Raw genomic sequence first — 65,133 nt, 5'->3', positions numbered from 1 at the left:
AGAAGGAGGCGTTTTTCTTGTGAGAAAGTAGAGTAATGCAATACATTCAGCTGAGACTGATCACTCACCACTGAGGGAGTATATTTTTCTCAGAGCTGTCAGCAGAAAGCAAGAGTGTTACATTCGGTTTACAGGCAGTAGGCCCGTAGTCTCAATTATCCAACGTTTTTGGTGGATTTGTGCCAAATTTGTGCATCTCGGTTCGCACGGGCGTGACCAACCTTCTTATCTATGCTACCCTGTGATTTTGACTCTTGTTTTGCCTTAAAATTTGAGTTCGTTTTAGGCCATCATGCGCAAGAAAGACGACAGCTGCATCAGTGTCTGTCATTAAAGTCTGAGAAGTTGAATGGTTTGTTGATGTCAGCAGGGTTATTTTCTATTTTTCAACAATGTGAAAGAAAAGTCAGATCAATTATGTATTTCACTCCTACACTACTAATGGATGGACAGACAAGGGTTTTTTTCAGCTGACATCTAGTGTTCTAAGTAAAGAGATTATTCCCCTCAGTTTGCTTCCTTCATGTAATGAATGATAAGTAGATGAATCAGTGAGGTAAAATGTATGACAGATAACAAATAAGTTACAAACTTTGTTATTTTGAGTGGATGTCCTGACACGGGGAAGTAGGCAGTGTTGTGCAGTGTTGCAGTCAGTTCTGATTGTACCTTGATATTTAAATAATTTGCACTTCCAACTGATTTCCCAGATGTTCCTAGGATTGTAGGATCTTTTCAGGGCCCCAAAATCCTTGGATAACGCTTCTCAATGAGCTTTAAAACTAAATTTAGAATATTTAATTTTTTCAAGAAATAAGACTTTATTACAAATTCTAATATTCGTAGTTAACTCCTAAACTCCCAAGCAGTGCTTTGGCTTGCAGGGAACTGCTCTCAGGTGGCACAGAGGACAGGCGAGTGTCGTGCAAACCGGCCTCTGAGTCACTGGCTGTAACATCAAGGCAACAGCAGAGGTGAGTCTTTGTTTCATTTCAAATCAATATTGCGCTCGTATTAATAAAGCACCTGGCCTTTTATTTACACCATGAGTGGTGGGGAGGAAAGGTAACAATTTTTTTTTTTCCTTGTGTAGTCCATGAGCTCATGATCTTCTGAGTTATGGATTCATAGTCACGGATTAGCAAAGCCCTATTTATTTGCCTGGTTTTAAATGGCACCTTCTCAAAGCACTAGCAGATGCATTCTAACAAGTGCTAGATCTTCTCTTCCATTTTCTTGTTCTCTTAAATTGTTCTCTGATAGGATAGTCAACAACTCTGGCAGCTAGCCCCTCCATTGACTCTTTAGGGACATACAAAATAATAATAAAAAGCATAGTAATATCATAAAAAATTATAACTTTATATGCAGTATATCTTTTTTTTTACTAACCTGAAAAAGAATGTAATAACAGCTTATAGTCACAGGATGTAATTTTTTACTTCAGTTTATGGATTTCAAAGGAATCTTTTTTTTTAAAAAAAGGAGTAAATAGTGTCCATCAGTAACTGCTGTCTTTAAAAAGAAATATTTGCCTGATAGCAAAACACAGTGTTAAACATCTTTAAGTTTCCAATTTGTCTGTGCTGGCCAGGTAATATTAAAGCCAGCTTCCTGTATTCATAAGATTTAATTTAATACATCCATTGCTTCTGGTGTTCACTTTCTGTGAATAACTCCTGAAGGATACAAAGAATTGACACAGCAAAAATAATACTTGCAGCAAAGGACAGACTTAGAGCATCTAACAAATTTAAATGGGGAAGTGTCTCCCACTGGTAGCTCTAATGCCTTGAATTCTGGAAATATTACCAAGGCTGGCTCAAAGCTTTATTTTATTGCAACCATGTCACAATGTGTTATGAGATATTTGTGTTATTTTTCATGTGGTAAATTGGAACTGTCCTATGTATGAAAGGATACTGTCCATCAAAACAAAATTTATGGAATTATTATATATTATTCTCTTATTTTCTGTTTGTATTTTATTTATAAATGTTCACTTGTTTTGAAGGATCAAGAATACAGAGAAAGTTCATGAGGGCTATAGTGAAGCTATTAATGCTGTTAATGAAGTTATATAGAATAATTTTTTATTACTGATTAGCTGAAAAAAAGTACTAAGAGGAAAAATAAGTACCAGTGTTCTGAAAAAATGCGCAGAGCTGAAAAGCTGACTATTTTTGCAGTGCCACTAGACTTCTGAATTTATTTTTAATATCCTACCTGTTTTCATCATTCTTGTTCCTGTTAGGTCAGTAAAGAGGGGAACATCTAGCCTGACAAGCTGGTCCTTCTGGTAAAGTACCTGGGAGCAGTGGTTCTTCACATCATAGCTGTCTTTGGTATTGAGAAGGGGTGGTATTCTCAGGTTGTGGTCCATATCTTTGGTACTTTGTCTTCAGCTAGCGTTGCCTTAGAATATTTGAGATAGGCTTTGGCTTTTTTGCTGAGTCCAACCAAGGGGGACCCTGAAGGAGTTCTTCCTCACATACAGGTTTCTTAGGTTAGATTGAATTTCCTTAACATCAAATGCCTTTTAGGCTGCCCCAAGGCTTCCAAGGCAATCACAAGACATTGGCTGCTGTGACACAGAGCCTAGAGAAGCCCCTTGCTTTCCTGGATCAGCAGGTGGAGCAGCCACAGGGTACGCTATCTATACACTGTGTTTAGAAGACAGCTCTCCTTTCCGTTTCAGTGCAGTCTGTTGGACAGTGCTCTCTAGGATGGCAGTGCTATCACTCGTTTTCTTTAATATGAAGCTGCCCACAGACAGCAAATTGTTACCAGACTCTTCTGGTGCATTTAGGGGAAGGGGTGGGGGGGTAGGGGGGTGAAGAGAGATGTTTAGACACAGTCCACTCTTCATATTGATTATTTATGGTTCCACTGCTACATGTTGATCCACTTTGTCGTGTAGTTGAATAGGGTCTCATCATGTCTCATATTTTATTGAACTTGGTGTGCTTTACTTACTGTGTTCTCTTAACCTGCTAACTTCAGAAATATTTATAAAGGCGATGTGGTTGTGTTGTTTTAGCAACAGTATTCTAAAGACGAGGTAAAAACAGATGTGCACGTTGAGACACTGTCTTTTATTTAATCAGCTGGCATAATTGGGAAAGGTAGACAAATTTTCAGGCACACCAGCCTTCCTCAGGTCTGAAACAGAATTAGCAGACTTCAGAGCTAAACACAAAATGAAAACAATTGCTCAGGTATGTACTGGGTAAACTACCTCTAAAAGAAAAGGCAGTTAGTATGTGTAGAGTGGAGAAAGTTGGTAAGGCAGTTATCTCTTTAAGTGAAAGAAAGAAGCAATAATTTATAGCCTGTGGAACATGGAAAGGTTAGTGGAGGGGAAAGGAAATGATATTGTGCCATGAAATCAATATCTCTACTGAATCCATGCTTTTTAGTGACCAGCAAGTTTAAAATGTTAGCTCCAGGCTTGTCTTTGGAAGGCATTTTGGAGATCTTTAAAGATCAGGACTGAGAGATCAGAGGTGGCATGGTTGTGAAAAGTGTTCTTTGTATAAAATGGGGATATTATGTTTGTGTCAAAAGTCTATCACAGAGCTGAATCTCAGAAATATTTTCCCACAGGATGAACATTTGAGGTTGAAAAGGATCTTATAGGTCAGATGTATGTTTGCTTTTGTCTGCAGTACAGCAGATAGCGTAATGTGTCTTGTTAAACGGGATTTACTCTTGCTAAGTCTATTGACATCTCCCTTTCATCTGCGAGATAGCTGTACATAAGTGCTACTGCTGGTGTGTTCAAATCCCAAAGTCTATACTTAGTTTTTATTGACTCGTCTCTGAAATTCCCATATGTTGTTCTTAAAACCTGAGTCAATCTACTACAGTGTGACAGTACCTCACAAGTGGGCAGGAGAGTCCTAGAGCATACACCACTGCCCCACATGTGAAATGTCCTAGTGTGCTCTCCCCACTCTGGAAATAATGTTTTGATAAGAATAAGGACTTCTCAACCTCTGGAAATCATCTTGCAGTTGCCGCCATACGTGACAAACCTGGCGTTTTCTCGTTCTGCTAGGTTCCCTTCTCGCCCTGTGTCCGTTTCCGTTGCCTCTCATTAAGCTTGACTCCTTAGAGCCTGGAGAAATGCCAATAAATGGGACCTTCTTGCTGCTCAGGTGAGTCCTGGGCTCTTCTCCTTTCCAGAAGCCCCATTGCTATGGTGGCAGCTCTGTTGTCACCTCACCTTTTCTGGCCCCATACATGCAATGAACAGTGGGAGAAACTGAGCCACGGCACCCTATGCCTGTGACATCAGGTGAGTGACCTGAAGCTTATGACATTAGGGTTGGGTGCCAGTTAGTGGAAGATCTGGATACCTTTTCCTCACCAGCACTGCTTCAGGAAGAAGCTGTCAGGAAGGTGGGATGACAGTTCTCTTATTTCTTCTTTTCGTCTCCCTAGGAATCTTCTTGGCCTGTACTATTATTCAAGAAGGTGTGCTCACTTTAAAGTACTATCTTCTCTTTGACAGCAGCCAACACGGGGTGTTTCACAGGGATGCATAAAACTCTGAGGGTAGATATTTCGGTGTGGTTCTGTCAGTGCCGCGCGGGACAGGTGTTATACTGAGACAACAGCCAAGGAACAGTGGTAGGGTATTTCCCCAAGCAATGGTGAAACGAGACTACTGAAGTAATTAAAAGGTTGTTTTACTACTCTGGTGACCCCTGGAGAGTCTATTGCCATTTTCACATTAAATAAGGCACAATTAGGTCTGACATATTGCCTGTCTTTAGAGCTCCTACCTGAGCTGATGACAGGGAACAAATTAATCCCAGTTGGATCCAGTTTAATTAAACCATCTCAAAGGTGTTGCGTTGCTTTGGATGTTTTGATTTTGTTATTATTTTTGTTTATTGCAAAAGCATACTATTCTTGGTCTGCCTTTTGCCAGAAATAGGATTATTCAGTCAAAGTTTATATTCCTAAATAAGAGACTGTGATACTTTAATTGAACAGTATTACTGCGTATAGATGGTATAACTGAGGCAGGTAGAGATATTTCCACACTAGATTTGTGAACATTTTCAGTCAGACCCTTACCGTCTGTTCCTCAGGAAACTGAGCTTGTGATAAGAATGCCACACATGGAGCATTTCTTGTTCCTCTATTCTGGATTTTTTGTGACCATACCTGATTATTCTTCCATTACTACATAACTAGTGTTATAAGCTATTCTTTAATAAGTTAGATTGAAAGTACAAAATTATTTTATTGAAATATTTTATACAATTTTGCAAGGATGGAAACCTTAATAATGAACTAATCACTTTGGCACACTCATATGGGTTAATAATTCAACAGTGTATTAGTTATGCCCATGTTAAAAGAATTCCTTTTCTTTCATGTAGCAGAAGAGCCATACTCTGGTGTCCTGGTTTCAGCTGGGATAGAGTTAATTTTCTTTCCAGTAGCTGGTATAGTGTTATGTTTTAGATTTAGTATGAGAAGAATGTTGATAACACTGATGTTTTCAGGTGCTGCTCAGTAATGTTTAGTCTGAAATCAAGGATTTTTCAGCTTCTGATGCCCAGCCAACAAGGCGGCTGGAGGGGCACAAGCAGTTTGGAGGGGACACAGTCAGGACACCTGACCTAAAGTGGCCAAAGGGGTATTCCATACCATGTGACATCATGCCCAGTATATAAACTGGAGGGAGTTGGCCTGGCGGGGGGATCGCTGCTTAGGGAGTAACTGGGCATCAGTCTGTGAGTGGTGAGCAATTGCATTGTGCATAATTTACTTTGTATATTCCAATTTATTATTATTATTATTATTATTATTATTATTATTATTATTATTATTATTATTATTATTATTGTCATTTTATTATCATTATAATTTTCTTCCTTTCTGTCTTATTAAGCTATCTTTATCTCAACCTGTGAGTTTTACTTTTTTTTTCCCCAATTCTTTCCCCCATCTCACTGCGGGGGGGAGAAGTGAGTGAGCGGCTGCATGGTGCTTAATTGCTGGCTGGGGTTAAACCACAACACTGGCCAACTCGGTACCTTTATATTTACTCATGTCTTGGTATTTATATGGCTCTTATAGGGCCTGTGGTTACTATAGTGTCTTATATGGTTACCGTAGTGCCTTTCAGTGCCTTGAAATCAAGACCGCGTGTTACTTTGATAAAACTCAAGTGGTTTTGTTTCCATTTTATAGACTGAAAAGTGAAAAATGACAAACCTGTATTTCTGAGGTGGCCCAGCCCCTGCCTGTGGGTTCTTACCAGATCTACCAGCTTTGATCTGTGGCTTTGGACCACTCTTGATGCTACAGGAGAAACAAGTTGAAACAGCTTTTTATTTTACTTAACCCTACTTACGTGTTGGACATGCACAGCAGGTGTCCTCACAGTGTGTATGAGGTAAGTTACTCGCTTGCTGGTCAAGGCAGTGGCAAAACTTCACCAACTCTGAAGGCACTGGTTCCCTCCTCAGGCTGATGAAGACGCAGAGAGCACTGCTATACACCAAGGCTTGTCCCTGTACCTCAGTTTTGGAGAGGTACATAAGCAGTTTCCTTAATTCTGCTTGCAGAGTTTTTCCAGCGGCTGTTGACACTCTGTAGTCTGCCTTTCCTCATTCGGACTTGGAGCTACACAAGGGCTGACTCTGAAGCTCATTCCAGTTCGTTTTGTTTTGGTTTTCTTAAATCACAGTATTTCACAACTAAATTTGGTTTGGAAGTGCAAAAAAAGGTGAGGCTGAATTATTAAAACAAGTCCAAACATATTGTTTGACTAGAAACAGTGCTTCACTCTGTATATAAAGTTCTAAGGTTTAGTTTACGTTGTTTATCCTATTTTCCAAAAATATTATTTGACCTCTGTAACAAAATTGAAAAATCTTATTTCTAAACACAAAACTACCAACCATAGCACTTCATTCAAAACAATGATTTTAAAATTGAGGTTTTTTCTTTAATTTTTCTCCCCCCACTTATCCTGTTTGGAAAATATTCTTTGGAATTTAGTTAAATTCATGTAACATTTTGGTCTGCTCAAACCTGCATATTTTGGAAGGTTTTATTTGCCAGAAATACTTCACTCCATTCAAATTGCATGCATCTGGATAATCTTTTTCTTTGGCCCAGTCTGAACCCAGGAAGTGAATTGCTTTACCTCTTTTGGTACTAGTGATGAAAAAAGAGATAGCAATAATGCTTACCTCTGTGATGGGAGGGCAATAGCCAATTTCTACAGCCAGTGTACCACGTTTTTCTGAAGCTGTCATCTGGATGCAAGTGAACTCTAGATCCATCTGTGCTGTTTCTTTCAAGCTGTTCAGTAGATTCTTCACAGCCCTGTGCTTTCTCTCTTCTTGTGGTCCCATCACTGTAACTTAATAAATCCTCTCTCCCTGCACAAAAACAGATGATGAGTAACTTTTAGATGCTGCTTCCAACTTACACATTTTCTCCTAGTTTTGAATTTTTTTTTTTTTTCTGAATTTGACAGGTTTTCAGCTCCAGTAGGAGGTAAGTATTTAATGAGGGCAGTATAGCTCAGTCTTTATTTTTCTGCACTTTCCCACCTCTTTGTCCTCCATTCTGATTTTCTGTTTCAAAAATGAAGTCACTTTCACAATATCTTTGTAATGTATACTGTTCACCCCTTGCTCTCCAGAATTTCTAGGAATTCATGCTGCCTTCTTAATTGACCTGTCATTTACAGACAGTATCTGTAACTCTTGGGTGGATACTTGGTAGCCATTCTGAATTCTGATGAACAAAGCAGAAAATTTCAAATCTGCAATGCTTTGGAGACTATGAGCTGTCTGCAGGCAAGACGCAATTATTTCTATTCAGACTCGTTTTACTAAGCTGTCCTTGCTCACCAAATATACATAGGGAACTATGTATTTCGAGTGTGACTTGAATTTGGTCAGCTCAATCTACTACATCAATGCTACAGCTAAATTAATCTTTTCACATAGGCAGCTACAATTTGAGATAAATTGAAATTGTATTAGTCAAGGGCAAGATGCCATCATAAAATCCTGGCCTACCTCATTGCTTAATTAGTTTTATAAATATTTATTTTTACAAAATGAAGACAATGCTATTGAAGATCTTAGTCCTTTTTCACTCCCATGAAGTCGTAATCAAGCTTATCTCTCATGAGAACAACTGTCTCTTTTCCTTCCTCCTTCTCACGTATACTTACTTCTTCAACTCAAGGCTTATAAGCAGATCATTCTAAATGACTATGGAATTTAAAAGTAGATATGTATGTGGGTGTAATTGCTTCTCAGAAGCTGAGATAATGCTGTTTACTAACAACATATATGTCATTTCTACTTGGTACACATCTGTGACAAATTTTCTGCCAAAATTACATTATTTTTATATTAATGTTGCCTATAGCATCCACAGCTATAGTATTCCTTGCCTGAGCTTCAATAGTAGAGCTGAAAGAGTTAACGTGTTTGGTTGCAGACCCGGTGAATTTACTAAAAGCAAAGCTGGATGAAGAATCAACATCATTTCCCTGACATTCCTTCTTCACAGTCATTGCACATGACCTGTCAATAATAACCTTTGGTAGAGCTCTGCTGGAATACTCATTATGTGTCCTTCTCTCTACCCTCAACAAAAATATGGTAATATCTGTGCAAAGAGCAACATGCACAAGTTCAGGGGAGTCACAGCTTGCTACCCCTTGGAGGCCCTCAAGAAACTGCTTGCTAGTGTTCAGGTATTCCCATTTAAAGGATCATCATAACGCTATGAGGAGTGCCTTGCTATTAAAGTACCCAGGAGTCACCCTTAACTCAGGTCAAGCTCAGATGAATGCAAATATGAGTTTGTTTACAATGTCCAGAATAGAGATCATCATTTAAAATATTGGCAAAAGATGCGTATGGTGTAAATAGGAAGCTGTTCTGCTAATCTGTTCATGCTAAAACCAAACAAAAAAGTCCCCTTCTATATTAGCCAAGCTGTTCATACTGCTTTTTTGGCTCAAATGCTCAGGAAGGCACTATTTTCCTGTGTGCTCATGAGAACCAGTAGGTGCAGGACCTTCCAAGTCAATTGCATTAGACTTTTTATCTAGTTCCCTGGAGTCCCTTGGGTTTCCACTTACATTCAAATCTGCCTCTCCTTTCCTTCCCCATTAAGTATGCACTAATCCAATAAAGAAAGAATCTAGCCCTTTTTTCCAGGAAACGATTACTTAACACCTACCCCCTTTGGAAAGACTAATATAACTTTTGACAGATCAGGTGCCATCTCCTAAACACGACTGCCTCTATTAAACTCATTAAGGGCATAATACCTTCCCCTGGCTCCCCCACTCTCACAGCCTCTGAGCAAGTACATTTCACCGTGAAATGTCTCAGGCCATTGAACATTGCGTTTTATTATCAACTACTAAATGGACAGACATATCCCAGGCAAACAATACCCATTAAATGAGCACATGCCTTCCATTACTGGTTGTTGATTTAGAACAGATACTCTGTTAATCGGCCATTTTAGAATGACAGTCAGTGGGTTTCAGGCAGACAGACTTACAGCTGAGGGAAACCATAACTGAGGCTTTCATGCAGAAGGAGTTATAATGCTAAAAGACAACTGTTGAGAGAACTTTGGTGGTCTTAAATTGCTCTGTCTTCCCTTCATTAGGAGATTGGTCAGCATACAGAATTGGAGCATCACAGCAACCTTCTCAGATTTACACAGTTGTAGAGACCATTAATGCAACGCCCCATTTGACTGCCTGTGAGTTCAGGGTCCCCTTCACTCCACAAAAGTGGAATCATATTGACTCACAAAAACATAAATAAAAATGAAAAAGATCATTCCAGCAAAGCGTGCTCTTGAAGAAGTCAACAAAGTGAAACACCGGTCTCACCTTCATGCTAAACCGTGAAAGATTTCCAGGATCTCCTCTGAAGTCTTGGTTCTAGCTGTGACCCTGCTCATGACTGCTTTGTAGAAAAATGCCTCTAGCAGAAGATGATTTCACTGTAATCCCTAAATCAAAACAAACTGGGAAATACACTGCTGTTTGTGTCAATGTCTAACGCTACACAGCATGGGTGAGTGCACGACATTATTTTGCATGCTGGCACTTGTAATGGATCAGACTACAGAACAATTACCTTTACTATAAAATTGTGTCTTCCTTTATAGTGTCTTCAGTTTTAATGAAGATCAGCTGTGACAAAGCTACATGGAGTAATGGAAGAGAAATCGCTTTTTGAAAACAAAAAGCTTTTTAAAAAGTCACAAAGGGACTGGAGGAGCCATGAGTGCATTTTCTACCTTAACATTTCAGCATTCCTCTGTAGAACCTTCTGCTGTCAGCAGGGAATGAAAAATTGCAGTTGACATCTACACCTGGCATTTGTCTCCATTAATGGTTAATGCAGGGACTGTGTTCTCTTGGCTTAGTCTCCACCTGTCAGCTACTCTTTAGGAGAAAAGAGAGCAGGGAGAAACCAAATAGATTTAGGCTTCCTTATTTTGAACCAGGTTTCCAGTGAAATCTATAGGCAAGGGCCAAATCTGCATCCTTAAGGAAACTATTACATTGTGGCCCTGCTTGTCTCATCTCCTTCAGATCTGCTGTTCCATCCATTCATCTGTTATGGAAATTTTCTGCCTGTCTTCATTTCAGGAGCTAGAAATCATTTTTTTAAATTTGGCCCATCCTTCAAAGATTATGGAAAGCCTGTGACATAGGTGTATTTTGAAATAGCGAACGCACTTCTATGTCTCTGAGACAGAAAGTAAAATGCTGCTGAAAGCTGGAGCCTGAAGAGTGCTTCCATTTGCTACAGGAACAACAGGTCCTTGGCAGAGACTTAATGAAGCAGTAAAGATGGAAGGTGGTTCCTCTGCGTGTTGTTTCACCCTGAGAGGAACATCCCACAGGCTGACGGCTGTGGGCCTGGTGTGGATGTAATTGGTCTCAGATTCCCTGTCTCCTCCTAACCCAGAGATGCTCTATTACATCCTCAGGGATCACCCATGGCACGATCATGTTCAAGACCTTTGTCCTGAAAGCTGGTGTCTTTTTTTCTTGCGTCAAGCAGGAACGACTGCAACCTAAGAAGGCAAAGCAAAAGTATCATGCCGGCTAGCTTTTAAACTCATTGATGTTAGAGATTATCCATATAATTTTTTTGGCATGTTAGGTGCACAGACTCTATGTCTATTTATTATAGCTCCCAGGAGTACTCCGCAGCTTCTAGATTTGGATGCACACTACGGCAGTAACCCAGCTCTGTAGTTTTTTGACGATCATCCCCACCATACAATGGAAACCTGGGCCCAGTTCTTCCAAGGGAGCTGGGGCACGCTCTGGTCCTCTTCCATGGCTGAGACTTATGATTGTCCAATGAAAGGTGATAGTTTGCTTTTCCACTGTGGCAAGTTAAAATATCTTTGAAAGACAGCACAGAATGCAATAAAGGAAATAACAAGACTAAAGTCTGGGCCAACGCTGTTGCTGAGCAGAAAGGCAAGAGAGTTGTTATAGCAACAGATGAAGGAGGTTTTTTTAACAAGTGCAAGCACCTGAACCTTAGAAAGCTAATGTAGCTGTAATTGAGAAAGTCTAAATGGTACCTTTCAGGCTTACGTGCGTTTGCTGTGCTTGCACGTCAAGCTGACCAAACCTGAGTGCCTGTATTATTGTCGTCACAGGCCCAAGCTTTTAAGACCTGTTGAGGCTCCAAGCGTATATCAGTCCAGCCCGCAGACTGCTTTAATCAGGACATGCGGCTCTCGGATTAGAGTTGTTTGCACAATGCTCTGGAGCACACGCAGACCAAGCTTGCATCTGCCCGCAAGGTACTGTTGCAGGCATGCCCTGACTGAATTTACTTTGGGGAAATATTTCTCTCTTGTTTTGCTGTCATTAGCAGTGCTCTAAAGATGAGAGTGATCTAAAGCAGAGCGTCAGCTGCTATTTGTCACCGTGCCATCTCTCACCCGGTACGGGGCAAGTCGAACCCACTCAGTAATAACTAAACATCAGCCCCCTGAGCCCGGATTTGCTCTAGCATTCCTGCCCCTAGTAAGGCTCAAATAGTAGTTATTACACGAGTAGGAGTTTTTCCAGCACACACAAAACCAGGGGAAGGGATTAGAAACAGCCACAAACAAGGCGTAGATAAATACACGTACCGCTAAAAGCCAATCAGTTATTTGACCTCAGGTTCATATTTCTGCAAACATGTATCTTGGCAACGTATCATTCAGTTTCTCAATACGATGTAATGCAAGCCCTTCCTCATTTATCTCAGCTGTCTTGTTGTGTTATGTTACAAATGATTACAGTTAATTCTGTGTTTAATTGCGCTTAGCATAATTTATTTGCTATCCAGTGATTTTAACTGTTGGACATAACAAAATATGGTTGTTTTTTCTTCTGCTTCCTTCTGCTTCTCATTTGTGGATGCTGAAAGCAGCTGGACCTGTTCCATGTGAATGGAAATAATTACGAGCATGTACAACAAATTCATTAATCTCAAGAAGGCATCTTGTGTAGAGCTATTCCTGGAGTATTCTTCATGAATTGTCTTCCTCTTTCCTGCCCCTCCAAAATTACTTCCTTTTAATTTTCCATCACAAACCTGTTTTCTGTGAACCCATCTCCTTCCCCTTACTATTGGGGATTGGAAGTAAAATGTGTTTCAACTGAAATTGGCAATAATGACATGTTTCTTAAACCAATGCGCCTGTCCCAGATGTTCTGGAGGGAAGGAAAGCTCTGAGTCTTTCAAGGGCGATTGGAGCACTGGGACTGTTTCACACAACGGGAGCCCAAAAGACAGCAATTTTGTTCCACGTCATTGCCCCTTACTTTTTAAATACATTTATCCTGGGTTCCAAATGCAGAGCAGTCAGGACCCACGCATTTTATTTTGTGGAGTTTAATAGTCTGAAAATAATCCATGTTTCTTCTGCTATACCCACTTTTATTTTCTTCTTGGTTTTTCTTTTTAATCCCTGTGAGCAATTGCCAGTCCTTTAAACAGACTATCAGTAAACCTTGTTCCATTGGTGCCTAAAGGTACTGCTTGCCCTTAAAGTCACTGTCTGATGAGGGACAGTCTGTTCAAATCTTATTCTCCAAAGTTCCCAAAGTGCTTGAGCAGGAGAAGTCCACACATAAAACCAAGCCCAGACCAGTGTGCTGAAGTCAGGCAGTGACTGTGATGTGTGTGCCGTGATGGCTTTCAAAGAGGATAGCAACGACGCAGCCAGCATGGCAACAGATGTGTACATATTTCATTACATACATATTAGCGTACATATTTCAAGAGGTTGGTTATCCATGCCCTTTCAAGTCTGAGCACAGGGACTTGTGTGCATAACCCTATGGTACAGTTAATGAACTTTCTGAGACACGTAGATGAAAACTGCTCCTCTGTCTCAAAATCAAAGCCGATAAGGCCTGCATCGTTTCCTTTTAAATACAGCTGGGTTTGATCATATCAGGGAATATTTCCAGCTTATCCATATTCAATTTGTGTTACTTCTATTTCTTATTTACCACAAATACACTCATCTATGTGAAAAATGAGGCCAGCATTTGATCAGCACTTAATGGAAGCCTTTGAGGATCTCTCAGCTATTGTTCACTGTTATCTGTCAGCAGAATAATGACAAAGTAGAAGAGAGTGCATGCATTGTATCTAATGTGATTAGTCTTCTCATGCTGGGGATGTAGGGAAGAACACACTCAGCAGGTAAAATACACCTCTGGGTAAATACATGAAGAGTGCAAGGCTAGTCTGAAATACAAAAACCATAGAAAATCAGCAGTTTCTTCAGTTGTAGGTTGTGTTTTTATGTATGTAGAGTACTAGTTTGCCTTGGGGAAGAACTTCAGTGAGATTGTATGGAGATGAAATGTTGGGAGAAGGAATGCAAGAAAGTTTGGTATGGTAAGTCATTATTGAATCTTTACACCAATTAGATTTTGCAAAGGTACAGTTCAGGCAGTAATCAGAATTATGAGAGGTCAACGACGGTAGAAATTCAAGAATGTGTTTATCTTGTAATGCACTGTAGGCCTATCTGCACCACCGAAAAAATGCTGCCAATGAAAATGAAGTCAGTTAAGAGCTGAGTTATATCTGCTACTCAGCATCAAAGTGAAATTTTGTGTTTCATCTGAATTCTGAGTTCTTGCCCATCTTCCTGTGAAGGGTTTGATGGTGGAATATGATTCAGCAATGTGCTCTCGCAGCCCAGAAAGCCAGTCGCATCCTGGGCTGGACCAAGAGAAGTGCGGCTAGTTGGTCAAGGGAGGTGATTCTGCCCCTCTGCTCTGCTCTGGTGAGACCCCACCTGCAGTACTGCGTCCAGCTCTGGGGTCCTCAGCATAAGAAAGACATGGACCTGCTCGAGTGGGTCCAGAGGAGGGCCACGAAGATGATCAGGGGCTGGAGTACCTCCCCTATGAGGATAGGCTGAGAGAGTTGGGGTTGCTCAGCCTGGAGAAGAGAAGGCTCTGGGGAGACCTTATAGCAGCCTTCCAGTACCTAAATGGGGCCTACAGGAAAGCCGGAGAGGGATTTTTACAAGGGCATGTAGTGATAGGACACGGGGTAATGGCTTTAAACTGAAAGAGGGTTTAGATTTAGAGATTTAGATTAGATGTAAGGAAGAAGTTCTTCACTGCAAGGGTGGTGAGGCATTGGAACAGGTTGCCCAGAGAGGTTGTGGATGCCCCGTCCCTGGAAGTGTTCAGGGCCAGGTTGGATGGGGCTTTGAGCAACCTGGTCTAGTGGAAGGTGCCCCTGCCCATGGCACAGGGGTTGGAACTAGGTGATCTTTAAGGTCCCTTCCAACCCAAATCATTCTATGATTCTATGAACATAGAGCCTTCTGTTCACTTTTGTGAATAGGCTTCAGATCTACATGCTGAACCTAATTGATTGTCAGTGCTTTCACGTGCATGCCTGGGAACTGGATTTCTTGATCCAGAAGATCCATTCCAGGTTCATATGAGTCAAAAAAACCCCATAATCCACTATCTGCTTATGCTGATTGATCTTCACATCTTCTGTTTCCCAGAGGATAGTTCTTGTATTTGCAAATTGTCCCTATAACTAGGGCTGGTCAGGAACTTCTCAATTTTTTAATTATTATAAATTGCTGATAAGAGTTGTTTTTAAAACCTCGCGAACTTTTTTCCCTGGAATACTCCAGTATTAGTGCTATTGGTAAAGAATTATCAGTCCATAATGGAATTTTCACTTGAAAAAGAGACAGGCACAGTAGCAGGTGTAGCCCGGGAAATCAGCAGTCTTTAAATAAGTTTGGTAGAGAGGGGCTTCACTCTCTGTTCTAAGTATTGCTAGTGACTGGCCTGGGTACCTGTATACAGACTATTCTGAGCTGTGGATGCACATAATGCTTATCCCTCTTAATGCTCCCCATCAAACTGAAAAGCTGTGCAAAGTCTTAGGTTCATATGAATTAAAAACCCTTTGCAGCTTACAAACATTTGAGGATGAAAAAATTCTTGTTGGGAAGAAAACTTCAGCTGCTCTTTCCTGACCTAAAATCATATCACTGCTTACAGCATGCCACTGCAACATTATTTTAAACTGAAAACTTGTTTATGAATTGAGTAGTTTTTCTAGTGTCATGGTCCTTAATATACCCCAATTTTGGAACTGTGGAACTAGCTTGCTCCACACCTTCAAAAACACATGCACAAAATTTAAGAGTTGTGTTCTCAACATTTTGAACTTTTCTGGTTCTTTTATAAGTAGGGCTCACTGCAAGTTCATAAATAAGTTTCATAGTAACACTTGAGTTCTTCATTCAATATTCTGTATTTTTGACCTAATTCAAAGAGCAGATCTGATTCATAGAGAACAGAGTTGTGTTGGCATTAATTTCTAAATCAAACCTGAAGATGGCAAACTGCATGTGTGTATAGGTTCACACCAGGAATTAGGGCAATAGCCTATCTTGTAGCTGGTCGCTGGCCAAATATAATTTTCTTTAAAATGCCCTTTCTCTCCCTAACTGTGATGTCTTTGGTTAGGTAATATATTGCAAGTGAGAAAAAAAATCGGCTACTTCAGTAGAGACACACGCTAATTTAATTGCTGTTATTGTATATTTCCATATCAGCAAAGTATAATCTGCATTATTTTTCTAGTGTTGTAACTTTTTCTAATATCCTTTCCAGTTCACTAGCATTTCCAAGGTGAAAATCTCAGCTGTTTTCTGTTATAGTCTCCCACCTAGGAAGAAGATTTAAGATCAGCTGTATCAGCAGTTTGTTGCTGGCATCGAGACTATACTTTCTTCATCCTCCCTGTGTATGCTAATGCCTCTTTCTGTTCCCTGCCACAACTCTGCTCATGAACCAGCCAAGCAAAACTAAAGCTTCCAGGCTTACTAGCAACAGGATTCTTCTAGGCAAAGGAGTATGTGTATCAAAACAGTCCTGTTACCAGCAAAAATCTTACTGACCAATTATTGACACCTTTGCACAAATTTGGTTATGTCAGGGTTTTGCACTAAATCTGACACAGAATGAGAAAGCCATGTAAAAAAAAAAGGGGTAAGTAACTGCTCACGTGAATGTAGCAAACTTCATTCTGGTTCTTCACTGACTTTAGGCTTTATGACTTGAGAGCGTAGAACTTCATACTGTCCTAATTAGGATGCCAAGGGAAAGAAATTATTTAGATCTTTGTTTAGTATTCCGTAGAAGTGGTAAGTCCTACAAGAGTGTCAGGTAGATCCATGGACCTCTCCAGGGAAGGAGGAGAGCTAAGGAAGCATGACAATAATTTAATGCATACAAATGCTGGACAAGAATAGTTATATCTAATGAAAATGCTGCTGTTGTGATAGGCACTGTTTTAATTTTGCTCCAGTTGCGGGTCATTTTTCCTGTATTTGCCCCTTTTGTGGGTGTCTTCTGTGGAGTTGTAAATGTATAATTAATGCAGCATAGCAATGTGCATTAGCCATATTATTAAAATTTAACATGGCATTAGCTTTCAAAAAGGAGTAACAACTTGAAGCGAAAGCTGTAAGAAAGTGAGTTTCTGTGAGAAGTTCCATCACACAAAGCATTGAAATTTATCTCAATATTATTTTATTAGAGCTTTTTAATTACTATGGCAGATAAGCAGGACTGGCCATTATCTTTGCAGAACATTTGTATTAATAATGTCATGCAATTTGCAATGATTACTACAGAATATTCTGTCCCTGTTAAGAGCTTAGTTTAAGCTGATATGCAAAAGCCAGTCTTCTGCAGGGCAGAAGGGTCCCCATTCTCTTTCACTGGACTCCCAAGTCACAGTCATTTTTCTCAGTTGAACCATAGTCTTCCCTTTAGCAATATGGCCAAAGGAAACATACAAACCCTCCCTGAGTACACCAGTAATGGCAAGTTCTGAATGCACGCATGGTAGACAGAAAATTAGTCACCTTTTTTGTTTTAAAGCAATCCTGCTATTTATAGAATGCAAGACAAGATCATTTTGTAATCCAAAACTATGCTTTCAATTACTTACTAGATACTTTTTTGGGTTGGTTGTTTTTTGGGTTGGGTTTTTTTTTGTTTAGATACATAATACAAAGCCCAGCAATTTATTTCAAAGTGCAGCTTTGATAGTTTACTTTGTAGTGGGATATTTGTAGCTATAATAAGGGATGAAAAAAAGAAAAAAGAGTTCACATACCATATATTCTAGCTTACCTATCATCTTCAAACAAATTAAAAAGTCAAGCACTAACACTGGATTTGAATTAGAAGTAGCAACAGTCTTCTCATAATGCTACAGAACTCACCGAAGCCCTTTGTGTACTGTTCCTGGTTTGGATTGATATGCAGATTTAAATATTTCAGGCAGGAGTGATTTTTTTAGTGAATAAACTAACCAAATAATTTTTTTGGATATCTTGTGTCCTACATGGTTCTGTAGTTTTTCTGTGGGAGATCCCGTCTCTGTATTCAGAACACATATAATGAAACAATAAGAAATTCAGGGATTGTAGGAGCACCACAAGAAATAATACCCATTTCAGCTTGTAATGAGTTTTTTAAAGAACTGCTGAGAAGACTTCAAATATCTATATTGGCTGCAAACAAGTTTTTGTCCTTGAATTATCTTGACTTCATTCAATTCAGGACAGTTCAATGTTTGCATTATAACTTCACAGCACTCAGAATCAGACACAGAAAAGGGTCGTTAAGATCCATTGCACTCCCTCTCCTTTGCTGGTCAAGGCAGTATTGTTCCTTAAATTATATTTTTCTGTTGTTTGCCTGGCCTGGATAAAGATTTATTAGGCTGATGTTAAAAAAGGAACAGCTACAGGAAGTAAGCCACGCAGCATGAAGATGAGAAGGCTTCAGATTTTGGAAGCTGATAGATTTGGGTCCTGGTATTCATGTCAAAATATGCCATGAGTATCTTAAAGTACATGGGGGTGACTCCTAACAGTAAGTGTAGAATTGTCAGTAAGTATGTCCACTTGTGTCTTCCGTGCATGAAAATATAAGTACCTTATGAGACAATCAAGTTTATGACCTTAAGAAGCTGCAATTGTGTGCTGTGAGGAATGAACAATTTTTTGGGATGCTGATACAAAAGTAAGAGAATACTAGGTTGAACTCCTAGGTGCATCTGTTTGGTTTTTTTCCTTTGAACTCTGAGTCTTAGATCTTATTCAGACAGTTGGAAAAAATCCAAGAAATACTTCTTGTAATTTTAAAAGTAAAATAGACTGTAGTTTTTATGTGTAAACTTGTAAGATTTACTTTTCATCTGCTGAATAAAGGGAAAGGCTTTATCAGAGGGGGAAGTTAGGAATTGTACAGCCAGCAACAGAATGCTGGAAAATTGGATTTATGCAACTGAAGATGCCATTACTTGCTAATTGTAGTGCAATTATTAACAAAATAATAAATATGAGGATAATTTAGCATTTACCAGAAAAAACTAATGTGATAAGTGGTTTGCTCAAATATTTATTTTAAAAAGCATTTGTACAGCTCTTTCTGGTCACGGTCTGTGAGTCACAGAAATAATTTGCAGGCCAATGTGAAAATGGCACGGTTGAGAAAAAAAATGAGATAACATGGAAGTTGCAGATTTTGGTGGTGTTAGATGGTTTACCACGAGGTTTGACTCAAACAGGTTGGATAGCTGCTGGTAAGAGTGTCTTTGCTTAAAATTCCCTTCTTTCAGTGTGTTTTTTAATATTATTATGTTACATTGTAGTAGCTGGTTTTGAAATATTAGAAAGTCTCCACACTGCCCTCCAAGCTTTTAAAGCCAGAGCTCCTTCAATGGAATGTTAACTATTGGCATCTCCTTTCACGTAAGCATGTTACTTTATAGTCTCATCCTGTCTTTAAAGACTTTTTCTCCTTGATTTATGCAGCCTTTGTCTTCTTCTCCCCTGTTAATCAAGTGCCCCTGTAGATCTTCACGGTCATCTTTTAGTCCTTTGATAAGCACTAGAAAAGGGAAAAGACTTAAAATACTATCTAAAGCATCACTGATGGCACATGAGGTAGTGCTCCTTGAAATGAGCAGGGCTGCCCATGGTTGAGAGCTACAGTCTCTCATCAAAACCTCAGGGAAAGCTCTCCATAGCTGAAATCCTTCTTTACAACCAAAGCAGATACAGACAGCAAACTGCAGCTTAGTGGGTTATCACGCTTCAAGTTCTCTATGCCAGCTAAGCTGAAGTAACTGTCCTTATGCTTACACACAGCATATGTGAGGTAGTGCTGCTTATTCTGAGCTTTTATCACCTGGAGAATCCTGGGTGCCTGTTTGCTGAGTTCCTTTGTTTTGCTTTTTCCTGACAGAGAGATTGGCTTCCCAGAAGAGGATTCACACCAGTCTGTTAGCTTAGTGCATCCCTCCATATGGCCACACATTCCTCACTGTTTACAAAAAGTTGCCGCAAATGAGTTGATGGGCTCATCCATTCCCTCTGAAATGCTGCGGAGAAGAGAAGCCCTCACCCAGGTAGAACAGACACGAGATACAGCTCCGTGACGCACAGCTTCTGGGGAAGGGGAGGGGGCAGGGGCAAAGGGTGAAACACAACCTTGAAAAAGAGGTATTTCACAAACCAGAGCTCTATATGGGCTGCTATGAAGAAAATTAACTCCATCCCAGCTAGACCCAGTACACGCACTAGGAATGTTCAGTTCACAAAGAAAAGAAATAAATAGCTCATTCCCCCTGACCCTGAGCCTATCTGCAGCCAGCCTTACAAACATCCCTGTGAGATCACCAAAACCCACCTGCCAGTTTTCTCCAGCATGTACAGCTGGGCCTCTTCTTCAGGCCAAATTCTGCCCTAATTGGTGACACCTGTACAAACACACTTGGCAGTGGGGTTTGGGTGGGACTGATTTCCTCCTGATGTTTACTGAGGGCCATGAGTGGCCAAGTAGCAACAGCATCCTTCCCTCTGCAATGTGGCCTCAGTTAATTGGCAATCCAGAAAAAAATACGGGAGAAATTTGTAGTCATGGCAGTCTGCTACTATGATGGTTAACAGGGCATGGATCTGCATGGTAAAAATAACGATCTTAAAGCAGCTCTTCAGAGAGGCAACATGCTTGGCATCATTTTTTTTCCCCTTTTTTCTCTGTCTCCACAGGATGCCTTATGTGGAAAAGCATAAAAATACTAAGCACATGTAAATTTGTGAGCTGGAATTCTCCGGTCACAGTTAGACATATAAGCCAAACCTGAAAATAAACCATTTAAAAAATAAATCCTGTAGGGAAGACAAAACAAATACAGAGCAGCCACTGTCAGAGCAAATACTTTGCCTGTTATTCATATACTTGCACACCTGATATTTCCTGTGGGTTTCAGTCAGGCCTGCCCTCCACATGTGGCTACTCTCCAACAGTCTTCAGTGTAAAGGACCAGAAAGATAAGCTACATAACATGAGCACAGCTGGCTGTGTGTGGAAGGATGCTCCATATTTTTTCTTCCCCAACATTTGAAAGGTAGCACAGACTAGTTAATACCCTGGAGCTCTTCCTTCAATATTAACTATTACTCAGCTTAAAAAAGAACATTCCTGACTAGAAAAAAGGGTCATGAAGACCATTCTTGGGTCCAATGGCTTACAACGAGCTTTTTTCTTGTTTGAATTTTTTTAGCTATCAGTACGGCATCAGTAGCTTCAATATACTTCAACTTCAAGCTGATTTCAGTTCCACTGTTTTCTGTAACTCGAGAGGTGGTATTTGCACAGAGCAGGATGAGAAATGCTAGTCACAGGGTTAATTCTGTTTTCATATGCTCCAATGTGACCATTGCAGGGGAATTAAGCAAGGCTGGAGGGACTGCAAACCAAGACCAGGTGATGATTCATCTCCCTTGCCTCTTTCCTGCTTTTGTCTCATGCTCTACAGCTCTTCAGCTGTGTCAAAGCATCTTCCTAAATTCTCCAAAGCCAAGGGTAAGCCTGCATCAAGAACGGTATTGCTTCACTTTCATCACCTGTAGCTTTATTATACAGATGCATCTAAACAAATATTGCTGAAGTCATACCCTTGATAAGTCACAGCTCAGGGAAATGCCTCTTCCTGCCTGCAGTGGACTTGTGTCTGCTTCTGCAAAGATCCTCAGAGCTGAGGAACAGATGTAAGGGCTGGATGGAAGGTAAAGGGTGAAGTGACTTTTCAGAAGAAACAAAACACCATGAGTCAGAGTCTGGAACGTGAATAATTTGAGGTTAGTTTTCTGTATGTTCCTCTGCTGTTGCTTGAGACCATCTTTCTGTGAGGTGCTGCGAAGAGAGTTTGCTATTTTTCTGGGGTGGGAACGTGGTTTGTTGGAGGAATTATGTATCAGAAGTTTCTACTGTGACAGCAGAGAGGCAGGGTGGGGGGAAGAAGTTCTTTGAGTTTGGTTTTGGTTTTTTTTGTTTGATCAGCTGGTCCCTTCAAAACAGTATGGGCTGATTTATTTGTCTGAACTATGTCATTGGTATTCTATTTATCTACAGAAAAAGTGCAGCTGAAGCTGCCACAGGTATAAGAAATGCTTTTCTATTTTAAGCACCTGCCCATCAAGTGTCTTACCATAAATTCATTTCAAGTAGAGAGATCACTAAGTGACACCTTTTCATCACTATCAAATTAGATTTGGACAAAGGATGTTGACATAAGACTCATTGACTTTGCCATCACTCCTAAATTACAGACCTTTCCTATCTCTGCACATGATTTAAGGAAATACAGTTGTGCCCTCAAATATGAAATGGTTTGTTGGGGTTTTTTTTTAAAGAAATAATTTAAGGCTTGGATATCAGCTGCTCTTTCTTCTCTCTGTGAGCAACCTGCTTATCAACAGGAGGAAATACTTAAAATGGCTCTTGCAGGATAGAGATACCGGTCTATGGTGTCTTTTATAACTGTTTTTTAAAAAGGCTGGTAAGCCTGACTAGGGTATCAATGAGCAATTAGTGCAGCGCAGGCTTCTTTCTTCACCTCAGACATTAGTTTTTGACAAAGTGATGATGGGACTGTACGTAAATAACACTTGAATTGCAGAAGAAACACCATCGTTTCCTAAACAGGGCATGGGGAATGTAAATGGCAGTCTAGGATAATGAGCAAGTGTTAGCTAATTAAATTTTACCTGTGCATGGTATATTCTGACTCTTGTTCGTGTTGTAGGTAGAAGACTAGATATGGGTGAGTTGCTTAAGATTAAAATAAAAAAAAGACCCAATATAGTAGCTCTCCTCTTCAAACTCAGTTAAAAGTAGTTACCATTTTTTAAAAACTTTTCAAAGGCAGGGAATGGCAAGATTACACTTTCGCATGTTCTTACAAGTTCCTTTCTTTTTGGCATGCAAGCAAGTTGCCAGTCATCGTAGAAAATGTTTTGGCAGTACCTTTCTGACATCTCTGTGTGGGAGGTGTAAGAAGAAATAGGGAGTTTGCTCTCTGCCTTAACCATTCTTTCAAGAAGTGATTTTTGAGCTGGAGTTGCTTTCTGGGAGCTAAGCAATGGGGGTTGTCAGAGATTTCCAAAGAAGGGAATTGCTAGAGTTATAAAATGGCCTTCTTAAAAAATTATTTATTTATTATTTTTACTACTTGAGCAGTAGCCCGATGTGAACAGACTTGCATGCTGCGCATGACCCCTCTTCCACCAAACTCCAGCCTCCTGGGACCCAAGTTCAGCACCTCCGATGCCTTCAGGGAGGCTTTCCTGACTTGCGCGTGGGTCCTTGGAGCCCTTTGGGTGGGGGACAGCAGGGAAGCCAGGAACAGAAAGCAGGAGTGATGCCCCCAGCACAGTTTTCTCTTCCATGATGATACCTAAAAGCCCTGGTGAGCTAGGTTCCTTTGCACTTTCCATTTCTTCTCCCTTCCTCCCGCCAGGAAGGCAGATATTTCCAGCAGTGGCCGCAGCCAGGTGTGTAATCCCAGAGCACGGCCCGAGCCCTTTTTGGGTAAAGGCTGGAGTCTCCTCCCTGATCTCTTTTCAGCAGACTTGCCTCCCCCCATTAATCCTACTTAAGGTAGGAAGCAGCACAGTGACACGCTGTTAGCATTGTTCATGTAAAGGTAAGCACTCTTCTGGGTGACTAAATTGCTCAGACTTCCCCATGTTAGCCTTGAGCCAAACAAAAAAAAAATAAAAAAAATAAAAAAATTAAAACACATAGACTAATGCAAGTCACAGGAGGTAGGAGGAAAGAAGGCTTTTGGAGGGGGAGTGTGCAAACCTATTTCCTGGAAAAGAGTGCTCTGTGTGCAAGGTCTTTAAACTGTGAAGGTTTTAAAGGGCACAGTCACAACCCTGCTGTCAAGGAGCTGTTGAACTGTGGCAAGCTGCGGACGGGCTGCAGTCAAAGGAAACTTTGAGTCTTGCTTCGAGCTGGTGTGAAATTAAAAGCCAAAGGCCAGGGTTGTTTCACTACCTTAAAAAAGAATAAATGAAGGGGAATTTGAATGTGAGAAAGCCTGGTATTTATGAAATGGTTGTGATGAAAAAGGGATTAGTCAAAAATCCAGCCATTTTTTGAGAGAGAAATTTTTTCCAAGCCTTTTAATTTGGTCATTTTTCCTGTTTAGTTTCTTCTGTTTGGTCATTGTCAAATGACCAGTTGCCAAATGACAGTACAATAATAGATTATTAAGGCAGTTTGGGGGGAGCATTGGGGTTTTGTGTGTGTGTGAGGTTTTTTGGTTTTATTTTTACTTTGCAAGCCATGCAAGCCAAGTATTGGTCTAAGGAGAAAGAAGTGTAGTTAACCTGGATCTGTCTTCCATTTACTTTGGAATGAAAGCAGAGAGTTGAAGAATAACATCTGTCTTCAGAGTCTTGGACTTCGACTGAATTAACACCCTGGGAAGGGCTTATCTTTGGCAATTCACTGCCCTCCTATTGTTGCAAAGGGAAAAGTGTTTGTTTAACTGATAGCACTAATAGCTGTAGTGCTATCCCAGGCAGACAAACACCGCGGTTGCTTGTTCCCCTGCATGGTTGATACTGTTAACACCTGAACTTGGTACTGCTGGGAGCTCAATAGCAAATGTTGTTCATCTGGTTTTATTGGGGTGAAGACAGAGGAGAGTAAAAACAAGCAGATGTGTATAGGTATGTGAATCTGTGTCAGGGACTGCGAGAAAGCTGGAATTAGTTCATTCTGCTCAGCCTTGAGCCCAGATGCTAGAGATGTTATCAGACCTATATTCATGGTAGGCAGGACTTTTTTTTTTTTTTTATCATTATTTTTCAGTAATGATAAACAGCAGCTAGTGTGGTCATTCACCACTTAAGCTATAACTTTCCAGCTTTTAACACCCTACAGCCACTATTCTAACTTAAACAGCTATTTTATATTATTTTTTTTTAAGGCCTTCCTCAGCAAGCCCCCTTGGTCACCCTCTCCTTTGCTCCTGGGCAGCTTTTGAGCGTTTCCCAGCTGTGGAAAGGCTCCTTCCTTTCCCGAGGTGTCTGTCTCGGGGCTGTGTGAGTTTCCAAATCCCAGAAAACAGGATCAGAATCACAGTCTTTCCTGTGACCCCCATTCCCCTCCACCTGCACATGCCACATCTCATCTTTTCTCCTCCCTGCCCTCCCTCTCGCCGTTCACTTCTGTGTGAAATGCTTGGACGCTCACCTGCTAGCTAGCAATCACTTTCCACACAAACCAGGTTCAAGTGAACTCTGAATGAAAGGATTCATCTGCAGCATCCAGAAGGGAGAACACTGGCACAAATGTCTACAAAAGTCAGTTCTGAGGAAATGTAAGGAAATTGCTGCAAACCTATTGAAACTAAATCTAAAAGGTCACCCTCTACTTTCCCATTTCCAGCTGCCTCATACAGATGCTTTTCCTCCTCAGCAGTTCTGCACTCACATGTGCCCCGGGCTCCAGGCTGCATCTGCCAGAGATGAGCTCTTGCCAGCCAAACCCACTTGTTCCCATGGCCGATCTGCTCTCCTGGAAGGAGACACAAGCTTATTTTTTTGATTCAGTTTTTACCCTCCCAAACCATATTTCTTTCCGACGTGTTCAGGAGGATGTGTTTCCACTAAAGGAATGCTCCCTCTCCTTTTTGGAGGAGAAGCTCAGGGGAGTATTCCTGTAGCATGTTATGTCCCATACCTGGTATTTAACTAGCTTATTTAACTATTTCTGGAATTACCAAGGAGTAACGCCTCCCTTTTCCTCTGCTGCCTTCCCAGACATATCAGCATTAACCTTTCAATGTGAAATGTCTCTATCTGCTGAATTTTCTACTGGATACCGGTTCAAAAATTGACCACAATGCTTGTCCAAACCTCTAAACCAGAAAAATACATGCAGCCTAGTCTCAAGAGTTAGCTGATTACCGTCATGCTCATTACTGATTTAGGCTGACTATTGACCGATACTTACTTTTGATGGGTGGTCTTGGGCTTTACAGAAGGTGTTAGGAATGAGACTTGGGTTTTATCAGATGACGTGTAGAAGGATGACTTCCATGACTGACATCATCTTGCAGGAAGAAATTCTTGAGTCTTCCCATGTAGTTTTTAAAACTTGAGGCTCCTTTGGGAAGGATATTTCTTTCTCACAGCTATGATAATACTATGCAGAGGAAGAAAAAGTCAGTTGTGCGGTTAATTCAAACAAGCTGGAGCTTTATAGGACAAAATGAAACTCTGTCCAGAAGCTGTTGTAGCCTAGAGAATCACTGGTGGTGGCTGGTCTTTTTACAAGGGTGTTTCATTAAGTCATTTTGCAAATTTAAGTTAATTTCAAAGCTTTTTGACCAACTTGATCTCCTTTGAACATGCTCGAAGAAAGTATTTACTGTGTAAGTGGGCCAAGTGTGGCCACAAGGCTGTGGGCTACTGCTAAAAAGTGGCTAGAACATGGAAGGGAATTTGGGTAATTCAGATGGGTATTTATGCATATGTATGTAAAAATTCAAGTAGTCTGTGTCCATTCTCAACTTTCAGCTGGAGCTCAAGTGGCATGAGTGTCCATGCATGAATATTTGTGGGCTGAGAATTTTAATTGTTTTTCTGTTGGTCAATGAAGTGAATACCCAGTAGGGGCTGTGCTTGTTCCACTTAGAAACAAAGACAATGCAATATGATTGGCAGGAAAAATTGCAGCTAGGCACTTTACAGTAAAATATGATTCTGTAGTTTCTAAAAGCTGTAATTTAAAAAAAAAAAAAAAGCTGTAAAATTAAAAAAATACATAAAAACAACTGACAAAAACCATAACTCTGATTTCCTTGAAATTATTCAAACTTTCTTCACTGACATTGAGCCCAGTAAAGAGATGAAACTGAATAACTGAACTTCACACACTAAGAATACACTGCTAGCTTATTAATGTATCTGTCTATTGTAATGATCTTTCTATTCTACCTATGCAATCTTTGCATAGATTCATCACTTTCCAATGTTTCTAGTGATGAAGTACCTGTGCAACTGCTATTGTTAATTATTTCTGGAGGCACAGTCTGGCACTGGCATATCAGATTAGCAGGATGTCCATACATGCTGAAAAACACCTCTGATCTCATTACCGTCTTGTAACTTGATGACACTTTCCAACCTTTTTCTGGAAAACCATGTTCTCGCTGTGAACTGTTATGCTATCTTAACAGCCAGCTTTTCTGGGTTCGAAAAAAAAATTTGGTGGTATATATTCACTTGTGTTAATGCAAGTTTAGAGAACTATAAAGCCCACGGTTTAGCAATCACTGAGTGGTCCCTTCCATCTAGAATGCTTGCTATGCAATCTAAGCAGTGGGGAAAAAAAAGAAAAATGAATCAAGCATATATACAGCCTGTCCTCAAGGAGTCTTTCTGTAAGACTGTTGTGTTAATAACAATCCTGTCATGAGATAATGAGACAGAAACACTTATAATCCATTATTTTCATTGGACATAATGATTGGTAGTGCTGTTACACATCATATGATCTTGTACTAGAAAGATAATGAATTCACGTCTGTACTCTTCAGTGCTGTGAGCCGTTTTCTGTCTAAACACACATGCTTCAGGACGTCCAGTTTTAGAGGATGGTAAAATCAGCTCTTGAACTTGATTGAGTCCTAATGCTGCGTGACTTGTAAAAAAAGACATATTGCTTGTATTGGAGTCTAATGCAAAGGACAGATCCAGTCCTTTGCTAGGCAACTTATTGGCATAGATAAGCTACTTTCAGTCTTTGCTCAGAACCAAAACTGACAATTTCAACACATTTCTCTCAGAGTTCCCTTTCTGGACTAATAGTAGCAGCAGTTTCAAGCTAGCAGGTTTCAAGGCAGATTAGTTCAACTTGAAAAGATTCAGAGAAAACTTGCCTGGCCCAGGCTATCCAGTGAGCTTCTGAGACAAATGTAGTTATCTATTCCTCGTTCTCCTGGGACTCATTTCTTCCAATCAACCAGCTACAATGCAAATGATACAGCATTTTTGTGTGTTAATCTCTGCTTACTCATTAAGTGTTCTTCAAGAAACCGATTTTAGCAGGGTGTGCCTAATGTTTTCAGCATGTGTGCTGGTTGTCCCTTTCATTTCCAGGCATGCACTTTTAAGTTTTAGTTTAGACATGGAAAGGCAGGCTCTGCCCACCTCAAATAATTCCCTCTCCTTCATTGTCACTGCTCCCACTACTAACACAGCTTCAAAGCTTTCAGTGCGGGAAAGAGGGAGCTGGCAGACAAGCAATTCTCTGAAAATCCTTCAGCTTCTATTCCCGGTGTCAGACTAGCATGTCTTAATGACAAAGTCCATTGTTTCAAGGAAAGAGACTTTTTTGTAATTTTCTTATTTTGTAATTGCTGCTGCATATGCTGTTCCTGACACAGTTGACCTGATAGATCAGGGCAGACTGAACTTTTTAGTGAGGCACAGAGTAATCTCTGGTTGGTATAAACAGTACCTGTGGATATACTTTGGCTAGATATAATCCTTTGGCAATTAGTGAGGGAACGAAAATGGACTTTAGCCTGGAGCACACAGGATGAGAAAGGAGTAGGGAACTATGTAACCCTGAGTAATGAAAAGAGGGATTATTTTCATATTTGTACGAGAATTATTTCCACAGTCCACAAAATATAGTGACTCTGATTGAACTGTTTGTACGCTTAGCAAAAGGCAATTGTCCCACATGACATACGAGTAGAAGCATGGGTGGGGTATTTTTTTTCCCCCTTAGGTTCACTATGGTAAATAGTTATAAATAGACTCTTCCTCATTTCTGAAAGCACTTCTAAATTAAAAACAAAAAGTCAATACATGTAGCTTTGGTATAATGTAATGGTAGCTGCCTTCTGAGGTACTATAGCATAAATCAGACTGCATCCTGCCCATGGTGTAACGTGGGAAGGTATAGGTCCCATTCCATCAGAAAGTTTGTGGTAGATCTCTTGGCACTGAGCCTCCTACCTGTGGTTGTTTTCTTGTCCTTAGACAGTTCTACCTCCATTTTGAGAGTGCCAGACTAACTGCTTTCTCATAGCACCTTGAACAATCAGGCCTTGGATTTATGATAATAATATTGACAGCAATTGTAAGGATGTTTTTAAGCCTTCCCTGAACTAGCTCCCTGCTGCGCAGCAGCTTTCAATCACAACCAGGGCATAGTTGAATTATTCAGACAGGATCTCACATGCTTATTCAGTCTTGCCAAGGAGGCAGTGACTGGCATGAAATCACCTTAGCAGTGGTTGTATGACCGGGAGTAAGTAGCTGAATAAGAAGTGTCACTCCAAGCTGACTATCTTGTAACACCTTGTAGAGAAAGAAGCTTTTATGGGTCGACCCTAGAAGGCTGAAGTGCACCAGTCTGTCCCTTCTTCCTCCCCTATCCCTGCCTGGACTTACACTGGCATAGGGAAAGCTTGCTCCCCTAGGGAGGTGATGGTTAAATTCACATTACAGGGCTCAGTCAGTATTTGTTTCATCTCTAAGGCAGCCAGGCGCAGCACTCGGCCTGCCTAGTGCTGTGGTAGGCCGTGACTTTGGTCTGGACTCAAAGGGAACAGACATTTGCTGTGTCGCCACGTGTCGATCACCTTTGCAGATATCCAGCTTGATACCACCCAGCTCTCCTAAAAAGAGTTGTTACTCTTTTTCCAGCTAGTGGAAAGTAGACTCTGCGGGTTTGATGTCATCTTGTCTGAAAGATGTAGCTCTTCAACAGTCTTTGGGGCAGAACAGTAATTACTGATGTTTGTTTACTTAAGATAATAATCACATACAAAGAATGTTTTTTCTTTTCCTGAGTGAACTCTTCAATTTTGGATAATTTTCTATCTTTACATTCTAACTACTGATCTCATTGCTTCCTATGGATGATGCAAAACACTACTAATTTATCTTCTACTCTACACGGAGAGGTTACGGCAATGCACCTGTCTCAGGTGCGTGGTTTGTATATTTAATCAACCAACATAAAATTGCTTTGAACACAGCTCACTTTTGCTGGCATTGAGGATTACAGCAGCAGGTATAGATTAGATTAATATTTTGTCTCAGCTGTTTTGGCTTAAATTAAGAGAAGAGACGATCAAGCACAAAGCAAGTGCATAACAATAGTGCGATGCAAGCTCAGAAGGTTTATGCATTAAAATCATACGAGACCATGTTCATCGTATGAATTACCATAGTGATGAAGTAGTGTGTAGATCTTTCATTGAAAACCAGGTGCCACTGTTCTGTTTGTAGAAACCATTTCAGCTCATAAAATAAATTCTTCTTTCCCATTACCTCTATATAATCACCTCTTCTGCTGAGCTTATAGAAAACAGTGTATCTTGGTACTTATCCCACATTCAGCATTTGTAATGTGGGTTATATATAGGTTACTTGTGTTCTACAGCTTCCCCTATTTGCTTTGTTTGGAATGACTTGTTTTCCTCATTAAAAGAAAGCCTGTGGAGTATTAATCTTTTTCTTTACTTATTATTGGAGAGATGGGTTTTCTTATTTCTCCTGTCACATCAGACTACACTTGAATCTTTCATCTGGTTCTCTGACAAAGCCAGGCTCCTACAGTTGTGGTATTTGGGTAGGCACATGTTTATCCCCTATGTCTAGCTGCAGTAATTTTTTAACCTGTGGGCTGTTTTCAATTCAACTTGACAGAGCAGCAGAGATCGCAAAGGTAATTTGGTGGTTCTAAGCTTTGCAAAAGTAGGGATCCAAGAAGCTGAGGGAGTAAGCAAGTGCTCTGACTGAGGAAAGGGCTCCAGCATGATTCAGATCTGACTCGGCACTGGGGAAGCCACACGGGAGGGAGACCCTGTAAGTGCCTTGCCTGGGGAAGAGCTTCTGCTGGAGCTAGTAATCACCCATGAGATACTTGGGTATACTGATTTCTGTCATTCTGCTGATCTTAGATAGTCATCTTGCTCACATCACTCAGAAAAGAGTTGGAAACTTGGGACTGCTTGGTGGATGTTCTCCCGCATCCGTCCAGTTAACGTTTATATGGAGACAAACCTGACTTCGGCTTTCTGTGACTCCTCTTCCTCTCTGCCTATTACCCCTCTCCCCCAGGATCTCTGCTGTCTCTGGCCTAAGGGAGCTTTGGTGTTTGTGTGGGGTTTTTTTCCTCAACAAAGTTGCAGTATTCAGAAACTAGTCAGAGGAACTGCTCTCCATTGCACTGGAAGCAAAGAGCCTGTGTCCTGAGGCCTCTATTTCCACTCTCGTGACCAGCAGAGCTGTACTTGAATTCTTTTTAGTTTAGCCCTGTTCTTTAGATTTGTCATCTATAAGGTACTGCCTGTGTATCTGTGCTCTGTAGAAAAAGCAAGGAGATAAAACCTGTAGGTGGCAACATGAAGATATGTAGGAAAAGGCAGTAAAGAAGGGTACAAAGTTACTTGCGTTTAAGTGCTGAAGCAGTATGTAAAGCTAAATAAGGGGAGCAAATTCACAGGGTAAATATTTTTCCTGGTTATTAATAAATGCAGAGGAAGGAGTTTAACATTCAAATGCCTGTGAAAGCCATTTGCTCATTGTCATGAGTGGCATGTATTTTGATAACATGAAATAAGCACCTCATCTTCCACCGCTACTCATGCGTGCACAATTCTTCCCATTTAATTCAGCAAGACTAATTATCTGAATTAGTGACATTAGCTTGAAGCTACAGCTTCACAGATTGAGGCTCTGGCTTTCAGAACAACTTCTTTAAAGGAATTAGTCATGTCTAAGTACAACAGAACTGTCAAATTGCATCCCCTGGCTTTGTCTGATGTTTTGGTCACAAAGCCAGACTTATGCAAGACTGTCCTTGTGGCAATAGATTTAAGGCAGTGGTTATTCTAATTTTATGGCTCTGACAACCATAAAATGGCTCATAAAGGTTGGGCAGTTACCTCCACCAGCTGATAGTAGAGGAGGTAAGATGCACTTCGTTTTACCTTCCACCTCATTGGTGGACTTTGTCGTCTACACTCCAGGGATGCCTGTTGTCTGTTTGCAAATCACCTCCTGAACTAACTCCCATTTTGGTTTAACTTACCACACAGGCATGAAAACTGCAGCCAATTCTCAAGCAGATCCCAAACCCCTGCCTTGGCAGCGACAACGTCAATTAGAGAAGCAGGGCTGAAAACAGCAGCATTTCAGGAACTGATGCGCAAGTAGCTTGGGCATTGCTGCCTGCACAGCAGCAGTATCTCTGGGACAGCAAGGTGCTCAGGTGGAGGAGGCAGATCCTTTGATTTTTACTTTATATCCACTTAAAATAAAAGGCAATGCTTATCCTTCTAGTCCTGCTTTTTGCTATAAATTGAAGAGTTTCAGTAACTCTGTCCTGCCTGCACTGTTATTGAGGAAAATAGTGGAAGGTTTAGGGTCTGGAGCACTCGCTTATCCAAGGTCGAGCAGCACAGGGAAGGAGGACAGAAGGGACGGGTCATGGCTGTGTTTAACTAGTGAGATCTTTTAGTCTATACATCACTTGTCACCCCTTATCTTTGAATGAACTGTTCATAATTAAGTAGTATGACTGAAGATGTGAAATTCTACATGGCAAATACTGAACTTGCACTTCATTTATCTCTTTCAAGTGTTTAATGAATTTTCAGCTTCAGCTAATGAATAATGGCAATTGCAGGCCCATTGTCCTATGCAGGAAAAATAATAATGTCCTAGAGGATAGTTTCATACCTAGGAGCATGGTAGAGATTGCTGAAATGCCAGAATATGCTTTTTTTTTTTTTTTTTTTTTTTTTGAAGATCCAATGTTATCTTTGAATTCATTCTAGTCAGTATACAGTTCACATTCACAAAGAACCCTGAACACACAGCACACAGAACCTGGTCTTTGGGGATAAAAAGTGAGCAAAAATTGCCTGCCTTTACCTACCCTGCCCTTAAGGTTACTATACATTAAAGTTTCCCCAACAGGTCCTCTTTGTCCATACAGAAATTTTGACCAGGGTTGAAAGTTTTTAATTGCTAGCAGTATATTAATAACACATAGAAGAAATGTGGGACCCCAATCCTTTCTTCAAAGATGTCCTGAAATAAAGTAGGTTAATGGATAGGAATGGGGAAACTTCCAGACTCAAGAAGTTGGCATAAAGAATATTTTGTCATCACCGCTTTTATTAGGAAAAGGAGCCATGAATAAGTGTTTCCACCAGCTCTAACTTCCATGGAGCAAGAAAAAGGAGTTCATGGTGGTAGCTGTGGCTTTGGTTGGTTTTGGCATTCAAGACCAAGTACAGAAGTTTAAATGTGGAAAGCAAAGCATACACATGATATGGATGTATACTATAATACCTACTAATTTGACCCCAGTACTTGAAAAAATGGAAATGCACTTGAAGTACAGAAGTATACTCTTCTTACTATCCAAACCTGGAGCAAACTTCTTTTACCCACCTAAAGTGACTGATTTCCATTTCTTAATTGTGTCTCAAAAATGTAGCTAAAGAAAGACACTGAGAAATATAAATGTTGTTTTCAGTCACAGAAGCAGGAATGCACATTTAAAAACAATTGTTTAGTCAAAAAGAGTTTTACCTGAGAACACGGGGGGGGGGGGGGGTAATTAATCTGCTAAAAGTTAATGGTTGCCTTGTCTTCAACTTCTTATTCTATTTACCATGACTTACTTACATCTCACTTCTACTTATGAATATACAATATGTGGTATTGAGAGAATTAGTGTTTTAATTTTTAGACAGTGGGATGAGATAAAGTAATCTTATCAAATACATAATGGCAAATACATAACATGCCATATCCTAATATGGCCAGATATGAGATGTGTAGGATTTAATAGCTTATCCTTGTCTGTTGCTGGAGGTGAATCCCAGACTGCTGCAGCATATCCATGTAAGATCTGATGTTGTTGCTAGAAAAGATGGAATAAATTGCTTTTAGAAAAATTTTGCAAAATTAATTTAAAGATCCTGTCAGCAGCGCCAGTCTTCAGAACTGCAAGCTTTTGCAGATGTTTTCTTCTGGAAGTACAGCTCCCGAACCAGATTCCTGTATATGCTGTATAGGCTTGCTTTTCTTGGCCATCTTGGAAATATCACTAATCATGAATAAGGTTGAAAATCATTGTTTTACTTGATCCATAATGTTTTTTGTAACTTCTAGCTTGATGTCTTTCCTACTATATGCTTTCATAAAAACTCTGGATGTTAATTTCTGTCATATTAGCATTGGGAAGTTTATTTCAGTCTGGGAGTTAACCAGCCTCCCTCTGAAATCATAAACATGCTTCACTGGAAGTGCCTATAAATGTGTTTCTGTAAACTGGCTTTAATCCTGTCATATGACAATCATAAGGATTATCATTCTGGAGGCATAACTCATCTTGCAGTATGCCTGGCAGCTGTCAGGATCACAGCCTTCAGACACATGTATTGGACAACTAATAATTAGACGCAGTTAGGCATTTTCTATCTGAATAATTATTCTGATGGAAAAGACAGGGTGGGTTTTTTCCAGAAAACTGAGTAAAGTGTCTTCAGGTAACTTCAGATTTGTCATAAGGTAGAAGTGACTGCTGCTAGCCAAGAAAGCTGCTGCCCATATCAGTATCAGAAATTGTGAGAGAATATCCTGGTGCTTCCTTCCAGTAGCCCAAGGGCGCCAGCTGAAGGCTTGGCAGGAGGGCAGGGAAATTGTGACTTTTAACTATTCTCTTCTATTTTGCTTCTGCTCAGAGTGAGTGAAACTGGTATCACCTTTCAGGTGGAACAGCCCTAGAAAGCTCAGTCTGAGACTCTCCAAATCAAATTCTTATTTTATTAAAAAAAAAAAAAAAAAGTGTTTTTTAAAAGCCACGTTTCAAAATGAAACTTTGTGATCACTTTCAAAAAGAAAGCTACTTTTAAGTCAGTAAAATTCAAAGCATGTTCAATTCAAAGTATATTATGAGAAGAAGTCTACCCATTTTCCTATTGGTGGTTACAGTCAGACTGATCAGATTGCTATGTCTTAGTAACTATTTTAAGCACTGAAACTTGAAGTTGTATGAGTTTAGTTCTACCCACTCCTGTCCATTTCAAAGGACTGCAGTATCTTCGTATGAAAAGTGTTTTGCAGGAATAATGTGTGTATTCTGCATTGTGCTTGTCAAACTGAATCATTTAGCAATTGTCCCCTAAATTTGACAAAATTATGTCCCAAAAAGGTGTATGTTTTAGCACAGTTCTAAACAATTTCTCTATGACCATTTGAGACACTTCATGTACTTGTGTCCTGATCTATAAATACTGGATTTACCAACTGCTATGTCTCTTTTTCTGTTTTGTTCTACTGAAATTTTATTCTACACTGACTACAGTTTTGTTAATGAAATAGATGGGGTTTTTTATCTTCTATTTTTCTCCTTGGGAATTGCTTTGTCTGCTTTTTAAATCAACTGTGTAGGATATATTGCTGCAGTTTAGCTTCTGTGGACTTTTAAAAAGATATATATTCTTTAAGCTTTTAATGAATTCTTCCAAAACATACTTAAAAAAGAACTTGCCACAATAAAATGACCACATTTAAATAACTATAAAACTTGGACAGCAAAAACAAATCTTCTTTAATTATTCAAGACATCTCTTATAATCAGGTTTGTTAATGTGTCAAGTTATGCCACTAGGACCTACTGCCAGCAGTCTTATATTGGTCAATTTTACTTACTTAGGCACACGCATGCGTTTTGACTCTATGAAATGCTCTGTTGAGAAACCCCATCGTACCACGCAATCGAAGGATCAAAGGCAAAAGAACCCAAGTCCATGTAGTATTGTGCTGTGTCTCTCAAAGCTGTCCATGACTCACTAACCTGAAGTAGATCAAAACAGAAGAGAATATTCTGAGCTTTGATACTGAATAAATGCAGTGTGTGACAACTGAGTGACCTTGCCTGTGCTGATAAATTGGAAAGATTTCTTCCCTTGCCCCAAAGGGTTGCTACTACGTGTTAATCCGAGACCTGTGCTTTCTTTTTTTCAATAGATGCTGCAAGATGATGGAAGAAAATACCTGTTCTGCCCCAATATATCCCCATGCATACTGGCTGCTGCTTGTGTCCCAGTAGTTCTGAGAATATGGTATCTGTCGTTTAAGTCGTATAAATTGATTTGCTGATTCTTCTGTCAGAAAAGGTGCTCCAAGGACACCTGAAATGGAAACTGAGAAATATTTGTAATATCAGAAAAATCTTTCAGAATGTGCACTTCAAAAAACATATTTATACCTAATGACCGTGTCTTTGGACCTGTAGTTTATTTAACAGAAATCAAAGATGGTCCTACCGTATATCTTCAGAAAGACTTTTTTTTTTTTAAGCCTGAAGTTAATAAAACAGCTGCTATAAATCATTATTTTGCTGTTGAATCCAAAGTTAATAAAGTTACAATCAAATTAAGGTACTAATTTATTTTCAATACAAGATTTTGTGACTGAAAAAACCTTAGGCTGGAATTGCACTAGTCTCAGGTGTGCTGAGAAGTCTAAAGTTTTTTAAAAAAACCCTAAACGTACCTATGAATTTAACTATGCTTTCTAAAACTCCCGGTTTAGATGTAGAATTTATTCTTATTAGTAGTGGCATGGAAATTGCATGCATGGAAATTACTCTCTGAGCAAAAGATACTGCACTTCTATTCTTGTTATCGCATTGCTTTAGACAGCTTTTGAGGTCCCCCCAGATGCAGAAGTACTTCTTGCAGATCTTCTTGAAATAACCATTCTGCTCAAGAAAAAGGGCTGAATTCCTCACTAACTTCATATGAAAGGTCCTGGTACAGGAAAAAAGTCTTGTCTTTTTAGTCTCCCATGTTTGAGACATAAATTCATTTGAGGCTAAACTGGTCTGAAATAGCATGTCAGTCCAAATAGTACAATTTTAAATGAACTGCTGATTAAGTTGAAACTCAGATACGTCAGCCAAGCTGAGGCCAGTGTCTGTAAACACCTGTGCTCCAATTTAGTGAAGTGGGTTTAAATGGACACCTGAGAGTGACCTGCACATACTTGGTACAGATGGGCCAAGAACTTGAACCCTCATCTATCGTGTCTTACAATGGGAGCTCAGCAGGGCAAGCTAGTGCCTCGCTAACAGCTCTCTAATGCCCTTATTCCTGAATTTCTAGGGGGAAAAGCTAACTGAGAATGTCAAATGTTTGCTTTCATGTGCAATGCTCAGCTGAATCCAGTTCACTTGCTATTATTACTAGCTTTGCTGATCAGCTGCAATATGGTCACTCTTTAGTTTTTTAAATAGAAGAAAGAGTATGCTGAATACATATAGGTAGCAGATATGTGAGCTAGAGTATTCACTGCTCCTTTTCACTTTGTTTTTTTTCAAAGTCAAAAAATGCTTGAAAAGAAGGTGAGAAAATGCTTGATTATACAGTAAGAAACAACAAAAAAGTGAAGGCTGTTGTCATCTTCACTCTTAACAAAGACACAAAATAGTACTTTAGAAAATTTACTTAGCAAGCAATGACAGTCCCAGTAGTTCCTTCCTACTTCAGTTTCTTCAGATTCCAAGTTACTATAATCAGAAACTAGAGGCAGAAATTTTGGGGTAGGGAGTTTTCAAAGAATACCATCTTTAAAATGTTAACTCCTCCATGGAAAAAAACTGAGTTCAGACATTTGATGTGAAGACTCTTGTTGTGTGAACTCCTTTTTTCCTTAGGGAACTGAAGAATAGCTATTTCTGTACTTCAGAAAACAAGTAAGATTTTGGTTTGGGGAAGAAAAAAATATATTTTTTGCATTTGTCTATTAAGCTGCTACACTTCTGTTCCAGAGCTGCACAAGATAAAACTAAGCTCATGCCAAATTTCATTATTTCTCTGGCAATTTACTATTATACAGTAGAAAATCTATGAGCTGTTAACTTCCCTTTAGTGAATCAAGGGGTAGGGGTGTATTAAATATTTTTTCAAGCTCATGATTATATTTCTGGACTGAGATAACTGAACTGGGATCAGAAATCAGCTCAGTAACAGGCTTCACTTTTGTTCAAATGTATATATTATTAGTAAGGGCCATTAAACATTAAATTTTATCACCAATATGTGCTCTGGCCTTCCAGCTTCACAGTGAGCTAGAAAAAAAGATCATTAAGCAGCTCTTCTTTTTGTGTTTCTTTTCCTCACAGCCAGCATCTTCAGAAAATGAGCTTGTTGTTCCGCTGGTGGGATGGTGAGGTGTTGTCTTGGCTACTCTGGCGCAGAGTGCTGCGATTTAAGGGTATGAACTTTAAATTTTTAATATACAGTTTGCTCTGGCTGCACCTGTATCCAATGACAAATGCCACCCCTAACCATACTGAATACTCACTTTAATCAAAGTGCACTTGCCTGCTCCAAGGGGTGGCAGTGGTGGCAGCTCTGCTCTTGGCTTCTTTTGTCACTGGTGACACCCAGTTCTTGTTCTTTTCTAGCTGCTCTCTCAAATCCTTCCACATCTCACCTTTAGCACCTGGGAGCCATCTCTGCAGGGCTTGTCCCTAGCTGCTGGGCACTCCAAAGATGCATAAGTACCAGAAATAAATCAGGTAAGTGCCTTTATATTCAAGCTAATCCTTCAGGGTTAGTTCATTCTCTCTTCATCTTACTGTAAGGATCATTATACGTCTCTGAATGGGGCAAACTTCATTCACCTCCAGAAGAACTCTAGTGAGACCATTTCTAAGTGAAACCAGAAACAGTCCTGTTGGTCTTTCACTGGGATTACACAGACAAGCAGAGTTGCACATTTGCTTGTGCTCTGGCAGAGCTCAGAGAAAGCAAGGTCTTAAAGCTCTAATGTAGACCTGGGGGCATCAGAGCAGATGTCTCCCTCTGAGTAGCCCCTCTGAGTACAGTGTATAGTCTTCAGCAAGTAACCTTCATCTTGCCTCAATTTAAGTTTCTCAGACTGGGTGTAATTTTCCCCACCTTTTGAACGGCTTAGTAAAAGACTGTGGAAGAGTTTGTTGCTTGGGTAGGTGATTTATAAACACAGGCTATTCCTGAAGTACTGCAGCTCTCCATCTTGCAGAAGACTAGCACAGAAAACAGGAAAGTGGAGTTTCGGCACACCTGGGTGTGAGACTAGAGAGAGCTAGGAACAGGTGGGTAATGTTAATGAAATGGCTTACAGAGCATAAAATTGAGCTGAAAAAAGATGAAGAGTTTCAAATTCTAGTTAGTGAAACAAAGTTAAACTCACTGTGAAGAGCAGTCAGATATATTGTATGTTAATATTTTTCTTCACTACTGTTTTCCCTCTTTTCTCTTAGATAAATATGTTACCTGAAAAGCACATTTAGGGATTAATGGCCCAAAGGGGAAATAGGAGGAATGTGTTTGGGGAGTGAACTATTGCAGGGGCTGTATCAGCTGTTACCAGTTAGAGTGTTTCCTTTCATCATCTCTTGAAGATTCACTCAGTGTTCTCATATGAAAAGCAAATTATAGAAAAAATTGGCTGGTTTTAGCAAGCAGATGCTTAGCTCAGGTAATTATTGCCTTCAGCAGGTAGTTTTGTCTATCCTGCACACCTAAACAGACTGTCCAGAGGGAAAACTATTAGTAATCATTACTGTTATGGTGCCTTCTGAGCATCTCATTTTGTAAACTGGTATAAGACTAAACTTGAGAGAGGGAAGATGATGGTAGAACCTTGTCATCTTTGCCAAGATAACAAATGTGTACTTAATCCAGCATTGACTATTAAAAAAAAAAAAATTTATGAAAAAGGCATATCAAATAGCTTGGAATGTCAAGGTGATAATAAAAAAGTATTACAGTATCGCAAGCAAACTGCACTTAAAATATAAAATCAACCTGCATAGATCTTAAATTATTGTGCATTAAAATCTCTTCATACTAGACTCAAATGGAAGCTTAACTCTATTGTGCGAGGACAGATTTCTAGAAAGCAAGGTATTTAGCTGGGTGCAACTGCAAAATCTTCCCAGGAAGACATCTTTTTTCTATTGGCTGAATGTGCAATGATCCACTTCATTACACAATCAAAAAGGTGACTATGGGATTAAATCTGACACCTTTGCCTACTTAGGCACCCATTGAATTGATATGCTTTTTATTTTTTAAAAGCTAAGCAGTACGAGCCATTGTGTGCTTAGCAGTCTTTGGGGAGAGCAGGCAAGCCACCATTTGCATGTCTAATGGCAGAGTTAAATGATAAGAAGACAAACCTTTAAAGTTGCTTTAGTATAGTATATGCTTCCCCCCTGCACCACAGGGAGCTTTTTTTTATCTAGATCCAGCAGGATAAGTGGTGAGGAGCAATCTCAAGGCTTAGGACCAAAATTTATCCCTGGTGTGCATCTACCACAGGGAAAAGTGGTTTATGTCTGACTTACTGTGATATTTACAAAAAAAATTGACAATTACTTAGCAATACTTCAGTCTCTCTCTGTGCACATTTTCATATAAACTGGAGCTATTTGTTTCTTTTCCTAGTTTCTGAAGACTATTGCAAATTTCTGACAACCTGAAAACCCATTGCTGAAGTTATTTATATCAATGGAATTTAAATGTCAAAAGTTGGCAATTGCTCTGGCTCCTTTCCTTTTAGTCTAATAACTCTTCTTATTATCGGGTTTGGTGATTGTCTGGTCAAAATGTCAGCTCACAGGGGTAAGGCTGCTGGTCTTATCAGCACTTTAGGACAGAGCTTGGACAGAGGCTAGACTTGGACAGAGCTAAACTTCAACCTTGGACACTTTAACCTTGCTGAGGTGGCTGGTGCTGACGTGTTGGGAACTTTGAAAAAGTAAATCAAATGCTGCAGCTCAGGTTTGTTTCTTAAAGTTAGAAATGAACTAGAATGCCCCACCCCACCCTCACCCCCACCATGCTTCAGCTATCTAACTTTCTAAATCCAGAAAAGATTCACAAAGCCAGACCCCAGGACTTGGTCCGAGGATTCAAATACCTCAGCGCAACAGTGCAAGCACTGAAAGAAAAGTGTGGAAGCAGCTGGTTTTCTCTTCACTGAAGTATTTCTCTAGGTTATATGGCACTCCATGGATATCAAGATGTGGTTATCTGTCAGTACTTTGTGTACATTGGTGGATTGCGGCAGGGATAGGCTTTTGGATTCTGCAGGCCACCTCTGGGCCACATGTCACCTTTTCTCAGCTGAAAAGTACAATTACATTAAAGTCAAACACCTGCATATTGCTTTTTCAAATGGTGAAAAAGAAATGTGTGTATGGACATTGGCTATGTATCCCGAAGTGTTTGGATGATAACAGGCCTTAAAATAAAATTAAATCGGTTAGATTTGCTAATACCTGTCAACAGCAAAATTTAAAGTCATTGATTGTTAAGTGGTTCATATCACCCAGTCTTTGAAATTTTGGTCTCATCTGTTTATTTTTAAAGCTTGAAGTACAGTAGTCTCTATTATTTGACAATTCTTAATTTTACAGCACAGGACACGAGCTCTCTGGCTCAAGAGATGAAAGCTCAGTCATTAGCAATCGTTAGAACTACAGCATCAGCCTCTTTCCCTCATCAGTAAAGGCAGACAAGTTACAGACACTTAATGCAGAATTAGGTATTGAACGTATTGCTGGTGTGATGCCAGGGGTCAGGAAAGTTGTCAGGTATGGGTAAATAGCAAGGCAATTTGGCAAAAATCCTAGATAATTCTAGGGAAGGAACTACTTGCCCTGCAGCAAAGTATTAAAGAAAGCATTGGTCCATTGGTCCCCCTCAGTGGGTCCTGGTGAAATTTCCTTCCTAAATCCATATGTGGCCATCAGTTTAACCTTGAGCGAATGGGCAAGACACCCTCATCAGAGATCTAAGAGACTTCAGTAATGATCCCAGTGCCAGGACCCCACACTCTTGTACCCCATCCCTTTCTGCTGCACTCTGCAGAGGCTAATGAAAAGGTCCAGCAAACAGCCCAGAAAGCCTATGCCCAGAGGTGTGAAGATGGCTTATTATGGGGATGATTTATAGCAGCTGAGTCAAGGGTGTGATGAAGGGTCCAGTTCTCATTAGTGAGTCTTACAGCCTCTGTTTTAATTCACTACCACCTTGACCATTGTTGAAAGCATTCACAATTAATGAAAAACTGAACTGTTTGTGATCAATGGAACTTTTAAGAGCTCATTAAAAATCAGTAATAAATACTTCTTCCTGCCTTTTGAAGAAAGGAACCTGGGAAAGAGGACAAACAAGGGTGTTAGGAAAGACTCACATAAGGGAGATGAAAGAAAAGGTAAGTCTTCCAAAAGGAGGGGCAGCAGGCTGCTGTGCTCCCAGCTTGGCTTCAGGTGACACTGCTTGTGTCATGATGGCCTTCAATGGAAAGGAGGTGAGGTTCAGGAAGACAGACAAGTACCCAGGAATAGTCCAAGCTCAGGTGCACAGCAGATCAGGAAGTACAAATAAGGGGAAAGGAATTTTTCTAGATGAGCTTTAACTTGCAGAAGAGAGAAAGGCCCTTTCCATCTCCTTCCCTCCCTGCAGAGCCTCGCTGCAGCCAAAAATTAGGGTCATAGGACAAGGAAGAGGATTTGGCGCATAAGAGAGAGTATACCTGACTGTGGTCCCAATTCACAAAACACCTTTTTATTAATCCATGATAAAGCATTGGCTAATTCTGTCTACCTCATTTTGCCTTAGCTCTTCACATCATGTATTTACTGTATGTGTGCTGGAGCACTCAGATCTAAGAAATGCTTTTAATGCACACATGGATGGAGCATCTTTCCATGATGCGGGCAATCACCTGAGAAGTCAACAGTCACTTACTGCCTGCCTGGTTTGTTCTAATTTAATGAGGATTAAATTATTCTCACAGCATGTGCATCACTGCTCATTGACCATACCAGCCTGTGCTGCTTTGGGAAGAGCATTCTTTCAGCCTTGCTGATGTTGCAGCCCTGCCCCATCCATTTTCACTCTGGTTCAAGTTTTACAGGGCGAGTCTTGATTTTAGGTGCCCTGGTTGCAGGGTGCTGTGAAGGTTCAATAATCAGACAGCCTGAGGCCTTTAAAAAAATCAGTCTCCTTAAGCAATTCAAATCAGACATCCCAGAAATCACTTGTGAAATAGATCATTGGGGGTCCTTATAAATGCATGTGAAATTGTTTCTTACAAACAATAAAAGTTGAGATCAGAGTAATGTTTAGGGAAGATTCCAGAAAAAGAACATTAAGTCTTTCTACAATTTTAACAGTTCAGGAAATCATCCTGTAAGAATTCCTTTTGCTCAGGAATGCATCCTCGCTCCTCATACCTGAGGGGTTGAGCAGTAAGAGATTCAAAAGTAGTCATGAGGAACAGAATCAAGACTGTATTTCACAGAATTTGCTATGCAGTCTTGTGCTCACCCACTCTCCCATATGTCCCTGCTGCAGTGATTTCCAGTTAATTCTATTCTATCAGAGCTGTTCCGGTGGCAAGACGGGGTTTTTTGCTAGCTGACTATTTAATAAGCCAGAAGGGAATGACATGAGACAGGGTGCCAGGCACTTACCTGTAAACAGCAGAGCAGACACCAAAATTTGAAACATTTTCAGAGACATGGCAAATTATCCAGAAAGCGTTGCCTTTGTAAAGCAGAGGCAGTCATACGGTTTTATACTTTGTTTTCTTTAGGTTTATAAATCATTTACCAGATACCTGTAAATCGTTGGTGCAGGCAGAGGGCAGGGTACAGTGCTTGCTTAGTTCAGATTTGTCCTATATGCCTCTGTTTGTACACTTTGGACTTTGCAAGCTGAGCCTCTAATGAGCCATGATGGCTCATTACTGTGTGGAAGCATTAACTTGTCCATAAGCTTTATAATGCAAAATAGCACATTGGGCTTGTTCTGTGCTGCTGAACAGGCAAGTGTCTGTGAGCCAGTCTTCTGCATGATTGTTTTCTTCTTATTGTGGTAATGGGCGTGAGCGGTTTATAGTCTGATGCGAATATGAATGGCGGGAAATGGTGTTTGAATCTACCTGCTCTGAGTAGTGTCTAAGTAGACAGTATATTTTAGCTGTGTAATGCTTGGGCTGAGGAAAATAAACCTATGATAAAACTGACCAAGAAAGTACTAGGGCAGGGAAGGAGAGAGGGAGTTGCATTCCTGCCCTGAACCAGGCAGAGGTCCCTGGGTCTCTCGTTGCCTTCTGCTGGTGTCGAGACTCTGTAGCGTGGGACACTATGAGTTCATGCTGTCGTACTTTTCCCACCTCTCCGGTTAGGCGTTGCGTTTCTATGTGCAACTCGCTGTCGGTAACAGCTGTCCTACTGCAGACCATTTTACCTTCATAAGCTCACCTACACTGATGACAACTGACCACAGAAATGCTGAGGTTTGTCACATGTTGAGGTGGGTTGATATGCAGTTCACCAGCACAGGCATGTGTGTACTCAAAGGTTTTTACGTCAGGGAATTAAACCTTGCTGATGTTACAGGTCAGGGACCAGACCCCATGCTGATGGGCAGTCGTACTTCAATCTTACGCTTACAGTGAGAACCATTCAGTCTAGACAGTGGATGGAGGAAAGGTTTGTTGGGAAGTAAAAGAGCACTTAGTTATTTAATTACAGTGCCTTATAGTTTTTGTCATTACACATTGGTGGGCAGGAGGGGAGACTATTGAACAGCAGGTCTAGCAGTGGAATCCTTAACTTTGCAGTAGGTCACTTTACAACTTTAGTATTATTTTAGCATTGTTCTAAAAAAAAAAAAAAAAAAAAATCAATCAAAACCACCTAGCAAATTATGCATGGAGGCAGGTGCTCTGCACTCTGGTGCCATGTTAACAACAAATATTAATTATCTAAACTTACAATTAGCTTTCTCCATCTCTGAGCTACTAAATTAAATGTTAGATGTCAGCATTTTTGTGCACCTGCATAAAAGGTGTAAGGCCTGGGACATTTGCCAATGGGTGACAGAGATGGCTGTGACAGACAAGCTCTCAAGAACTGTAGATCCCCTAGAAATAAGTTCCAGGAAAGCATACAAGTTATCCTTTTATTTCACAAACTTTTCTGGGCCATCTTTTCCAGCCTCTTCCGTATTTCTCTCTTACCTGGACCTGCCTTTTTATTGCAGTTCCTCTCCCATGGGTTTTTCCTCCCAGTTCATAGTATAATGTATGGAAGAACATGTTGGCATGTCACTTTATATTTATTGCAGTTATCTCTTCTTTACTGTGCAGTCTGCTCTTAGAGAAAAGTGCTAGTGATATGGCCTAGGCCAAAAGAGACAACAGCAGCCAGTAAGACTTCACTGCTACCTGGGAGCACATCACAGTGGGTCATGCTGGACTGGCAACACAGACCCAAGACAACTACTCCTCCTATCTCATCTTAGGAAGCAAGGGAATGAGATGAGAAAGTTTTTTTCTTAGGAACAGGAGTTGAAAAAATGATAAAACAATTAGACAGAGGCCACAGATCCCAACTGACCCTGAGAATCCTAACTCCAGGCTCCCAGAACCTAAAAGCTCATCCTTCTTCTTGCAGTTTCCAAATAAAAGCTGTCATGTGCTGGAGAATATGACTTGTCTATATCCTTTACTGATGAAGCCTTAACTCTGTTATAGGAAAAGACCTCACTGAGAGGTGCAGAAGGTCTTCTGGTAGGGCCGTGAAACATGGTGGGGATGTTGCGATGCCTAGACCTAGGCTCTGAGTTCAGAAGAACTCAAGGCTTACTCTGCTGTAGAGTGGGACAGTGGTCAGCCAGCTTAGGGAATGATACAAGATCTGGGAAGCAGCTAAACTGCAGACAGCACGTACCCTTGGACATATAGATCCACAACACCTGAACAGTCGTCCTGCTTTTCTTTTTTTCATCCCCTCTCCTGCCACCCTAGCTTCCTTGTCTGATTTTGGTCTTGCTCCTGGCCCCTGCTCTTTCTTGTCTAGCCTGCCCAACTCTGCCTTCTTCCCCCAAGATTTGTCCTCCTCGCTTTTGTCGCATGCTCTATAATTTCACAGGAAATGGTGCTATGCCCATAAACCCCAACTTCTTTAGATTGAAGAATTTGTAAGTCTCTTATAAGGAGAGCGGCTTCCCAGCGCGATTTCCCTTTCCTCCTTTCATATGGGTCCTGTTTCCCATATCTACACGGGTGTACAGCTGTCAGGTTCACCCCCTTACTGCCTCCTACCCCAGTCCTGCTATTGCCCAGTCTCACCTCTGCTCAGAATAGCCAGTGTTCTTCCTGAAGCCCTGTAACCTATATTTAGTCTGGGGGTTGCACATGCCCAGCTGGCTCACGTACAAAAACTTTTAAGATACAGATGTGTTAGCTGTTCTTTGAGGGCATTATATAGGCAATCTGGATAACACTAGAAACCCATGAAAAGCATGAATGTGTTTATTGAATGTAGAATTTTAGCTGTTAATCACTAACAGATATGCAGGCTGCAATTTTATGGAAGATTTATAACTTGGCCCAATGGCTCAAATCTTCATATGGAGGAATGAATCATTGTATCATTTTCGTATGATGCCCTCCCTCTCTTGTCAAATTTCTATTCCCTACTTTAAAGCATGGAAAGCTTATTCAAAGGAGTTGTCATCAGAATACTTAGTGCAAGTTAAACTTCCCCCCGCACATCCTTGTCTCATTTGCAGAGATAGCTGAGATATTGGCTGAAATGCTTCCAAAAAATTTCAGCCTGAGGCAGATACCTGACATATTTAAAAAAAAAAATCAAAAATTTTAAAAAATCAGACCAAATGATAAAAGTTTAACTGAGTTACAGGCAAGTGAAAGTAGGATTATATGAAGGGACATTTCAGGCAATCTTCAATGGTACCAGCCTTATCGATAAGGTGTAGAATAGACTTCAAACAGCAGAACTCTAAGTTAGGGAAAGATCAGAACATTCTTCCTTTTACATTTCATAAACTTAGACAGTAAATCACCATTTCAGGGGAAAGGTCTATGTTCTTCCCCTACTAGTATCAATTTATTTTTTCTTTCAGGAAAGAGTAAAAACCCAAAAACTGTAGCTGTTTATAGCTGAAACAGTTTTGGGAAGAAATGGAAGAAAACAGGTTGGGCTGATCTTAAAAATATCCTGGGTAAGATGATGACCGCTGGCTATAAAATGAGGCCTCTGTCTCCCTGAATAATTTTTCAAGGTATTTTTCACTAATGAAGTAGTTAAAAAATTGCTAATTTGTAAAATATCTGAGAGATAGGGGAGCTGAATATCCTTAAAATTGCTTGTGGTTTCAAGTTCATTGAAATCAGCTAACATATAAAGTTATTGGGAAGGAGCAAACAGGTAGGAAATCATATACATAGCCTGGGTTAGGGAACAAAAAGAAAGATAAAGTTGAACAATTTGAGCTGGAAAATCCACATTCTTTTTCTTCCTCGGCACCTGCTTCACACCTGCACGTGTGTCTCGCAGCAGGAAGCTTAATTCTTTTGGTCCAATTTTATCATCTAAATATAATGCTAATCTCTCAGACTTTGTAAACCGCTATGTAACTGTTGAAAAATGTCATTTTCTTCTGGTGTATTTAATATCAAATTTCTCATTTGTTTCAGCTTGTCTAACATTTACCAGTTCTGTTTGTTCATCTCTAAGACATCTTTGACTTAAGTGGATGTGCCTACACCAGTCTTGCACTTTATTTTTTAAGTATCTGAAAATGCCTTTTGTGTTGCTGTGGTATCTTTTTGGAGTAGAGATGAGACAACTACAAGGTAATATTTAAAGGAACATAAAACACATGCAGGATGTGAAAAACCTCTCTCAAAACACAGGAAACATGCACAAAAAGTTGTATATGGGGGACAATCTACTATAAGGACTGAAAACAGAATTTGTATTAGCAGCATAAAGAGCCCACGAGATTCTTTTACCTTGTCTTGTTGTTATGTTTGGTATTCTCCACCTGATTTAGTCTAGTTAAACAGAGCAAGGAGGCAGACTTGAGCCACCTAAGTGAAGCAGACCTCTTCCAGTGGCTGCGCCTTAGAAGCACAGCATAAGACACGTTGTACTGGGTTAAACTGGAAGCCTGGCATCCCATGCCTGACTGTGGCCAGTAGCAGAGGTCTAGGGAGGGGGCTAAGGAAACGGCGACCATTGCTGTTTCCACCAGCATACCTTCTCTACAACCAGCACATTGCGGCTAAGGACTTGAAGTCAGAGGCAGTAGCTTAGTGTTTAATGTTTCTTACTAGATCCTCAATATCTTAGTTTTGTAACCAGTTTCAAAATCCGTAGCTGAACTAGGTGCTGTGTTGAACCCTGCACCTGAAAATTATTTGGGCAAAATTTCTTCTGTTACTTTTGTCTCACGGGGAGAGCACGGCTACATAATTCTGCGTGCTGTTTCTTGCCCGGTGGAAAGGCAGGAAGGCTGAAGTTGGGACTGTTTGCAGTGTGGGTGCTGCAGCAGTTCAATAGAAAAGACGATCCTTGGCAGGATTTTGGGGAAAGTACTGGGGGATTCTCGGCGTTTTGGGTCAGGCACTAATTCCAGTTACTGTTTTCTATATTCTGTCCCGCTGCCTCCGAGTAGTGCAAGTCTGGGAAGACACATGCCATCAGCCTGGCACTGAGCGTGTGTATCCACACATGAACCACTCTGGTTCCAGCCGCTGCAAGCAGTGCAGGGGAGGATGCCTCTCCAAAGTCGCCACCGATGCCTGGGATGGTTAAGTGCATTCTGTTGACTAACCTGCCTTTACAAAATTTTCCTCCTTATAGGAATTCATTATTCCCTACTTCTCAAAGGTGACGGTGTAAAGGCAATTTGTATAAATCTGCGTGCAGTGGAATTGAGCTAAGACCTACAGGGAGGTCTAATGTAAGCAAGTTAACAGGTCTTTTATTGGCCACTACTTCAAATGCCTAGTCTGTTTTGAAGTAAGCCTGCTGGCATACAGTGAGGTATTTAGCACAGCAGGATTGTGCATTTTATACCTTCTGGCTTGGAGGTGTGCTTTAGTTCAGTTTTTTATTGCAACCAGCTACAGTTCTTGATAAGCCCACATTTGCCTGTGCCAAACAGCACCACCAGTCCCATCCTGCTGCTCTCGTGCTCGAGCACTTTTGTTCTCTTCATCTTTATGACTCCTGAGGGCACGAGTGACTCTCTCTTCATGGCGGGAGAAGGCACGAATGCTTTAACTTGCCATGTTTTCCCAGAACTGCACAGTGTAAAACTCTCACCTTTCAATGACACATACTCCTCAGTTTGCCAGTTCCAGGAGCAGGTGCTGGAAGTGGCTCTCGGCACCCCCAGGCTGCCGTCTGCAGCAGAGGCTGCTCCAAGGAAGCTCCCGCAGGACAAGAGGAACATGTGGGAGCAGGGACAGGAGCTGTCTGTTTAAGCCTCCCAATTTGTGAGTGACTTGGGGCCAGGGTCTGATAGCGTCTGGTGGCACCCACCTCCTTTTGGTGGTCAGGGCACCTCGCCACGTACTGTGAGAGTTCGGTTGCTCTTTGGGTGTAGTGGGAGCACCCGCACTGGGATGCCACCAGGGTGGGCACCTGTGCCCTGGTATTTGGGCAGCATGGCCACGTCTCAGGCAAAGTCACCACGCTGGTTTGCCCTCCCTCTGGCTGGGTTTCTGGTGTGCAGATAGTAGTCAACAGGTTTGCTCCTTCCATGCCCCCAGCCATTCTCGTCAAGTCCCCTACAAGCATCGCCCACAGGCTCAAATCTTGTCGTTCTTTTCTTAACACGTGGTGAGTGAGCAGCACGACCGGTGACTGTGGTTTCCTTCCTTTTTATCGGTACAAAGTTTAAGAAAGGATGCCAACATTCAGGTAAGTGACCTAGGAAGTTAGATAATCATTGCTTTGAATGGTCATCTTGTTTGCAGAGTCATGACCTTCATACGTGACTGTAATATCTAAGAAATGCATCTGTTGTTGCTGAGACTGTAATAACTAAACGTCCTTCGGAGAGCATTTACTATGGTGCATACGGTGTTTTTCTACATTTTCAGCAACTTCATTATGCTTTACATTATGTCTGATTTTGTACTTATCGGGTGTCCTATTTTCATGGGATAATGGGTGTCTTCAATGCACAGTGAAGTTAGAGGACCTACAAGTATCTGGATTGTCTAGATCTTTTTTTTTTTTTTTTTTTTTTTAACCATTGAACTCAAATACAGGTCCAAGGGTGTAACTGACTGGCTAGCTCAGTCAGCCCCACTGATAACTCTGACACTGGCCTTGTTCTCAGTTCACCTGAATGTAGCTGACCCAGTGTAACACGAAAATATGGTGGCATCAGACTGTGCAAGAAGCTGGAGCAATGTGAAAAATCTCCAAGAGACTGTCAGTACTTTATCTTCCAAATGCTTACTTCCTATTCTGTAGAAGATTATGCAGTCTCGGTGCTTTTTCTTTTTTTTCAAACTTCGGGTTTCTACTTTAAAATCTCCTGTGGTAGCGTGACCTGTGGTTCTCGTGGTGGCAGCCAGAAATTGTCACAGCATTCCAGACAGGTTGCTGCTGTCTGATCTTGCTGCAGTATAGATATTAGCTGACAGCTCTTGGAGCCGTTCTAATCCATCACTCCTGATCCACAATAGAGCAACTGTGGATTGCAGAGAAAAAAAACACACACCGTGTTCCTCTTGATGTAGTATAAGGCCACATCCAGAATCTTCTGTATGTTTTTCTTGCCTTTCTGCCAGCAGTGATGTAGGAGCTGTGGTAGGTGCAATTTGAAGCAATTTTAAATGCAGAATTCTTTAAGTCCCCTCTCTTCTGGAAATTAATATATATTGCTGCCCCTGCACAAATCTGTGGCAGAGTTTATGAAGACAGACTGATCAAGCCAGGACAGGACCTGACGATTCTGCTCCCTCTAACATGAACCCTTGGAAGGAGGGCATGTGGATGCTATTTCTCAGCTAAAACAATAAAGTTGTTGGGAGTGTCTTGTGCTGTCACCCCCTTTTTACTTACGTAATGCAGTAATTTCCAACATCTATAAACAAATAAATGTTTTAGCTTGTAAAGTCAATTTTTATTACTTCTTAAAAGCTGAATAACGTACAGCCAAAAGAATTGACTTTGACTTATAGGACTGAGCATCAAACCATAGCCTGCATTCTTGTAGTCCTGTCATAAAACTGGGAAAATTAGTGTCCCAATGAGAAATATGAAAAATTCTATAACTAGAGCAATATGAGGAGCATTTTCAGTGCTGTCACAGACTGCGGTGGGAATTAACTGCTGTTGGTGTGACTTATGCCACAGGTGTATTTAACACAGTCAAGTTAAATCCTTGTTCTGTGAAGTCCGTCTGTTAATCTGGCTTCGATCCTCCTGTCACCTGCTGTTGCTGAATGTGGGATGAACTGATCCTTATGTGCACTTGGAAGATAAGGCCTGGTTTTAAATCTCATTATAGTGGTAAAACAGGGATAGATCCACTAGGAATGGAGCTACACAGGTATGAAACCTGGTTTGATCTCTCTAATTACAAAAACACATGTCTGCATAGCTCCAGCACTTCATAGATGACACCGTCACACTATCACAAAACAGGGGGAGGGGTTGTACTATATTCAAAAAATATGTTAGCCTTATAATTCAGTAGAGAACAGCCCCGGTATTTGCATCGCCACCTAAAATGTTGCAAATGAATGTACAGAATCCAATATAGAAAAAAAATTAAAACATAGTTTGAGAAAGGGGGTTAGATGTCTTCGTCAGCATTTTGCTGTTTAGAAATCCTTAACAGAACCCTTCACAATCATGTATTTGAATCACCAGACAAAGCTGCTTTTACCTGACTCCATATGTCTGAAACTGAGGATACTGCTCCTGATCACTAGCACAACACAGTTATTTGTTTTATTACTGCTAATTACTTCTAATTCTTTAAAACATTCAAATTTATTTATTTTAGCTCTACTCATTACTTCCTTTTCAGAGTGACTGCAGAGATGTTCGATAATGCCTAGCAAAGATTATGTTTTTAAGGACAAAATATTTTTAATTTTTGTGGAATCTGCAGTGACTGTCTGAGTGAGGAAGATATTCTCTGTCAGCTAGTTAGTAAAAGCTTCAACAAAATCGGCCATGCTCTACCAAAGTGGTACAGAAAATGGTAAATGACACGGGATCTGAATGAAGTAATGTAATTTGAATGTTGGGGGGGGGGTATTTTTAATTTTTCATTGTTTGCTTAATGCAAAAAAATATTTTATTGAGCCGAACTACATGATTGCATTTCCTTTGTTATTGCAACAATGACTGATGTCTGGGGCTACTCCTTCTCAAGAAAATACTGGAGACATTCACTGTATCTCACAGGAAAATAAAGCTTGGAAAATTAACTGCCGCAATGTTATAATGATTTGTCTGATTTTTTGAAAGAAATACAGTACTTATCAGCACTAAATCTGGTAAGCTACCGAAACCTGCATTGACACGATGGAGGCATAAGTTGAAGTCTCTGAGCCTTGTGTCTTGATTTCCATGTTCCTGTTTATTGTAGGTATAGGAAATCAAGGTTCCTTTCTCATGTTAATTAATGTACCATGTTACCTAGTCTAGATTCAACACTTCTAAATGCAAAAACTTGGGTTGAAACTGGCATGTTACTTTGGGGAAAAAAAGACATTTTATCTTTAATCTGTTGCAATTAATTGTTTCACTAAAAAATTCCCACTAGTCATTTCAACTAGTGTACAGAAGATCCAGTTTTTAGTTGCTAGTTAATGTTGACTTAACTTGTCCTTTTGGCACAGTTCCTCAAAGAAGCAGTTGTGGCTGACTCTGTATTTACCACCTCCAATGACCAAATAGTATACACCTCTAAAACTCCTTTATTGTGCATGCAGATTTATTATCTTCCATTTTGTTATTTAATGGGATGAATACTTTAAAATAGCTACCAAGAATAAAAAAAAAATCACACAGTGGGCAAGTTGCTAGCCGAAGTTACTTCATAATGTGAAAACACAATAGCTCAGTATTTGTACATGGGGAAATAGTAATTTTTAAATGTAATAATTTTTAATGTAATTAAAAACCCAAAAATTTAATTCTGTAAATTTTCTTTTTAATCAAAAGCTGGGTTACCTTTTCCAAGAAATAATACAATTTTTTTGTGAAGTCATAAGGGCTAGAAAGTTACTCTTTATAATTCAAGCATTTTTAAAGTGCAAAGTGCCTGAATGCAAGACTGAAATAGCATGTCAAGATAAAAGGAAATGGTGAGCATTTTTCAACTTTTGCAGTAGAATATCTGTACTTAAAGAGGAGGTGGGAGAGAAATTTCTTATGACTGAGTATTTCCAGAAAGTCATTAAGTAAAATGTGCCACAAAAACATGGTATAACAGAAATGGTATATTGACAAGGTGTTAATTCATTAGTATTCTCCATAAGCTCAAAGATATAAAGATATAAAATATATTGTCCAAGTTTCTTAATGCCTTCCTGGTAAGCTGGCAACAAGGAAGAGTCATTTCAGATGTACTTATGAGTTAAAGGGTAACGTAAGGTAATGTAATAACTAAGTCCCTCTCTACTTTGCCAGAAACTAATGTTCTTTTAGTTGCCCATTGGCAGGCTGTGTCTTGATGTTTATAGGTGAGGTTATTGTAGTGTAGAATGAAGCAATTCCAGAGAGATTCCTGCTGTGCCTTGCCTCTTGTCATTGAGAAGGCTACAGAAAACACCTGGGCTTACCTCTGTTGGTCCCTTTGCTGCCAAATATTTGTAATGCCTTGTAAAATTCTTCTACTGTCCCCTTTCTCCTCAGACTACGTGGTCTTGATGGTGGCGAGATATAATGGAGCAGATCTGTTTAACCATGTCATTAGAGGATCAGGTAGGAAGGGGTAACTGTGACAAGGAGTTGGTCTTTGTGAAATCTCTCACTAGTTTGGATCTCACCAGACCCTCACAGTTGGAGATGTGAAACTCCATCCACACCAGTAGCATTCAGGTGTTAATAAAAATGAGCAATAAAATGACAAAGTATCAGCCCTCAGAGGCACTCTCAAATGTCAGATCACACCTGTGATGCTGTAGATGCATCCCGGCAAATTCCCTTGGCAGGTGCTCTATGTCACTGATGCACATTCAGCAAAGCACTCGCCTTGGTACGAAAATCAGATTGAAATACCGGGATCTTCAAAGCTGCATATCAACATCTGGAATGCCTAATGGCTATTTCGTTATTTCTTAACTGTCTTGAAGCATTTAAGTTTTCTGACCTTCCCCTTGCATCAGTAGCTCGCTCAGCTTCATTTCTTGTGAAATATTCAGTAGCTTGCCTTCTAAAGCTTTCCACCTCTTAATCCTCTTATTGTCTCTCTTGATATCAACCTTAGCTGCTGACATGACAGCTTTTTCCAATATGTATGTGAACTAAATGGTTTGGATAAAAGCCAAGGAACATCTTGCCTCTTGGAGAATTGTAGTAAACAGATATTGCATTAAGACCTTGCTATCCAGAGTTAAAAAAAAAAAAAAAAAAAAAAAAAAAAAAAGGCCTAGCAAACTATTGCCTGAAAGACAACTTAATTCTATACAGCTTGTGAAGGACACACAGGGCTCACTGCTCTTGGTCAGTCCCATTTGCTGTGGGGTGGTCAGCATCGCTGAGCTTGCCGCAGATGGATACAAATGGCTTTGAAGTTCAAGTTACGCCTCTTCCATAGAGCGGCTTTATTCTGTTCCTGCAGATGACTTGCTAAAGTGAAAACTAAAGCTTTTTGCCTTTTTGTTTTGTTGTGGTTTTTACATTTTTTTTTTTCTTTTAACCAGGACTTTTGTTCAGGAATCCCTTCCCTCTTGCAAGAGTCAGCCACAGGTAGTGGCATCGCTGGCCCCGGGCAGCGGCCACCAGTTGCTGGCAGGACCAGTGCCACCTCCCGGGGTGGTTTGATGTGCCAGATAGCCATGTGCGTGCTGAGGCTGTCTGCTTTCTCCTGCCGTTGCCCTCCGGCAAAGCTTGGCCAGTCCCCACTTGTACGCGCAGCGTCGTCGGTTTACTGAGGACAGGTCCGGGATGGCACGCTTGGAAAGGAGCCCAACCTGTCCCTGCTGCTGCTTGCTTCTCCCTCGAAGGGGAGTGACCCCATCATCAGTATTGGGCTTTGAAGGAAAAAATAGTTTTCTTTTCCCCACTGTTTGCATCTCGGGAGCAGGGAAGGAAGGGGAGGGGGAGGTTGTCGTGATTGCTTGTGTGGGGGAGAGGCCTTCAGCTCTGACTCCCCTTGCTAACACGTTTTTTTAGTGTTGCCATCTACACAGCTCCTTAGAGGTGATGCTTTTCATAAGTCACAAAGGGATTTCTAAATAAAAATAATTTAAAATAGTTCTGTGGATTGCTGAGAATTTTAAGAGCTTTGAGGCCCTATACCAGTGCGTTTATGCAGTGCAGCACTAGCTAACAGCTCCTCCAGGCAGGCTGACGTGGTCCCTGGGTGCTTGGGGGGCTGTGGTGAGGAAACAGCTTGTTCCTGGCATCCCACTGGCTTGGGGCATCTCAGCGTTGGGTTGGTGTTTCCAGATTCCTCGGGGCGGGGGCTGCTGCGGCACGGTGCCCATGTGTTTGCAGGAAGGGGAGAGCTTCTGCCCCTGTGGCATGAATCCAACAGTGCATCAGGAAAGGAGGGGAGAGAAAAACTGGATTAAGGCAGCCCAAAAGCTGGCTTGAGACAGGTTTTTGGTTGAATATGTTCTGCTTCTCTTCTCTGCAGATGTCACAAGGGAGCGCAGAGTCCTCTCTTTCAAAGGACAGTTCAATTAAACTTTCTTTTTAGAGATTGTATGAGTTAGAAAGATTCATTTTTCAACCTAAAGGTCCTGTCAGTGGCTTTGTAGTGTTTATTTTCAGAGACTTATGAGCAACCAGTCTTGACATATTCACTGGTAAGAACAGTGAGCCCCTTGATGGGGGAAGTGACGCTAATTGCCCCAGGGAAGCATATGGAGAGTGTACCGGTCTGTGACCGGCTCTTCTATTTAACACTCCTGCCTGCACACTGTCTCAGGAGTTGAAAGCTCAGCTTCGGAAATGTCAGGTGATGACATTTTCATTTCCCTTTGAAAACTATCCCACAGTCAAATGGATCTTGCCTTTTAGGAAGCTTTTTTTTTTTTTCTTATTTCTTTTTTTCCCCTAAACTGTCTTTATGCTTCAAATAGAAGGCATGCATAACTGCATGTTTTGCATTTGGGTGCAAAAGCGTATTTCTTGGCATTACTGACATCAGTAAGCACGTTAATGTACTGTCAGTTCAGCTTCCTTGCAGAAAAAGGTTTTTGTTTCTTCAGGTGAGCTGTTTTCAACTGACCTTTCTATTCTCGGTCATTGATGGAAGAGGAATATCTGCTGCATAGAACTGAGCCTTCTCAAATTTGTTCTGGCAGTTGATCCTGCTAGGAACTGGAGTTGAGCTGGTCTAATTCCCCTAACAGCACCAGTTTCTGACAATAAAGATCCAACCTTATTAGTATTATTATTATTATTATTATTATTATTATTATTATTATTACATGGGAGACTTCTAAAATAAATCTTTTTCTAATGCTGTGATGTCTCAGAAGCTAGCCTTCACTTGTGCTCCTCCCTTCTTCTTCCATGTGCATTATTTGCTTCGCTTGCTGCCAGAAGCATCAGATGCAGCCTTGAACGAAGGCCAGCATTTGCATAGCTCTCTCATCAGGTTTGAAAGGGATGCCATGACAAGTTTCCTTTCTGCACAGCTTGGAGCAAAATGAAATATGCCCATATGTAGAACACAACTGCAGTAAATGGCAAAAAAACTGGAGTTAGAATAGCACATCAGAACATTTTATCAGCTCTCTTCTGTGCGGGTGAAGGAAAACTTATAACCAAAAGACTGTTAATTTCCTGACACATTCTTTTTTTCCAGCGAGTGGAGGTGAGCTAAAAGGAAAATGTCTACTGTGCTTTTTGGACAATAGATGTGGCATGACCCCAAGGTAGTTATGTAAGTGCTGAACTGCATGGTTAAAGGGAATTTTTGTTAAACTAATGGAATACCATACATATAGAGTCATTTATCATAAAAGGAAAAATATGCTTAGATCAATAAAGAACATTTGTACATTATTTTATGAGAAGAAAAAATTAATATGAGGATGGAAGGTTTGCTTTTTGTTGTTTCTAAGATGACTATGCATTTTTTTTTAAAGGAATAAAATGTGAAATTGATTTTTAGAGAAGCCTATCTGACTTGCTTTAAGCAGTAGCACCACCACATGTCAGGAAACAGCCAGAGGTCCAAAACACAGTATTAACACTTAATTCTGTGATTAGAAAAAACTCAGTAAAACCTACTTTAAGAAAAATATCCAGTAGTTTTCATTAATTCTATAAAAGTAGGATTTTAGTCACAGTTTGCAAGTCAGACTCATTTTCCAGCTAAATATCCTTCCTACGATTCTTCTTCCATCTTTGCTCAGGTTTGGGGCATTTCTTATACCGTGCCTAAATCATGTAAGGTTGCAGAGAGTCCTCCCTGACTGCTGCATTGCTCTCTCTCCAGAATTCACATTTCATTACTTGTTTGCTGCAGCCCTTGCTGCGCTGTCCTTTAGGTTTATCAGTGCGTGTTGGGATCCTCTGGCAGAAGAAGTAAGGCGAAAATCTAGCAGAAAAAATCACCATCTTGCTGATGTCCTGAAAACTGCTTTTCCCTTTAAATACCACATGTGTAAGAATTAAGTATTGGACTCTCATGCTTTCTTAGATAGGTAGTCACACTGAGAAATCAAAAGAACGTTTGAGAGCACTTTTTGCTCTGAATTCTCCAATTCCCTTGTGCTGTGTAGGTAGTGCCATGGAAAGTTGATCTGCAGCAATGCAGTTAGAAGATCAAAAATAATAGTCGCACAGATAAGCATATATGACCTTTTGCTTTGAAGCTAATGAGGGAAGAAGCTTGCAAGGGATACTCATTCATTTTCTTAAAATATGTAGAACTTTAATTAGAACATGATTTAAGCATTAATTAATGTGCACTGGTTGTTACTGAGGTGTGGCTGGCACCTGAATTCCCAGTCCCTGTATTGTGCTTAAGCCACGTAAAGAATAACCATTGAAAGTCAGTTATGTGGACAAGGCCATTTATCTTCTAAACCTGATATTTTAAAGAAAACTCATATCAATGCCATCTGCTTGTGAGAAAAGAGTCAACATAAGCTCACATTGCTGCATAGTATATTTTTCTACATGGTCCCACACAGACAGTTTCCTAAAAATTCTTTCTTACAAATGACTGTCATGGTGGTAACTTTCATTGGTTTGGAGACTCTGTGGTAAAAATTTGCATAATTTTGCCATTGTGTTTTGCAAGTTGACATATGGATAGCATTAAAGCGTTCTGGTACGACAATGCTCTCGTTCATAGCTCGCTCCTCTCCAGGGAAGAAGCTAGATGCTGTTGTAGTGGGGAGTCCTTAGCTGTCTAAAAAGTGTTTTCTGGCTTTCTCTTGCTGTGTCTTTATTTAGGTATTTCTTTTTAAGACAGTATTTGCCCTTTTTCAAGTAGTCAAATAGCCTTGTAATCAAAAAGGTGTCATTGTCATCTGATAGCTCGGTTGTTTCGTGCCTCTGCCAAGTAGATAATGCAAAGTCTGTATCCTGGTATCTTTAAGTTTGACGCAGGCTGAAAATAAGCTGTTCCCAAAATGGGGTTGCCAGGTATTCTTGCAAGACAGCTCTTCATATTTAAGCCTTTGAAAGACACCGAGCATGTGGATCTTCCTGAGAAACAGAGCTCTTGATTAGCTTCAGCAGGTATCAGTACCTACTAGATCTGCTGACTCTGCATGTTTGCATGCATTTTGCGATAGGGCAGTGAATCCCAGTCTGGTGTCTGATGTGGCCAGTCAGCTGACTGATCCCAGTTATGAGAAGCCACTTGCTATTAATGGTGTTTCTCCTTACGTTAGAAATGGGAAAACTGCCCTTACCTCTTCTGAATACTGAAGACTAATATACTCATGCTCCTGAAGTATCCAGAGCATTGTATCAAATGTGATGCAAATATTGGCTAATTTGTAAATAAAGCTTAATATTTATAGTTTGATATGAGTAGAGAGTGGATCAAGCCATTGGAGCGTGGTTTCTTGTCTCCAAAATCCGTCTCTGGCTTCTGCCAGTGACTCGAGCCTGGTTTCAGGACAGGGAGAGGCGTGCATGTGTCAGCTGTACCGAGTTCGCTGAGGAGGGGAAAATGTCTTAGATGCCTACCAAGCTGAAGAGATAATAATATACACTCGAGTTCTGGTAACAGCTTTGTTCTGAAGTATCATGAATTATAATACCACTAAGAAAAACACTGTATGTTTTTGAAACTGTGTATTGCACAATTTAGGGTATTACCTAATGAATGCCTCATAGGCACAATTCAGTAAATGAAAAGCCTGCTTGTGTTTCAGAGGAAGCAAATGATTTCATTTACTCTGGAATGTTTTCTAAATGGACTTGAGGCTCCAAGATTATTAGATACTGACAACAGATGAAGTCCAAGGCTTTCCTTTTAAATCATAGGCTTATAACCAGTTGTGTCTGATTTTAAATAGCTGTTCATTTAATGACAAGTTCCAAAAACCAGTCGGAATAAAGTTATATGACCATGAGTAATGAAAAGCTAATGAGTTATCTAACTGACTGTTTAGATTACAGTTGTTGCTAATAATGCAGATGAAGCTCTGGAATACTTATTTTCTGGTTATCTCTAAGGAATATTTCAGAAATGTTTTTTTTTTTAATTATCCTGCCTCCTATTGTCTCAAAGGTTTTCAGAAGAATGCTGCCAGTTGTTACTCATATTCTTGCTTCGTATGGATGTAGTTTCTAACCGATCTAGCTAGGAAAAACAGACAACTTCCTTGGTACATAAATTCCGCAGGACTAAAAAACTGAACTGGGACTAAAATGGTTGTTCCCTTCTCCACAAACTTTGTTTATCCTCGAATTATCATGAGCACAACAGCACTAGTACTGCAAATTTAACCTTAGCATGTTAGAACAGGGGCATCAGACGTGTTTCCATCTTTTTGAAACAGAGTAGCATCTTGACAACAAGCTTTTGAGAGTAATTAGCTCTTTCCTAATTTTATTGCATGCGAATAGGAGAAGATTTCATATTATTCACTGAAAAAGAAAAGGCAATGACATAAGCACTTAAATGTTTTCTCAGAAAGGATGTCTTAATGAGGTAGTTTGTTTTTCTTTAGTTGTCAGACAAGCAGTTTGGGTAAAGCTTTCACTTAACTATCTCTTCCACCTGAACAAATTTAAAACCCATGGATATTTAAGTGAGTGATGTTTCCAAATCAACTGTTTATATTGTTTTGAATAACTTGTATAAAAACATACTTGAGGAAAGTGAAAATTGTCTTTTTCTTTTCTTTAGAAAGGATGCCTATGATCTTGATCCAGAAATCACCACCTGTGTTTCCTAAGTCCACTTTGCTACAGAAAGGTAAGTTTGTCATGTGGAAGGACTTGCTAACAGCTGAAAAGTAAGAGGATACCTCCCTGTCAGCCATACCTCGTGCTGCCTGACGCCCCTCGGTGAGCTGCAGGTCCCACCTGAGCCTCCCATTTCCCCGCTCCTCCTGCCCCTCTGCCCAGACTGGACGGTGTCAGGGAGAAGCCACGGGCAGTCCTCCTTTATGGGGTGAACAAAGAGCTTCACGGAGCAGGGACAAAATAACCCATTTCTTGCGCAACCCAACACAACTTTTCGAGAGAAATGGCCCATTGTTTTTCCTCATTAAGGGCTGCAAAGCTGATTCACTACAGCAAGCCTCATACAGTTGGCAGGTTAAGCAACAACATGAGAGCTGAAAAAAGTGGAAAAAAATGTGGAATTGAAAGAATGAGTAAGAAAAGGAGGGGAAAGAGGAAGCCACACAGTAAGAACTGTCATAATGAAGCATCTAACTCATAAACCTTCATTTGAGAACCTAAACAATTAGTAACGCAGCAAGTAATAGTCAGAGTGACCCGAAAGAGAGTGTGTGGTCTTTCGGCATCGGGGTCAGTGCTTTCATTAATAACCCTTCTTGCTCAAAGGTTGGCTGATGCTCTGCTGTTTGAGGAGGAAGAAACAAATGGACTAAACGGGCTGTGCCTGACCTTTGTGCACAAGAAAAGAGAGAGGGAAAGGTAGATTTATACTACAGTAGAGTTGTACTCTTACACTTCCACATGAAGTTTTTTGTGCCCCTGGCAAGCCAGGAGAGCGTGGGTTTCTCTATGGCAAAAGAAAAATGCCCCAGTGAAAACACCTGAGGAGCAGAAGTCTGACAAAGAATTTGATCTCTCCATAGATGAGACTCAGCGTTGATTTAAATCCTAGCAGTTCGTACGCCGGTGTGTTTAAATGTCTGTGAATAAATAGTGGCCAAAAACAACTGATGGATATTTTCTCATACCCAGGCCTCAAGTAAGAAACACAAGAAATTTTCAGTATATGCTCTCCGTGCTGTAAATGTAGCTTTGCATCTGCTGAGGAGAGATGTGATCCCAGCACGACAATAAAAAAAGTGCAAGCATCTTCGTGCCATAAGTATAAAAAAAATAAAAACTTCAAAAACATTCCAGGTGTGTTAGGGGGAAACACCCACAAGCCAGAAACCCCAAAATAAACATCATATCTCTGTAGAACAGTTACCAGGGATGGGAAACTGTGACTGCAGAGGAACAGTTTCTCTTTAGAGGTTCCTTGTCTGCCCTGCTGCATTTCACGTGTTGCAATACACCAAAGCACAGACTTGAATTTCAGATGTGCTTTTTATGTGTTTCTGTGTTGCTTCTGGTAGCTTTCCTCTTCCAAATATATAATTCAATAATAAGGTTATTGATATAATAATCTCTCATGATAGAGGACTGTGGACAGCAGCAAGTCTGATCTGGGGTGTTCTGTGAAATTTTGTTTTATTAATAATCATAATAACAGCTCATGCTGACAGCACTGAGTGCCAAACAAAGATAAGGAACATTGTATCAGTTCCATTTGTGATTGTTATTTTTCTGGAAGCATGCTGTAGTTTTCTTCTGTTTCTCGTAAGAGAAAAAGGTTGCTTTTGTTGGAAGAGTAAATTATCTTCCTCAGCTGTTTGTTTAGTCATTTCTCCTTGAGGTTAAGAAGCAGTGCAGCTGTTTCAAGCATTCCAAATCTCCTTATCTTAGATAATGATTTACTTATTTTGAGAATTTGGAGTGAAGGCCAAATAGCGCTTGAGTACACCATGAATTTTAATAGAACCTTCCAAGACAGCATCTCTGTGAGAAGTACAGTGCTGTCAGCTGATCTTTAGTCGTGCACTTGATCTCTTTCTGACAGTCATTCAATGAATGTGTGGTAGAGAATGGATCTAAAGCCAGTTCTTTAGGCTGCAAGATTATGATAGCAAAATAGTTAGGGCATTTCACTACAGGTTTATAGCTGATTTCCATAGGTTGCTAGCTGGGTGATCAGCCATTTTTGCTACCTTTTTCAGATGTAGTCCTTGAAAAGATCTCTGCAGAAAGAGTAGACGCAACATACATTTCAGAACTATTCATCCCAGGTCTTGGAAATAAAATGAAAACGAACTGTTAGCAGACTCTCCTATGGTTTTAATTTCCCTAACAAAAACTCATTACACTTGGCACTCTTCTCACCCTTTCTTTTGAGAGGCTAATTATCTTGAGGATAATTCTTTCACTTATGATTTCTCAAAGAAATCAAAAGTCCAAGAGTAAAAACTTTTCTGTCCTATTCTTAAAAAAATAGTGCAGGAATTATACTTTTTATTATTTTAGTTAGTTGTCCTGATGCTTTTGGGGTGATCAAGTACCAGAGAACCTATCACACGTTACGATGTCTCTATGTGTTGTGGAGGTACCACTCATTTCAAAATACTGTCTTTTAAATACTGAGGCTGAATTGAGGCAATGCTTTGGTGCCTTCTATGGTGTAAACAGTAAGTACACAAAGCTACCATTTTAATGGTGATAGTTTTGTAATGATCTTAAAATGTCATTTATGTGCAGCTATGCTAATGTGCAGTAACAAGGAATTATCATTTGGGACACCATGTAGTCGTCGTTTTTTACAGAGTCCAGTTGCTTAAATTTCTCTTTGGCCTGGTTTAAAGTTGTTAAAATACTTCAACCAAAAGCCATGCCAAGTGACTCAGGCTATTACAACAGAAATCAGCCAGACCTACTATATTTTGAAAAGAATCCATGTAGATTCTATGTAGACATTTTTTTTGTCCTTCACCTGCCTTTGGGAGTGGCCTTTTTTTAGTGTCTTTACAGACCCTAACACGTGATGCAAGAACCTTTGTTTTTAGCTTGTGCCTTACACGTGACAGAGGTGCTTGGTTTGTTTTTCCTCCCCTTTACAGTTCTGACTTTACAAACACTTTGAAGTTCTCCATCATTTCCCTCAGTTCCCCCTCTCTTTGTCTTGGCCTGAATCAGCACAAGGCATTATCTTAGTCGTGATGGTCCAGGTATCTAAAAGAGGCAAGATTTGGAAAGAGAGATCAGAGTACATCCCCCCACCCAACTCTACTTCCTGCAGCAGGTCCAGTGAACATGAATTTCTACCACTGGTGGTATTTCCTAGTAGGTCTAGGACCTAAAACTACGAGCTTTAATTCCATAGTTTTGTCTGAAGTGAAGTAGACCTTAGAAAATAATAGCCCTGTTTGTGCGTGTTTGAAAAATGAATATTTTTCTCTAGAAACTTTAATTTTTATCTATTACTTAAAACTTAAGGACAATGGAGAGCCCAGCTATATACAGAAACACTTTGAATGCTGGGCTGCTGGACAAGTGACACGGCTTCATTGGGCTACTGGGATAATTTCTTTAGCAGACACAGCAGGAGAAGGGTCTGCTATTATGGCAAGCTAACAACACATTTGGAGGTGAAAAATAGCATGGAAATGATTGTGCTATATTTTTAAAAAAAGGAATATGGGAAGGCATCAACAAGGCTTGGTTGTGGAAATGAAATGGGACAGCATTATGGCAATACTCAGTCATTTTTCAATGAGGTTGGATAAACAGTACAGAAAATATTTAAAAAATATTAAGAAAAAGAAACCTACTGCCTGTGTTAGCTAGGAATTTTTGACAAGAACTACCTAGGAGGGAAAAAAAAGGCCAATTCAGCTCTTAAAAAGGAGGAAGCCCCACTGGAAATAGGGGATGTTTTATTTAGTGAATAATCTGTGTTTATTTGGGGTTTTGACTTAGCGGTATTTTTGTGTCTTCAGTATAGACCCATAAGAACTGTAGTTTCAGTTAGTTTTTGTAAATCATCGTTAACACACTACCACATGCATCATCCAGTGATGCTTTTAGAAGAAAGTTCAAAGTTGCTGGGATTTTTTTTTCTTTCATTTTCTTGACATTTAGCTAGGGAGAATGTCAGACATGATAATAAATCCTGATTCTGAATTTTTAGAAGGAATGTCTTAGAAATCTTGATCCTACAGGGAGCAGAAATGGACTAAACAGAAAGGAGGTACCTGGTGGCCAAGGGAAGATGTGAAAAAATAAAAAGAGCAGAGGTTGTGGAAGATGAATCCTACAGAAAAGCTGTGGCAGCCGGTGGCGTTCCCTGAGCACACTGTCTCCACTTCTCATCTCCCATGCTTTGGTGCAGATTTCAGCAGCAAGCGCTAGCGAGCACAAAGCACAGGGAGAAAAGGGGGGCTGAGTCTCTGGTCCTGGAGCAGAGCTCCCTGCAAACAGGAGAAGGAAGAGCAGACTGTGAAGCTACGCTCAGTGGGCAGGAAACACAACAGACGTTGTCCTTCGTGGTGAGAGTCTTCCAAAGGCTTTGGCTAAAAACTATGGCCAGGAAAGGAAAGAGCCAACAAAGCAACATAAGCAGGGCAGAGGAGCAAAGCTACCTCTGTCTCTCCCAGCAACTCAGGCTTGACTCCACCTTGCTCTTTGCTACGAGTCTTTTCACGCAGGACAGCGGTTCCTGGTCCGTGATTTAGTAATTCTGCAGGAAAACCATGCCTTGGGCCTACCCTTGTGTGTCATTAAATTGCACCGACTGGTAAATTTTCATCCTGCATGGCCCCTGTATTCCATTATAAATCTTGTTTCTAACCAAGTACAGTGAGTTTTTA

The 65,133-nt window shown here is 40.4% G+C and overlaps 1 protein-coding gene and 1 long non-coding RNA gene across 4 annotated transcripts; one reads left to right on the top strand and one right to left on the bottom strand.

The window, feature by feature from the left end:
* Positions 1-6,323: 6,323 nt before the first annotated feature.
* On the top strand, positions 6,324-12,361 carry LOC115344021. 2 transcript variants are annotated; one of them, XR_005932858.1, is made up of 4 exons: positions 6,324-6,418; positions 7,511-7,530; positions 9,682-10,097; positions 10,192-12,361. It is a non-coding gene; the product is annotated as an uncharacterized LOC115344021 (long non-coding RNA). The 2 variants fall into 2 exon arrangements; XR_003924380.2 differs by lacking the exon at positions 6,324-6,418 and having other exon boundaries at positions 6,565-7,530.
* Positions 12,362-33,123: 20,762 nt separating this feature from the next.
* Positions 33,124-43,628, bottom strand: C7H3orf85 (chromosome 7 C3orf85 homolog). 2 transcript variants are annotated; one of them, XM_030020744.2, is made up of 4 exons: positions 43,517-43,628; positions 36,034-36,182; positions 35,748-35,833; positions 33,124-33,895 (listed from the first exon to the last, which is right to left on the bottom strand). In XM_030020744.2, exons 1-4 carry the CDS (start codon positions 43,563-43,565, stop codon positions 33,817-33,819), a joined length of 363 nt encoding a protein of 120 aa, XP_029876604.1. In that variant the 5' UTR covers positions 43,566-43,628; the 3' UTR covers positions 33,124-33,816. The 2 variants fall into 2 exon arrangements, with proteins under 2 accessions (XP_029876604.1, XP_029876605.1); XM_030020745.2 differs by having other exon boundaries at positions 35,689-35,833; positions 36,034-36,170; positions 43,517-43,626.
* Positions 43,629-65,133: the final 21,505 nt, after the last annotated feature.

This window comes from Aquila chrysaetos, chromosome 7, assembly GCF_900496995.4.
Source record: "Aquila chrysaetos chrysaetos chromosome 7, bAquChr1.4, whole genome shotgun sequence".
Taxonomy (NCBI): domain Eukaryota; kingdom Metazoa; phylum Chordata; class Aves; order Accipitriformes; family Accipitridae; genus Aquila; species Aquila chrysaetos.
This window is presented reverse-complemented; position numbering and strand designations above follow the sequence as displayed.

Coding starts and splice junctions, on each gene's coding strand:
- C7H3orf85 (XM_030020744.2), bottom strand. CDS start 43,565: ATGTCTCTGAAAATGTTTCAAATTTTGGTGTCTGCTCTGCTGTTTACA. Junction 36,183..43,516: donor GTCTGCTCTGCTGTTTACAG/GTAAGTGCCTGG, acceptor AATATTTCTCAG/TTTCCATTTCAGGTGTCCTT. Junction 35,834..36,033: donor GATATATTGGGGCAGAACAG/GTATTTTCTTCC, acceptor GATCTACTTCAG/GTTAGTGAGTCATGGACAGC.